The sequence below is a fragment of the Sardina pilchardus genome, chromosome 14, assembly GCF_963854185.1.
Source record: "Sardina pilchardus chromosome 14, fSarPil1.1, whole genome shotgun sequence".
Taxonomy (NCBI): Eukaryota; Metazoa; Chordata; class Actinopteri; order Clupeiformes; family Clupeidae; genus Sardina; species Sardina pilchardus.
The window spans coordinates 26,442,274-26,514,362 of record NC_085007.1 but is presented as its reverse complement, the minus strand read 5'-3'; the positions used below and the strand labels follow the sequence as shown (position 1 = coordinate 26,514,362).

The 72,089-nt window shown below is 45.7% G+C and overlaps 2 protein-coding genes across 4 annotated transcripts in view; both read right to left on the bottom strand.

The window, feature by feature from the left end:
* The window catches only part of lmx1ba (LIM homeobox transcription factor 1, beta a), a 48,709-nt gene extending 32,885 nt beyond the window's left edge, over window positions 1-15,824 (bottom strand). The window contains exons 1-2 of the mRNA XM_062554650.1: window positions 15,743-15,824; window positions 14,968-15,154 (exon numbers count right to left, since the gene is read on the bottom strand). Coding sequence (XP_062410634.1) covers window positions 14,968-15,154; window positions 15,743-15,809 — 254 coding nt within the window. The 5' untranslated portion in view covers window positions 15,810-15,824. The remainder of the gene's footprint in view (window positions 1-14,967; window positions 15,155-15,742) is intronic.
* A 12,081-nt stretch (window positions 15,825-27,905) lies between these two features.
* Window positions 27,906-54,107, bottom strand: mvb12ba (multivesicular body subunit 12Ba). 3 transcript variants are annotated; one of them, XM_062554095.1, is made up of 10 exons: window positions 53,986-54,107; window positions 48,423-48,545; window positions 43,300-43,407; window positions 41,328-41,424; window positions 40,244-40,373; window positions 39,531-39,668; window positions 35,975-36,069; window positions 32,921-32,976; window positions 32,622-32,681; window positions 27,906-31,533 (listed from the first exon to the last, which is right to left on the bottom strand). In XM_062554095.1, the coding sequence occupies exons 2-10, from the start codon at window positions 48,531-48,533 to the stop codon at window positions 31,444-31,446; spliced, it is 885 nt and encodes a 294-aa protein (XP_062410079.1). In that variant the 5' UTR covers window positions 48,534-48,545; window positions 53,986-54,107; the 3' UTR covers window positions 27,906-31,443. The 3 variants fall into 3 exon arrangements, with proteins under 3 accessions (XP_062410079.1, XP_062410077.1, XP_062410078.1); XM_062554093.1 differs by having other exon boundaries at window positions 53,679-54,099; XM_062554094.1 differs by having other exon boundaries at window positions 53,902-54,099.
* Between the last annotated feature and the right edge of the window lie 17,982 nt (window positions 54,108-72,089).

Genomic DNA, 72,089 nt, shown 5'->3' with positions numbered 1-72,089 from the left:
CACTGCCTTCATGTTCCTCTCCCTCCCTCCCTCCCTCCATCCCTCCCTCTCTCCCTCCCTCCTTCCCTCCCTCCCTGTCTCTCCTGCTTCGTCTCTCCTATGGGAAGTAAACAGCCGTGTTAAGTATCTGTGGGCTCTTCCCCCAAACATGACACATCAAAGCTGCCTCCCACAGAGCCTGGGCAGGTCAGATCCCAGCGCCTCGCTTAGATCACTCGCTACCCAGCCACGGCCCACAGGGACATACACGTATGCTCCACACCACAAACCAGCACCATTGTGTCTGTGTGTGTGTGTGTGTGTGTGCTTGTATGTGCATGCGTCCATCTGTATGTCTCTCCCTGTGCGTGTGTGCATCTGTGTGTCTCTCCCTGTGTGTGCGTGTGTGTGTGTGCGTGTGTGTATTTGTGTTGCTTCACACTGAAATTAGATGCGCCACTGCAGACAGTACTCAGCCATTGTCATTTCCCCGACTTTTTCCTAATACAATAGCAACGGTTCACTCAACAAACTGGGCTCGAGAGGTGTGTGTGTGGGTGGCTTGCTGTTTCTCACGCATGTACTTACTTAATAAGCTATTGCCAACACACACCCAAATAAACACACACACACACACACACACACACACACACACACACACACACACCTACAGTATGTATCCAGTTTGAGATGTGACAAGACAATATGGTATCTTGTGGTCACACTCTTGCTCTAAAACCTCAGGCAGGGAGCACTGGGCTCAGCTCACAGCTCTGTGCTGACAGTATAGTCACACACACACACACACACACACACACAGGGAGAGACACACAGAAGCACACACACGCACACACACACACACACACACACGCAAACACACAGGCATCCCAAAGTGAGTAATACAGACATGGTGCAAATTCACAAACAAACACACCCTCCATGACAAAGCGCCGTGCGCACACATCACACAGCCTGAACAGAAGGCATGCTACGCACTGACAGGATGTTCACGGAACAGAAATAGGGTGAAATGATCATAAAACATACTCGTTGGCTCGAAAACAGCACGAGCAACAGCGCAAACAACCCATAAACATCCTGGGGGTTTGCAAAAACAAGGCAGTATCATCCCTGCTGCTAATCTTAGGAAGTGATGAGAAGTCCTATGACTGTCAAACGTTTAAATGATGCTGCCCACTACATTTCTATGGATAGCAATCGTTCCCGTAAAAGTCAGACTTCTCAAACAGTTGCGACTGCTTTCAATAGTTCTGGGTGAAGTCATCAATCAGTGAGCAAGTTATGATGCCCTGCGACAAACATCTCAATTCTATGTGCAATGTTTTCTCAGACATCCAAGTCTGCATGTACACTGCAAACAGTCCCAGCGCTGGGACCCGGTCTATAAATTACAACAGGGCCGAAGGAAAATATTTGGGGAGACACGACACAAGGAAGCAATCGGATACTGGATAAGCAAAAAAACAATAACAAAAGGAAATTGAATTATCCGTCTCGGGGAGCAAAGTTCAGGCGCGCTGTTGGGCTCGTTGTTGTGCTCATGCGTCGGGAAAAGGACACTCGCTCGGCGGGAACCCCTGTCAAAGCAAACTCGGATTCCGTGTACCTGACAAAGATGGCCGCTTGCCCTGCCATGGACGGCATGCGAGTGGCCTCTAACTCTACAAACAGGACAAGGGCCAGACATGAACGGGGCTGGATAGCTTTCTAGAGGCAGAGGGGAGACCCTCACTTTGACAGATGATTTTGACAGTGGCTGATGTTGGTCATGCAGTTGACCTAGGCCATCTGTGGGCCATACTAAGGCCTCTTTTCTCTCTCTCTCTCTCTCTCTCTCTCTCATCCCCTCTTTCTTTCTCTCTCTGTCTTTCTCTGTGTCCCCCCCCCCCCCTCTCTCACTTGGAGGCCAGGGTCCTGTCTCCAGACCAGTCCAACGTGCCTCTGGGCATGCAGTTCAGGGGGAGCCCATCACTGGGGGATGTCTCTGTGTGTGTGTGTGTGTGTGTGTGTGTGAGGTGGGGGGAGTATGGTCCGTGAGTGATGGGGAACACAGAGGCGCCGGGCTCAGCAGCAGGCCAGAGCACACCTCTTGCCCACACCCGCCCCCCTCTGCCCGCCTCAAAGCTCCACTGCCACTCCTGCTGAGAGCAGAACGCTAGAGCAAGGCTCGGGTTACGCCGCACGGCCTGAGGGGTGCCCGTATCGCACACACACACACACACACACACACACACACACACACACACACGTGGACCAACTCCACCAGTCCTCAGTGCTTCCTACTGCAGAGCTGACAAAACCAACCAAAACCCATCAAACACACACACACTCACACACTCACACACACACACACACACACACACACACACACACACACACACACACACACACACACACACACACACACACACACACAGTGAGTGCGGTCGACATCAGACGGGCAGCTCTTCACCATAGGGGTAAAGAGGAGGGAGGGGCTGTGGAGGGCTTTGGCAAGACAGACTGCTTCCCCATGCTGAGGGATCAGGGCCTGAGACAGCAGGGGGCGCAGCCAAGAGTTATCCCAAACACTAACACACACACACACACACACACACACACATACACACACTAACACTAACACACAATCAAAAATAAGCACACAAATACAGTCGTACATTCACAGACATACCCACACACAGAGCCTCAAGTAGCTTCTGAAAATATGTACTGAAGCTTTAGTGTTATTTAGTGGGGCAAAAGGTTTTCAATGACTTGCTCCAATTCCACATGATCGCAGAGTGTTGTATAAAATCATGACGCAAGATCTAATGTTTAACTAACCACGCACGATGTAATTGTTAGCTGTGTTTGAGAAGGGATTAGAGAGGTAGTGCAATGAGAGTGATTCAGTCAGTAAACAAGCAGCCTCAAATCAACCACAGGGAGATGTGTTCTGTCCGCCCAGACTGAAGGGCAAAGGCGGAGGAGAAAGAAGAGGAGAGGTGAAGCGAGTGTTGTGGTTTCTCTGGGGCGGCGATCCGTTTGATCCCACGCACACTCCACCCCGCGCCCCATCCACCTGCCAGGACGCGTGTGGAGGAGGCCCCGTGAATGACTCAGCACTGGCGGAGGCGTCTTTTCACATCGCCTGCTCAAAATGTGAACTATGTGCTTTCAGACCGGGGAAGGCCTAGCAGAAGGACTCGCAAGTAACCCCGTCTTCCTTCACCCCCCCCCCCCCCCCCACCATCCACCCTTGAGGGTGTTACACCAGAGCCAGGAAGGGGGAGCCTCCTCGTCCAGGGTGGAGGACAGGAGGGTGTAGAAGCAGCGCCATCCAAAAAAAAAAAACAGAAGACAGAAGACAGAGGGAAGAAGAAAGTCAACATGCTTTCTCCCGCACGTACCAGTTTCCGCGCACAACCGCCAAATCTCGCGGCGCGGGGCTAGGTGGCTATTTATGAGCGCGCGAGGGGTGGGAGAGACGCACCCTGCCTCAACCCCCCCGGCAGCTGGTGCCGGCCAAACCCCCACCGCGGAGCGAAGAGGAGCGGAGAGGAGGCGCGGAAGGGAAAAAAGGTGTACTGAGGTCACCGGGCAGAAGAGGAGAGGGGAGGAGGGCGCTGGGGAAGAGAGGATCGGTATTTTATCAGCACCTAAATCCTTCAGCGGACTAAGCCCCGCGATCATAATTCCCAGTCTTACTCAAAGAGAAGGCGGACGGACTTGCGGTAAGGCCGCCTCTGAAATTTACAGTTCCAAAGACGCACAGACAGCGTTTGAATCCTTCCCTTGGCTTAAATCAGCCAAAATGGTGAGAAGGGATTTGTTTTTGAGGTTGCTTTGTGGGTCCGAGGCCAGATATGGGGGATTTGTAGCTGGGACGGAGACACACAACACAACTCATTTCAGGATCTTTGATCTCCGACCAGGGCTGCCAGCTTCAGACCAGTCCACAGTTATAATAAGCAACACCAATTTTAAGATTAAACAAACACAACAAGGGCACAGATGTTGGCTCTACATCTGAACACTCGTTTGTACGTAATTAATTTTTCAGATTGGGTGTGGTGGTGACACAGTAACATTTTTGAAAAGGCTTCTGGATCTCTGTGGCCAGAACATGGTCAGAGTTCTCCAAATATGTCTTTACACTATGCACTGTGTGTGTGTGTGTGTGTGTGTGTGTGTGCGCATGTGTGAGTGAGAGCTGTTCCATCAGGCGGTGGTTGGAAGCAGCCGAGCCGTCTAAATGGCACACTCTCAGCTGTCATCACCAGGGGCACTGTTTAATCCGAAAGGCAGTCACACAGCCACACACACACACACACACACACACACACACACACACACACACACGCACACCTCAAACCCCACAAGCCTCAGCCCACAGCCCCACTCCCGCTATCTCTGCCAAATGTTCCTCTCGCTTCTCTCCGCTTGTTTTGCAGACTCCTCTGGGTGAGGGAACCTCGTCCACAAATCATGTAGGGAAGGGAGGGCACCAAGCAGGCGTGCGTGTGTGTGTGTGTGTGTGTGCGTGTGTGTGCATTTGAGACAGAGAGAGCATATGCTTATGTGTGTAAGGGAGAGTGTGAGTTAGTGTGTGTGGGGGGGGTGGGCTGGGGCTCGGGGTGTGTGTGTGTGTGTGTGTGTGAAGTGGGGGGGGGGTGACTGAAGAGGCTCGTGAGGCGATGAAACCCTATCTGCAAAGTTTTCGCTGTGGGTTATTTTTCTTGCCAGGCGAGTGGTCTGCGATCAGCTGCGGTCCCTAAACAGAGGGGAGGTTGAAGGGGCTCTCGCTGCTCGCCGTGTTGTTTCTTCACGTTGACCCAGAGTGCTTTTTCTCCCTCCCCCTCTCCTCTCTTCTTCTCCTCCTCTCTGCGCCGCCTCGCTCCATGGGTGGGTAGACCTGAGGGTGAGCGGGCGGTGTGCGGGGGGGGAGGTGGAGGTGGACGGTGGGACAGGGGCGGAGGTGTATTTAAAAGTTCCAGACAGCCCGCTGGGTTGCTGGGTGCTGAATTTACTCCCGGATGCGCGGGCCGAGGGCTCTTGCCTTTGATAGATGGAGAGCGCCCTAGATCTTCTGGTTTCTAATAAAAACGGAGCTGTTCATTTTTACAATGTGACACCACTCTTGCCTCCTCATTTAGGGATGAGTTATGATCCACTGGGAGGGGGGGAGGTGGGGTGGGATGGATGGTTGTAGGAGTTTGGGGAGGGGGGGGGGGGGGAGGCACAGGATATTTAAAGCCCTTTTGCATTTTCCTCTGATTACGGGAGCTTTCATCACAGCGCATCGCCTCCCGACTATGATAAGCGTTCTCAGGTCACGCAGTAAAAACTTCCATCAAACCAAACCTCCTCGCTCACTGATAACGACTTTAACCCAGCGCCCAAAATCAGTGACCTCTCCAAATGACTTTTTTTCCCTCCCTCCTTGAACTTCAATGAAGGGGGGGGGGGTAAAAGCAAACTACAAGGCGGACTGTTCTGAAATTTCATGGATGGATAAGTATGAAGACAAGGGGGAGGTGGGATGGGGGGGGGGCAGAATGAGGAGCGGGGGGTGGGGGGGAAGTGGGGTAGGGGGGTTAACAGTGTGACTGAAGGTGGCAAAGAAGAGGGCGCCACCAGCCAAAGCTCCAAGGACCACCTGCTACCTCCACATTAGTTCTGACTGAGAGGAGGTCAATGATGGGGAGGGGGAGTGAGGGGAGAGAGATGGGGAGAGGAGGGGGGAGTGGGGGGTTTGTGGAAGACTGGATGGGGGTAATGAGATTTGTCTCAGCCCATCTGATCTTTTGCCCTCACAGACTTCCAAAACAGTCAGACAAGTAAATAAACCCCAACACACATACACACACACACACACACACACACATACACACATACACACACACACACACACACACACACACACACACACACACACACACACACACACACACACAGCACTCCCACCTCCCCTCCAAGCCGATGCCGATACCACCTCCAGCACCTCCACCTCCAGCACCTCCACCTCCTCCTGTGGAGACTCCCACTGGCTGAAAACAGATTACTGACTGGGGCGTGTGCACAAAAGGAATGTACGCCACACGCTGGCCGAATATGAACGAGAGAAAGAGAGAGAGAGAGAGAGAGAAATAGAATTGGAATCTGTACAGTTTTTCTTCTAAAACACAACTACCCAAGGGTTCATGTGGTTCACGAGAGGCCTTGAAACTATCCCACAGCAAAAGTACAAACAATTGTTTTGTAGTTTTTGCTCTTCTGTGGCACTGAGTGAAGTCAAATGTTTAAAAACGTTTCTCTTACTCGAACATTGCTTGTCCTGAAAAAATACATATTTTAAGCGAACGCACGCCACGCTGTTCTCTCAACAATAGTCACTGGATATTTTCCTTTAAATTCATACTTTTTTTTGTCATCTACCACTTCTTCAGTGAACTGTGACAGTGAGGCCTGGAATTTTCTCTTTTAACTTTCTCCTTTTTAAGAGTTGGCCCTGGTCCACCCTAGAACCCCCACCCCCCTCCCCTCCCCATTCAGCAGGAAAGACCCGAGCTTTCAGAACTCTTAACACATAAATGAAGCAAAGAAAATCAAATAAATAAATAAAAATCGAGAGTCAGGGGAAGAGTGAAGACATGCAAATGTCCAAACAAGGTCCAAAGGAAATCATAAAACAATACAAGAGACAACAGGTTGCCTGCATCTCCCCCACACAGGACATATTCATCCCACTCGTCTTTGGAGTAGGAAAAGGAGGGGGGGTGGGGGGGGGGGTGGAAGAGAAAAAAGATGGATGCAATATTAGCGTGGCCAGGATCTGAGAGTTGGAGAGTGGAGGGGTGGGAAAAAAAGAGAAACTGGCGAGTGAGTAAACTAACTGCAGCCAGCAGCTAACCACCAACTTGGCACTTATTTAAAGCTGCAAACATTAAAAAGGCACTGACACTGAACGATGAAAGGAACCCCTGAGGAATCCTGCCAAATCGATACTCTTGGCAATGGCCGCGCCGAAAGCCTTAAAACGTCGCAGGGGTTTGGTTGAGTTTTTCTTTCTGGGGAGGGAAAGGAGGGAGAGAGAGAGGGAGGGAGGGAGGAGGGGGAGGAGAGGGGTAGCCTTGCGGTCTCCTGTTTCTGGTCCCTTCCAGCGCCTCCGTAAGATCAGTCTCCTGCTCGCTTGGTCGAGGAGGAGAATTCGGGAGGAGGGGTCCCCCCCCCCCCCCAACCCACACCCCTACCCCACCCAACCCCATCCTGTTGTGAATTGTTCTTGGGCCTTCTCCTTCTCCTTTCTCTCTTTCTCTCTTTCTCTCCATTCTTGACATAAATAAGGGGATTAGTGCAGAGGGTTTCCGTCAGCTCTCCAGCGAGCACAAAGTGGGCAGGGGGGGCTTAGTGTCACCATCACTTGTGTGTGTGTGCGTGTGTGTGTGTGTGTGTGTGTGTGTGTGTGTAGGGAGGGAGGGAGGGGGGGGGGGGGGGTTGTTGGTGTCACAGTCTGTGATTAAAGTGCGGATCCGTGTCATCCAGCCACTGCGGAAACACGGGGGTCTGTGCATTAATCCCATTACGAGATGAAGAGACCACAAAGGAGGGGTGGGGGGCGTCCCTGGGTGTTCGAACAAGACAGCGGGGGGAGGCATCAGATCTCAAAAGTCACTTTAATAGCCGAGGACTCCATCGCTCGGGGTCTGCCCGCAAAGTCCCCCCGCGAGGTTTCCGAGACACTGAAGTCATTTTTCTGCCTTTGTGTGCTCTAAAAAAACCCTCCCATTTTATGTATCGTTAGCAGTTAGCATGCTGGGTTTAGATGGAGAGTCTGCTGTGGATAAGGAAACAAAAAAAAAACTGTCCAGAGACTACAAATGTCACATGGACAGAGAGGGGAGCTGCTATGTCAATACAATGTTGATTCTGTGGGTTGTGAAGCCGAGGTGCCAAGCCGGTGGTTACCCAACCAACCAGTTTTCAGAACACACACACCCTGAGGAGATCCACAGGTGTGTGTGTGTGTGTGTGTGTGTGTGTGCGGAACATGAGGGAGCACAGACCCTCTCCACAAACCCTCTCATGAGATCGTTGAGAGCGTGTGCGCTAGTTAGCATGCACACATGTTTGTATGTGTGTAAGAATGTGTGTGCGTAGTATGTCTGCGCGTGTACGTGTGTGTGTGTGTGTGTGTGTGTGTGTTTGTGATAGAGAGTGTATGTGCGCGCGTGTGCGGGCGTGTGTCCAGGCACATGCTTGTGTGTGTGTGTGTGTGTGTGTGTGTGGGTTGCGCCGCGGTCCGCAGGTAGAGGTTGAATTTGGGGCCCGTGCGTGAAAGCGGGGCCCCAGGTACACAGCACCCGTATGGCAGCACTTGCCACCCTGGTGTCACCCTCTCCTCACACTGGGATGCCAGCGCTGGAGGGGGGAGCGGGCAGCAGGGCCGGCGTGTTTGGACAGCCATTCCAGGCCCAGGGGAGAGGAGGAAGGCAAGGTGAGCGGAGGAGGAGGTGGAAGAGGAAGAGGGACGACACTGGAAGCAAGGCGGCAGGCAGCCGCGGAGAGAGAGAGAGAGAGAGAGAGAGAGAGAGAGAAATTGTACTATATGAAATGCTATACATTCATTTTACTATAAGAAATGCTTTGGCAATACAAATTGTATTTTTTGTCATGCCAATAGAGCTCAATTGAAATTGAAATAAAAAGAGAGAGAGAGCGAGAGAGAGAGATTGAGAGAGAGAGAGAGAGAGATGGAGGGGCTGAGTGTATTTCGCAGCCACACTCCAAACGCCCCTCATGAGGGGACCAGGGCACTCTCGTGTGCGTGTCATATAGATGGGGGGGCCGGGGGGGTTACCGTGCCAACGCTGACAGCGGCCTACTCGACTATGAGTCAGGAGAGGGTTTTGGACGACTGACAGGACCAAAAAAAAAAGAAATGACAGGGTACTTCATTTTTCTCCTGACGGTGGTTGAGTTCAAACCCTCCATTATAGTTATCTACACTGCATATTGTTAGCATTTTGAGAAATATTACGGAAGGTTAATTTGGGCAGCAAGTCTTCTCTCTGACATTCCAAACTCTTCAGTCTCAGCTTGATGTCTGAACTTGCCATCTCAAAAGGTTCACACAAACTCAATCCTTGGCTACTTAGAGACACTACCAGAAGGCAGGCCTGTAAGGGATGAGCGATCCCAGCAATCATATTAGAAATGTAAAAAGTATTGGGGAGCATGGCATCTCCAAGTAATCATTGCAAGTGTACGGAGGGCGATAACTCTCCACACCGCATGCTTAAAGCAGCAGGTAGGGTATTGCTACACATTTGGTGTGGTTTCAAAACTAGCACTTGTTGATACAGCAGAGAAGAGTAAGCACGTTCATATATACAGGTTACATTCCTGCCTCCGGGTAATACAAGGAGACTTCACACACATTTCCCTGAGCCATAAAATCTTGACGCATGATATCTTTAACGCTGAAATGTCACAACAAGCCGCCTGAACACAGCGAACTCCAACGACAACCAAATCAAAAAAGTGAGTTGAGGTTTGCGCTGGAATGATAGATTGCTTCATCCCATTAGGGCCCGGATAGACGACGGAGTGGGATTCGCTGATGAGAAATCCAATACCTCCTCACTGAGCATGCCCAGACGAAGACGGCATAGCAGCGCTCCGCTCAGCCAGGGGCCACAGACAAGCTCGAGCAGTCGGGGTTTTTTTTTTTCCCAGCATGCAACACATCCCCAGGCAGACAGAGCTCCATGTCTCACCGCACTAACTGTGTGCATCCCGAACGGCGTTCCCCCAGAACTATCATTCACTGGATACTGTGGCAATAAAGACCGCAGCACATATGATATCTGATATTCTGTTTCCACGGTGCTTTATGTTCGCAGTATTAACACGGGATGCTTTTCCTTTTCCCCTCTTTACCGCTCCATATTGAGCGCATCTGGTGGCTTTTGAAATACAGATTTTCCGTTGGTATCCATGCTGTTTTTTTTTTTCCAATTCACCACTTTAAAAACACCAAAGAATGCAACACATATGCACAACAAAACACAATCACTCATTCAATAAAATGTTTAGAATTATTATTCCGTGAGGAACCCTAATATGTCATCCGTGTCTATCAATGTTTAAAATATGACACTTATCCATGCCATGTGCTGACAGGTATCTGTTTTGGAACTGTTATCAGTAAGTTCCATAAAATGACGTAATTCTGTTAATAGTGGCTGACGTAATGTATTCTAGGAGAGGCTAGAAAAGTGCTGCTATGGTGTGGTTGGGTGGAAGGCGTCGGTGGACCACACGCATCACAGACAACTGACAGTCTCTTAATTCTTTACGATCAATCTCAAGGACATAAATCATTAGCTTTGTCTGGCTTAAGCAAATATAATTGCTAAATCAGAGAAGAGATATCACTTAGCTCACATGAAACCCCAAACTGTATCATAGTAAAAACACTCTGCAACACACACAAACACAAACACAAATGTGCGTGTGCGCACACACACACACACACACACACACACAAAGCACATGCTTTTTCAGTAAATATCCAAGTCAAAGCAGGAGTTTTGAAAATATGAGGCATCCTCAGGAACTGAACAAGTTCAGAGGGCTAGCTGACTGGAAGAAGAGGACAGGAATGGTTAGGGGCTGGAGGAAGAGAGAGAGAGAGAGAGAGAGAGAGAGAGAGAGCAAGAGAGAGAGTGAGAGAGTAAGAGAGAGAGAGAGATGGGATGGGAGGTCTGAGAGGTGAAGAGCGAGTTCATCTTTCCCATAACATTTCTATCAGGCTGATAATTAATTCTTAACTAAGCTTTAATTTACTCTGGATGGAGGGGAATGGGTCTGTTGTCTCTGTAAACTGAGGACTATTTTTCTGCGCTGCAGCAATCTAAACATAGCGGGAAGAGACACTTGTACCAGAGGGAGTTTGGACCCTCATTCCGCCGCGGCTCTGGAATTTCAGCGTTGGGCACAACTATCCAGCCTACTCCTCCTATTATTTTTTGCCTGCCTCTCTCTCTCTTTTCTTATTGTTGGTCCCAGGCCACTTCAGAATCGGTCCTTTTCTTTTCCGTAATAGTCAAAAATCTCCTCTCCTACTCTCCGGGCCGGTCTAATCTGCCGTTGGCGATCTCCAGCTCATGCTGAAACAAGGTTCGCCGAGTGTACTGTCACAAGCAGTCATACTCCCTGTATCACACGAGGCAGCCAGAGACAAACCACAGTAGACACAGGGACCCCAGAATTCCACTGCACTTCTTAAAGGAAGTCTCCCGAAGCGCATACGAGTTCTCTCGACGCACCGAGGACATTTTGAGGTCAAATTGCTCAAAAAAAAAAAACCATTCAAATGTTGCTTCCCGTTTGTATTTCATTATATAAATCTATTCCTTCCTTCCTTTCTAGAGAACAAAAAGTGCACGAAAAACGTTCAAAAACAACCAAAAAGAACCTTTATAACCTTTAACCTTTACATATCTCTTAACAGTCTAGTAGAGAACTAAAACATTCCTTTCCTCAACAACAAAGCTTGCAATCAAAACATACCTTACACCTAATTAAAAAAGACTTTAATAACTAGAAGTCAAATCACAAGAGAGACTGACAGTAAAACAATGCACACACACACACATCTTCAAGATGTACAACTAAAGAGTGACACTATCTTTGACGGGCCAAAAAAGCCCCAAGGCTTCTGTGACATTAACCCATTACAAATCAAACAAACCAACGTCACAACAACAAACACCGGCCACATCGAGGAGCAGGAAGTATTTAAAAACATGCTTCCAAAAAGGAACCAAAAATGCCACCTGTGAATTAAAAGGTGTTTCCAAGCTGGCAGATGAAAGCGCCGTGAGGGTAGGTTTTGATTGATTTACAGTGGGGCTAATAACAGGCTGTGGCACATTGTCTGGAGATCTGAGATCGAGCCCGCCCGCCCGCCCGCCTTCACAGTGTGAGCCTGCGTCTCGAGCCTCTGGCAGTTTGTGGCCTGACTAATGTGTGCTAAATGAGAGCCATAAAAGTCAAAATGGGTGTGAATTAGATCTGTAAATAACCCATCATTGTAAATAAATGCAATTTTACAGAACCCAGAAACGGCGAAAGGAAAGAGAGAGCTAGCAAGCGAGGAGCCGTGGTTGTCTGGATCGTGGAGGGGGGGAGGGGGGTGGTAAGGTGCCAGGGGTGGGAGAGGTGAAAGAGCTCGCCGTGAAGGGTTAAGCATTCACAGACACCCTTGTCTGATTGGCTGAGGCCCAAGAAACTGTCCAACCAGAAGCAAGCTTGGTGGCTCAGTCGTGGCATGTGAGGCCATCCTATGGGATATTTGGAAATGAAGAGATCGAAATGCTGCAAATGTGCAGACATAGAGATATGAACATGCTCACACAGACACACACACACACACACACACACAAGCACACACACACACACACACACACACACACACACACACACACACACACACACACACACACACGCGCGTGCGCGCGCACACGCACACACACACACACACACACACACACACACACACACACACACACACACACACACACACACACACACACACACACACACACACACACACACACTGTTAAATTGGCAGGAGAATAAATAATGCGTATTTGCTTTTTTTCCTGAATGAGCAAAACACCACAACCAATAAGCCTACATAAATCTAAATCAACTTTAATTAATTTTAAATTACATCTAAATTGTTTATGAACTTGTGCAACAGATTGCAATAAAATTGCAATTGTGTTTTCTGGCCAATTTAATTTCATTGTATTCCTAAATATGTGTGAATTAAGACAGACATTTGTTCTAAATGTTTGATTTATTTTAGATGATTGCTTTGTGTACATTTTAAAATATGCCATTGTCTTTTGGAATCCACATATTGAGGCTATAGGTTTCATTCATCTTGAGAGCACACACACACACACACACACACACACACACACACACACACACTCACACACACACACACACACACACACACACACACACACACACACACACACACAGACTAAAGTTAGTGTTAAAATATTTACTGTTCAATTTCACTCAATTTCAACAAGTAAAGGGTCAATCTTCCCTTAAGCTAAACATGGCACTGTAATAAAATGGCTGGAGAGGCGCTCTGGAGCTATTCCAAACCAGGTAAGAGAGCACAGATAGGCCCAGTGAGATAGGCGACAGGCCTGCACCTCCAGCGTTTCTCGGGAGATGGAATGCCGAGCTGCCGCTATGAAATTCCCATTGTTTGGCCAAACTGCTTGCCATCATGTCGGGCGAAGCGGGCTGAAAGGCGGACAGGCCCAGTGATGCGAGCCGATGGATGTCGTCCATTGTCTGTTGCCAGACTTCTAGCAGGGAGCGATAATGTCGCAGTGATTGAAGTAGCGATGTTTAAAGCCCCCAACAAAAAGTCCTTAAAACTTCTTGACAGGCATGAAGAGTGCCCATGCAGAGAGAGGGGGACCAGCGACACCCCACCGTCACACACTGGCCACACTGTCTGTGCCCGGGTCCAAAACACAAACTAGCGCCGGGGACAGTGCCCACACATAAGTAATGTCTACTAAAAACACCTTACGCTATTTTAGAAATGACAATAACCTTACCAAGACAGTATATACACGCACACACACACTTCCACGTAAACAACCGCGCGAGACGCACGCCAACTGCAACAGTTAGTAGGCTAGTATGAGGTGGCTACGTGCACTGCACAGACTGCAACCACTCAACCACTCGAACAAAAATGGAAACTTCCAAATACTCTATTATTTAAGAGAATAATATATAAGCAATAAAAATGCTGAATAACCTTATACTCTCCTGACTATAACAGTTAACATGTTATTAATAATTTCCTTACTCATGCGGTAACATTTAGGCTACTATATTTTAAAGTTGATAACAAAGCGATGATGAGAACTTCATATATACTACAAGTGTAAATAATGGCTGAACAATTGGCTAGTTGCTACTCAATATATTAAAATAACTCAAGAGATATAATGATAACATTATGGATTTAAAAACAATAATTAATGTAGATTACTGGATGAATAATATCAATAATATTATTTGCAATAACAATATTAAAATAATAATAATAGCCTACTTTGCGCTGTAATTTTTATTAGCCTATATTTGTCTATCTATCTGTTTGTTTATATAAATGGCTTCATAATGTGACATAAACCATTGAAAATATTTATTTTGTATGATTTTTCAGAAAGCATTGCTCTTACCAAAAACAATAAAAAATAAATATGGCCTAGCCTGCAGACACCGTCAAATAGGCCTATATTATTGTATAGCCTTCAAATATTGAGGGAAACAATGACTAGGCCTAGGCCTATATAATATGTCAAACAAACAATATCATTGGTGTCCAATTTTGATGTGAATGTAGACTATGAGGTTTGTGGTTTTAAAATATAAAAATGTCAAAACAGAAAAGGAGACACAATAGCCCGTTTCGAAAAACAAGTGCATTGAAGCAAATTACAGTCGCTTATAAAACACTTTTCTAAACATGTGGAACTATTTGATCATCCAATGGTAGTCCTTTATGATGTTTAGCAACAAACAAATACCATGCTAATGTCTTATACTGGAAACGAGAAATATGTCTGTATATCTGTATCACTCGGCACTGATAAATGCACCATGTGTTGTAAATGTCGCATGTGATGTTGTCATTGATGGTGTTATCTGTCGCGTATGGACTCATTTAGTAATCAAATTTAACGAAGACTGTTGGAACAAAGGTTTCGTATGGTCTACTGCACCTATTGCATGATCGTTTCCTTGTAAACACAAACCATACTATCCAAATAGGCCCAGCAGACACCCACACACAGGTCACAAACGTGGCCTGTGTCAGAGAGCCCAAGGCTAAAATAAAATAGGTAGGAAAATAGATAAACATGTTCTTACTGTTGGTAGTCCAGTTTGCAGTATAGTTTTCTGTCTCGGTAGTAACAGGTCGTGGTCAGCGTCTGTTGACACACCGCGCATTGCAAACAGTCCTCGTGCCAGGACGAGTCGTTGACGCGCATGAGGAACCGGTCAGAGATGGGCCGCTGACATCCCTCGCAAATCGCTGGATGGTGGCACTCGGTACCTACAATAGAGACACAATTTAGGACAACTAAAATGGCTTGAATTAAACAAATAATATTGACTCCAGGCTACAGGTCGATGACCAACATACAAATAAATCGTAGTGTCAGTTATTCGAGTGAAACATATCATCTGATGGTCTCATTGAATTTTGTAAAAATATTTAACAAAATACCTAACCTGGCGATGAGTCAAAATATCATAACAGAGAAGTGTCTCGACATTAGTCAACCAATCCTGACTAACTTGATTGATTGTCTTACTCAAAAGGCATGTGTCTGTGTGTGGTTGTAGCAAACATGGTTGGCCCAATAAAATTACTAATGCCATTCAGGTAGCCTACTCATCAGAACTGAATACTGAAATGCAATGCTAATTTTTTCCTTGTTCTATTCCCTTTTATGTTCTGTGCATAAAACATAAATGCTCCTGAGGAATGACGAAAACTAAAGTTTAAAATAAATATTCACCTTCGCTGACATTATACTCTAATAACCCATAATTGTTGTTCTTTTATGAAATGCAAATGACAATTTTCAAATATGTAAACAATTAAACATCCAAATGCAGTATAACACAGCCTACTCACCAAGCATAACTCCCAAACTTGCTGGTCCTGTCCTTATGTGATCTTCTATTTTAATACCGTCTAGCATCTTGGCACTGGAGGAATGGTTCCTCGCCGAGAAAAGCTTCTCCGTTGACCTAAAACTTGTTGCAATGTCCATATGACCTCGACCTGTGTATGGGCTACTCTCCTTCAGGTCTGATACGCAAACCTCCGAAAAATCTCAACAAAGGAGGAAAGCCAAAACTGCCCTTAACAAACCTGACTCAAGGAAGCTTAAAAGCGCGGCATTCGCAATTGATCTAGAGTAAATTATATACAACACACCATGTCGGTGCAGCAGAATATATTTGCAGGGCCGAATTAGGCTGTCAGCTATTCGATTAAGTTTGATTTACGGGTCCTCTTAGTTGCCAGACTGTCAGAGGAATATCAGCCTGACGATGAGTTGAGAGTTTCCGAAGAGATCCAAAGACTCGAGGTACAAATGTTCAGTCGAAAAAGAGCAACGCCGTCGCGGGAAGGTGAATATATCCAGAGATGACAAGCTGAGGAGCTTCGAGAGAGATCTCTGGGATGCAATGTTGTGAGCCGAGTGGGGTGTTTTGAGGAGTTGAAGACCGAGATTGAACTATCTACCGAGAAACACCCTCCCTCTAACCTACCTCGCGTCACTTTCCTGCGCTTTCTACTGGCTCGTGCAGATGCTTAAGAAGCGCACCGCCTACGAATACTGACTGAAGCGAGGAACCCGTCCGGAGGAGACGAGAGCCGTGCCAAGGAAGGAGGGATTAAGCGAATATTGTATCAAATGTACAGTTAAGAACGGACATACCTTAGACTAGCTATCTTTCAAAGCAATTGCACAATAAGTTTCAGGAACCACGAGTAACCAAATCATCGTCAGATATATCTACTCTTTCCTATTATATAAATTCACTACTATATGCACAGTTGCTAAAGGTGCCGTAGACATCACATTGCAGAACTTCATGTTATAAAAGTAAGGATGTTCAAAGTTATAATTACACCCTATAAAACGTTCTTTAAAACAACTTTATTTAGACAGATGGCAGGAACCAATACATTAATTTGCCATTCGCCTATACACAGTAAGCAAACATTATGTCAATCAAATTTAGGCTGTGTTTGAAGTAATTTTGTTCTGCAAGTGCGTTCACTTTATTGGACCCAATCACCTGCTAAATCAGCGACAGGGGGATCTTTCTTTCTGCCTTAATATTCAAACTCATAGAGCTACATAATGGTCTAGTGCAATAGGCGATTGGTTGTGATTTTGTGCAGGAACAAACAGACACTTTCTCTCTCTCCCTCTCTCTCCTCTCTCTCTCCCTCTCCTCCCTCTCTCCTCACACACACACACACACACACACACACACACACACACACACGCGCGCGCGCGCGCGCGCGTCAGAGCAGGGGTAGCATATATGAAAAGACGTGATTAATAAACCTTTAGATAAACGATAGCGGTGCATGTAGAATGAAAGGCCTAATCTTTGGTCCTGCTTTATCTTTTTGAATAATCCTCGCTGTGTCTGGAAAGGTAGCCTATGTAAAAAATCATAAGCAGCCGCGTTCTTTGTCTTCCAAATGTGCTAAAATTCATTTGATAGATATACATCACAGAAGAGTAATATCGGGTGCAAACAAAGGGGACTTTATATTTTTATTACTTTCCTCATTAGGATTCACCACTGTTTTAATTAAGTCAAGGCAGAGAATAGTCATTTACATAAACTCGGCGTTATTAAAGGCTAATTTTCGATTAAAGGCATACACTTTAACTTAAATATTTAACATTAACGTACTGTAATAATATTATCCTATGTTTCATTAACCTTTACCTGTAAGTAAAACATTGACCATTCCCTTTTTATAGCTTTTATTCGTTCGTAAAAGAAATGTAGGTTAGGCCTTTATTTTCACTTATTATCATGGCCTTGTTAAACACTTGGAGAGCCGGTGATACACGCATAATAGGCCTATATTATATCAGTGGGTGGCCCTGATTACCGTGCCTGCGCATAATAGCGTTTCTCGCAAGACAGGTCAGATTTTGCAGTAGTAGCCTACTTTGCTTCTATTTCAGCCATGTGTACGCATATGTGCATATGGGCGTGTTTGCATAAAACACAAGATTTACAGGTTCAAAGTAACTTCATCTGTAGATGACTACTGTTTGGTTTACTATTATTGTTGTTATTATTATTATTATTATTATTATTACTATTAGTATTACTATGATTACTATGATTATGTTATTTCAGCCCGTCAACTCATTTTCAATCACAATAATTTATGACAAAAGCCACCACATGTCTTGGGTCTCTGTATCTCTGCATTGTGTAGGTTGGACTAGTCTCTAACTAGTGCAGTAACAACGTGTCTCCCGGGTATCACTTTCTGTGGCCTCCGGGGTCTCTGCGGTGCTTTGCTATCTGAGCGCAGTTTAAGTGGGCTCATTAGTCCCCCGCGTTTCATATTACTCCTGCAAGAGAGCTGAAGGTCTAGTCCTGCATCTCGCTGCATTCAGCAGAAGACGCTGGATGTTATTGTACAAAATTTCATGCAATTCGATATCGACTTGTTCAGCGTGAAATCGACTGTAAGGACTCTATTGGATCCAATTACCACTATGCTATTATAGGCAAGGCCGTTTTATTGTCTGGGCGGTACAGAAATCCACCTTTTAAGATCTGTAGTTGAAAATATACAGATTTAATAGGCGAAGGTGTGTGCAACTTGCAATAATTATATGCAATAACATAGGCATACAATTATATGTCGTAAAACGTTTTTGTTGTATGTTGCTCGGTTGAATGTGGACATCAGTGTGTGTGTATATATATATATATATATATAGCCTATACATTTCCATATAAATCACAAATCTCTAGCTGGGGTTTGTATCAAACTTTATAGGATATGGGATTAGGAAAATAGGAATAAAAAATGAGAAAGCTCTTCTCATAACATATAACACTATTAGGACAATGTCATGCGTAAAAGCGCACTTTACAAATCATGTGTCCTAAATATCTTACAGAATATCAAAAGTTGATCTGTTCCAGTACATTCAAAATAGTCTTAGAATACTGATCAAAAGTAAGAGCAATTTCGGCACATCAATAGGCTACAATAGCAAAGGAAAGGTGAGTAGACATATAATAATAATAATAATTTAAGAACCACGTAGGTATTTTTAAATTCCAAAATAGAAGCGCGTAAAATAATGCCATTTAATAACAAGTTTAATTCCATGGGCTGTCTCATTTGCTGTACACTCAGTATTCCTGTTCCATGCAGCTGTCTCGTTTAATGCATCATTGAGACTAAACACATGTCATAAATGAATCCTCAAGTAAAACGCCAATGTGAGATATAACCGAGGAAAGCCTTACGTGATGAGAGTAAGCAACGATGGGTTACTCGAACCATATTGCCTCGCTGCGTCCGAACCCACCCCATCTAACCACCGACGCCTCACCTCTAGGTCCGTGCTTTGTGTCTGCGGGATGCCAGAGCACGTCACTGAGACCTCTATCTGCAGTCAACGTTGTATAGCCTACCTTTGATGTATGTGAGCGTTGCGCCCTCTTGCGTTTTTTGGACACATGTGCGCTTCCTCAAAGGCCTACTATTCTCTCCAAAACATTTGAATAGTATATGAAGTATTAAAGATTTGACAAATCGCTTTCCTACCGTCATGAACCTCCAGCCTGATTGCGATCTGATCGATTGGGCCAATTAAAGTAGCCTAGAGTAATTGCCTTTAATACTCCACAATGTGCGTTTGCTGTTTCTAATGCATAGTCTCAAAATTAATATATTTGGATTACTTTATTGTCCACTAGACCCGTGCGAGTTGAAACTCTGAGAAAAGTGTACATTTGAACTGGCCTAATGGCCGTTTTTGTTGGAAATAAGTGCGTCTACGTCATTGGCTTTCGAAGTGTTTCATAAAACACGAGTCGCACCATGCCCATAAAGTACCTCGGTACGTAATTAAATCTATCAGATGTTAATGGTTAACAGACTAATGCGGGAAGGCCAAACGCTTCCAAACAGAAAATAATAGGAAACTTATTCAGTGCAACTCTGATGCAGGTGCTGATAATTGGCCCCAAAAGTGCATGGCTGCAAAGACTTCCATCCTATTCCTGTTATCCTGAGGTTTATTCACTATAATTCTCTGATTAAAAAAAAAAAGAAACGCCAGAGACTTAACCACAGTCGGCAATATGAGCCACCATAACCTTTCACTTTTATGAAGGCCTACTTAAATATGAACAAGAAATTCAAATCTGAACTTCCAAAGTATGGCCATCGCCATGACCCCATGCAACAGGTGTGAAGCACGTGTATTGGGCATTGGTTTAGTGTAAGACCACTTTCGCTTTCGCTCCATATCACAGTCAGTTGATGGAAACATGCTGAGCGGGATTTGGTCAGAAAACAGATTTAGCACCTATATTGAGGCTCATTCAACGATTTAGAGGGATGGACTTTTGGCCTACAGGCCTATGGTGAGTTTGTTTACACTGACTTTTATCTTCAGTAGCCTAGTAGGTAACAAACTAGTCTACTCTGTAGCCAGCAAAACCAGCAGCATGTCGGCCTGGGCCAATTTAATTCAGATCATGGGGGAAAAAACATTCCTAAATGTGGACGGTCATAGGCGCACGTTATCGGATGCCATGCTGTCTTTGAAATGCCGGGTAAGGTTAATTAAGAATATATATCCGATTTGCTAATATTCGTTCATACATTAAAATATATATATATTTGTTTGACAGGCTACAGACAGAGTGGACGACAGGCTATTTTACCAATATCACCAGTTGCCAAATTATTATTATTATTGTTATTATTATTATTACTATTATTATTAGCCTATCATTATCACCATCAGCTGTGTTAATCTAGTAAAAGCCATTAATCACTGAAATCAAACGGCATTATAGTGCACTACAAACAATGATTTTCTTGTTATTTTTGTAAATGCACAGGACTAGCAATATATTTAAGGCAGAGACTACATCGCTAGGTCAAAAACAAAAATCATAGTCATAGGCTTTGAACTTCCAACCCTTCAAAATCTATCTGTAAAAGAAAGATAAGAAAGAGAAGAATTGAAAAATGTAGATTATATTTTTTTCGTTGCTACCTAGACCAACATGTTTAGACGGGACAAGCCATTTGTTATCCTACCCTGCGAATAATCTTGCTCTTCGTCTTTGGAGGTGTCTGTAAATATTAGCGTGACTGCGTGTTTGTGACTGTGAGTTATGTAGATTGTTAAAGTTCAATGTAACGAATGAGATCACAAAACATTCTTCAATTTACCAATATACATAATTTATCGGCAATAAAAAAAATCGAAATATAATTCTATAGACACATTCATTAAACAAACTAATTTTTAAGACGAAACGCATGTTAGCCTGCAAGTCATAAAGAAAACCAGTCTTTCGTGTCTTATTCATTTTAAACTGATAGCCTACTTTTTTGGGAGGGAAAATATGAGAAAGAATAAACAAAACAGTCCACACTGAGGGTGTTGCTGTTGCTCAGGGAACTTTGTAGGATACTGCCATTACTCTTTTATCAGAAACCAAGACGTTCACCAAAATTGTTTCCATTCATCCTCTCTCTGTCTTCAATGGAATGTGACGTTTCGTAGCCTAATTAGAGGCTGGTCTTGGACATTAACCTATCGTTTATCTATTTTAAATAAGGTATTATCCAACAACAAGAAATTACGTTTTCTTTAGTCTTGTGTCAAAAGTAGGCTAGATCTCAACTAAAACTTGTTGTATGATACAGTATGAACACATACAATATTTGCATGCAAGCAATGTTGGCCTAATCAAGATAGTAGGACGTTTTACAGAACTGATGGCTCTTCAGGCCTATAGTGTAGTTGGATCATCCAAACTTTGAACACACTGACGTCTCTCATAATTAAATAGTCTACGTACACTTTGCAGTCTGGGTGGAAGACCTAAAGACACACCCCGCAGTTTCGCTAACAGTTGTTGGCAGCCTACAGTGTATCTGCTCAATTCTTAACCCCTCCCTACCTGTGTAACTAAAGTATCGTCTTGACAGGCTGCTTGTTTTGGATCGGCCCGAGCCACTACGTTTCTCTCCTATTAACAGGGGCAAACAGAGTTTATTTTTTTGGCATGGAAATGACCGCTAGACAACCCTGGGGACAATCCAGGAGGAGCGAATAGCGTATTTTCAAGAAATGTGGTATACTTGCTTACTCCATCGTTTTAAAGAAATCAGCAAAGCACACATACTGTACATACAGCAGCACCTGCTGCTGCTCACCAGTCGTGCTTTCCTGTGTGGGCAGGGGACTTTATGCACAACATTCAATAATCTCACCTCATACTGTACAACAGAAGAGAACCCCCCAGTTCAACATGACATCAATGTCAAATTTGGATTCAGAATGGTCCATCTTTTCATTAATTGTAAGTTATTAGTTATTGCTACACTGTGAATCTCTCAAAACAAAAGTTTCTGCTAGATGAATAGGCAGCGTGCAGAGTATTTCCTCTTATGGAAAAAAAAGTTTAGACTGTGATGAAAGTATGCCTACAGGTCTGAAATTAATTCAGTGCTTTAGAAGTAAATACACCTGTGATTAAGTTAGATCTTCCTTCGTGTCACCATTATGACTCAGTGAACACAAAATCGAATGCAGGAAATAGGATCACTGACCAACTTATATCAGTTATCAGGAAAAATGAGCCATAGTATAGGCTCCCACACATCAGATCTGTTGTGGCCATCCTACTCAATTGATGGCGTGTACAATGTGCTCGCTGCACTCAGATGGACAGATGGCACAGGGCTTATCAGTGAATTATAAAATACGTTGTTCAAGGTTGGCTGTTCTGCAAAAAACAGCAAAAACATTTAGCTGAAGAACATGGAAGAAACCCTTATGGATAGTGAGTGCACGCTCCTACTGTAGGTCATGAGACCCAGATAAATATGTTCAGCTCAGATGGGGTCTACATGTATGAACCTGGCAAGGACTACCACAGTGAACACATAGGGTGCCTCTCATTTGGTGTTTTATACATCCTCCCTTCCTCAACGGGAACGCCCCTCGAGGATCGAGGAGAGATGTTGAGAGGCACCCATAGTCCTGGCAGTAGAGCTTGAGGGTGGGAATGTGATGATGTGGGGCTGCATGAATACAGAAGTTGCTGAGGGTATTTTTTTTATATTATTATTATTATTATTATTAATAATAACTCCCTGATAACTCCCTGTTTCCATAAGCTTGCCAGGGGTAATGTTCCAGCCTGATGACCAAAATAGCATAATGAAAACTATGACCTGGCCAATAGGCTATATTGCCTGACTTGAATCAATTAAATTCAGGGAAGTTTTAAAGAGAAAGGTAGGGCATCACAACTCCCCCAGCAGAATTCCAGACCATTCCATGGCAGAACATCCAGAATTGAGTGAAACACTATCCTACAAGCTATAGGCTACCAAAGACTTCCATCACATGACACCAATAGACCATCTAACCTAGTCTAACTCTTATAAGAGTTTGCAATGGCATACCACAAGGGACTACAACTTCTGTACAGACTCTTCACTAATGAATGTGGCCATGTAGGCCAATGTTGCAGTTCCATGTGACCCATCAAATGAGACTGCATACTGGCTCAAGAATGAACTGGAGCCTAGGCCTACTGAATGCCAGAACTGCTCACAAATACTCTGCCTAGAAATGTCTGAGTTGAGACAGCGACATAGCCTCATTAACACTAAATTTAATTTGTAGCGCTTCTACCAAACCATGCATCATCAAAGCAAACGTAAATAATAATATGCACTTGGGAAATCGAGATTTGCTCTTGTAAAGGCATTTTATCGAGTTTAGCTCTATTGGTAACACATTTACAGTCTGGAAGATAGGCCACACTTCTGAGTAAACAAACCTCATTGGATGCCGTGGTTTCAATTAAACTCTGACTCAGAGGTTAACGTCGGTTCCACAACACAGGACTTGCTGTTTGTCTCGGCATTTTCCAAACTGAAGATCAGTCATGCATACGGAATGGTGTGGACATACATACTACGTTAACGGTGTGAAAAGATGAAAGTTCTATAAGCATAGCGTTGAGAGCAGTACTAACCCTGCTCCTGGGAGGAAAGGCTAAATTAAAACGCACAAGAGAATAAAGATTCAGCAGAAAACAACATTATGAGCCTATACGTTGTGGCGCGAAATCGAGAGCGTTGCTCAGCGCAGACTTGACTTTACCTACAGTATACTGTCAAAACGCAGCCGGTCATTTCGCCACTTTCATTTCCTGCGCACGCAATCCTGATGTTGACAGTTCTATCTTTGAGCCTGCCAAAGTCAGTGCCGCTTTCTCTGAAGAACCATTTATGCTGCAGGTCAAATTAGCATTTCCGTTCGAAGCATGGAGTTACTAGATAACCAATCTTGATAAATATGTTCCCAAACACATGAACCATATCAAAGAGTAAGTCTTGGCATCTAGAGGTAATAACAAAATTAATCTGCCACTTAGCCTTGACCCTTATAATTGGAAGTCTGAAATATAACCCAAACACTGACACAAGTGGCCTTGAGCAAACGGAGAAATGTCAAATTGAAATCGTTGTATTAAAATATAAAGTCACGTTGGAAGTAAAGTTGTATTAAAATAATGTTAACCAATATAGTATGTTCCCCTTGTCTTTCATGTAGGTGCACCAAATGAGATCCCGCCACAATGACACAAGCTTGCCACTGTGCAAGGTTAGGTAGCCTATTCTGTTCTTGTGTGTACGTCTGTACAGTGGACAAATTTATAGTCTTCTTAACACAAGTTCAATGTACCCCTTCTCTTCTTGAGGATTCACATGGCAGATGTAGCACTTCCACCAAATAGTGCAGAGCAGCTGGTGATTTGGCTCCATTCACGATTTATTTGGCTCTTGTCTTGTGGCCCTGAACCACTTCACTTGGCTATGGTTCCCTTTTGTGAAAATCCTTCCCTCTGAAGCTAATGGAAAAAGTGGAGCTTCAAAAAAGCCCCCCCGATCCAAAACTCTAAACGAGATGAGCTTCAAGGAACCTCTGACGTCTGTGGGGTCTTAGGAGAGTGCCGTAAACCCTGCGACAACAATCCCACTTTTTTTCCATGATGGCATTACGCGGCAGTTGACATTTTCCACCATCACCCAGTGATTGCACCCAGAAGCCTGCTCCGCGGCCATGCTGGAGGAGGATAGAAGAAGTGGGGTTTTGTGGGAAATCAATATTTCAGCTTTTCATTTTAGATAGGTTTGGACAATGTAAAATGGGAGCTCCCCATGCCTCAATAAAGGCCACTCTAGCAAGACTTTGGGGACAGGAAAATACACTAGTGGAGCGATTCCAACTTGCTACTTTAAGTCGGTCATTGATCTATGAACCAAAGGAGCCCACGGAGATCTTTTTTCTTTTTTTTCTTCTTCCAGGGGAACCAGATTCAGGCCATTTCCCCCCCATAAGCCACTCACTTTGTCAGGAGAGGAATATTTGCACGGAAAAAGGTTCTAAGTTGAACCTGTAGGGTTTTTTTTTTTTTGCATGAATCCATAAAGACGTTCTCTTGGGGCATTTCTAAGTAATGTGATACAAATTCATGCTTTCCATGCATCACTTTGCTTTGCACAAGAGTTTGAAAGTTACTGGTGCCTGTTGCCGTTTAAATCCCTACATGACTCTCAATATTCCCTGATATTTCCTAGGAAATGACAAAGTGGACTCGGTTCTTCAAGTTCACTTCAAACTAAAACTCACATCCTTATTATTACAACAAATTATGATAAACGTTTCAGCCAAATGCTTAAATGTAAATGAAGTTGAGCAGAATAAACATTTATTTAGTTTAAGAAAACAGAACACTATTCACTATTCTGACAGTAGCAAACGTATGCATCTCAGAGACCTTACCTTCCCCTCTTCCCCTGGGTTCTCCCATCTCAGCTTCCCCAGGACTGGCTCAGGTCCATCTGGTTGGGATGAAAGGAGCAGGTCGGTTGTAAATGTCCTATAAAACGGCTCTGGCACCTCAGAGAGGGTGCGCTGTGGCAGCACCTGTCCCGGGAGCAGGGGTCAAACATCAACCCAGCCCCCCAACCCCACACACACACACACACACACACACACACACATCACTGATTTCCTGTGTACTTTCTGTAGCCACAGACACAATTCCTTAAGTTCAAAAAGACTGGTGAACTACTCAAGTGTGGCAATTCACCTAGTCTGAATAGTTGTCACTGGAGAACCTCCATGATTTTTGGATGGGTTGGAGATCTGGATCTGATTGCGTCTGAACAGGTCTGGGAGGACAGGGTGCTTTCTTCTATTCCAGTTGCTATTTTTAACAGTTATTACCAATGCAGAGAAGATGCTCTCATCATGTAGTCCGATTGTTTTAGACCGCTATTACCAATACCTGCCTCACCCAAAGAAATCACACACAAATGTGGATAGTTTTCATCACATTGGTCTAACAGTTTGCCTGTACTCCACTGGGCATTCATATAACAAAGCCAAACTAGTCAACGTAACACTGATTCATAAGAGGCCAAGGCCGTGTTCTTTCCATGTCCAGCAGCGTTAGTCTCTGCCTGTTTTCCTCCACTTGCAGAACACCTTGGTGCAAGCCACTGGCTAGCCAACAGGACATCAAACAAAGCCCTTCCGTCCCGCATACGCATCCATCAAGCTGGCAGACCATACTAGAGCAGGGAGTGGAGGGGTCATTAGTTGGGGGGGGGGGGGGGGGGGGAGTAACAACTTGCGGAAGGGCCAGGCTTTTGATCTCCGTAATACAGCCGGCATCCTTGACCATGAGGGCTTGAGCAATCAGCGACCAGGTCCTTTCACCAGCAAAGTGACACACAGAAAGGAGAGAGGAGTGTCAAGGAGACAGTATTAGAGGAGCAAGACAAAGCCTGCAGAAGGGAAAAAAGAGGGATGAAGAGAAGGAGAGAGAGACAAGGGGGGGGGGGGGAGAGCATGACCAGGCCATCATTGCCTCACTCTCTCCATCCGTCCATCAGAGGGCCTCAGCTCACACCTTGGCCCATCACAACTCAATAAGTGTAATCACACACACATGCCCAGGGCCTGAGAGAGCGGCGGGCCGAGAAGCACACACGGATCCCTGGAGCGCTTTGATGCCTGTCTCGCTGAGGCACTGAACTCACTCCTGTGTTCAGGCCCTGTTGCTGTACTTGGGTCCGGGCTTAGGGGAAATAAAACAAACATGGACATTAACGGATAGCCTACAGCATCAGGACAGATCAGCAGAGGAGACACGGGCACTCTCAGTCCAGCCTCTAGATAGTTCAGGTTCCACTTAAGATTTCTACTCACTTCTGGGATTTATATTCCCATATCGTGTTTGAAATATGAAATATGGTATACTTCCCACTCTTTAAAAATGCTTTACTGTGACTGTAAGCCTACACATCTGCAATGCACTACACCTGTAGCCATGTGTGTGTATAAGATATTAAGACTACTGCAGGATGCTAATCAAATAATTATTTGTACAGCTGTTGCGGCTGTTCGTGTGATATTTGCTATATTTATGTGTAACTAAATGGATCATTCAGGACACACATCAACTTTGAAGCCGTCCCAAGAGCAAATGAGCAGATCAGTTTCTCTTAGCACAAACTCAGGAGTAAACATCAGCCATAGTGTGTTGAAGGAACCAAAAAAAAACCTGGTCCAAGTTTGTGCTGGCACATAGCAGGGCTCTAGCTGCTAGTTCATCAGTCCTAATCTCTCTGTTGTTTTACTGGGGCTCATTAAAGCAGCCGGGGTGGCAGAGAGATGAGAGAGCGTTTGCCCATCTGCGTGTGCCACTGCTCACAGCCGGCTTAACATCTACCAGCGGCCGCGGAGATCCAAGCGGAAGAGGGGACATGTTAACAGCGAGGGATTGTAAAATTGAAGTTACGATGCTCAGATGTTCAGCTGTCGACAACAAACAAATATATCCACTCACTTGTACATACACACACACACACACACACACACACACACATAAAGGGATACACAAACAAGTACGCAAGCATGCCATAATAAAGACAGCCACACACACAGCCCCATATTGACTTTTACTGACTGAAACACACAAGGGAATTAGGCTTTGGAACCATGAAAGTGATTGTGTGGCTTGTGCGTTAACGTTGGATGTTTTTTTCTTTCTTTTTTTTCCCGAATGGCTCTCTAAGAGCACACACAGGGATGTTACCAGAGCAGGCTTCCACAGGATGCTGTGTGTACACCACAGTGGTGGCCGCAACAGGTTCCCTACACAGCACACAGAACACGGCAAACGTGCAGCTATTTTCACAGAAAAATGAGCATCACACAAACCAGTCAACAGTATTATATACATTTATACATGTATGAAAAAAGCATATTAGTTAACAGTTAAGCAATGAACAACAACCACGTGGGAGTTAGTGTATTTACACGACACAGTCCAAAAAAATGACTAACACATATGTAATTCACCCAAAAGGCAAAACAAACGAAAGAAAAAAAGAAGATGGTTTATCAGTAAAAGTTGTTCTTTGCGTTCTGGGTGCACGAATGTCGACTATTTGAGAATGATGGTGCCATGACATGAGAGCTTCTAGTGGCTGTCAATCATCTTCACAGCATCTTGAATTCTCTGGCCTTCAACACAATATCAAGTTGCCTTGGACATATTACTAACAATACAGTTAGTCTATATTTGAACTTCGATTAAACAATAATAATAATGAAAATAAAAATAAAAACAAAAAACTGGACATGTTCTAATCTTAAAACAGTTGAAAAAGTTGTTCATGTTCTGGTTCGAGCTTAAGGCCAACTTAAATTCAAACCTCTTTCAGAGGCACCCCTTGAAACTGTACCTGCTGTCCTAAACACTGTCAAATGAGTTCATCCTGCACAATACTACCTGCGCACACAGACATGTTAGCTAGTAAGCAAGAGTCAAAGATGGCTGCTGGAGCAAGAGCAGACAGCATGGTGCTGGAGGATAAGGCCTAAAGGATAAGGCCATGTACAGATCTACAAGTCGAGTGGTTATACAATATATATAACGATCAGGCTTGGTGGAGTCACAGGTAAAAACGCTATTGGTCATCACTACTTGGGTTAGAAAGAACAACAAGCGCTTACAGTGGCCAGAGATAACTCCACGTCACCGGGACTTTAGTGGCTAACGTTTTTTTCGGAGTGGATGCCTCACAGTGTGCATGTATTGGTTTTCGAGGCTCGCATTTGAGAATCGTACGGGCGAGCGTTAGCACTTGGTGTATCCGAACAGAACAATGTCACCTGAGTTTGGTCGGCCGCCCGTTAAGACAACACTGCACCGAAGAGAGATTCTTGCGTACACGAGAAAGGGTCGAACCGACCGGCAAGCAGTTAGTGTGTTTTCAAAAAGGTGAGCTGACCGAAGACATTGAAGAAAGTGATTACCATTAGGCTGGCTCAGAGGTCAGGGTAGACACTAGCAAGGGCATAGATTCACTCCACTAATTAGAAACAAATAATTAATCCCTAATTCCGACAGCAAACAACACGGACGGATGTTAACACTTCCAAACCAAGCAGTGCCGTGTTCTCATCTGGAGTGTCATGGGTAAACAGAGTTGATATGGGTAGTGTCAAGCGAGTCTCCAAGTGTGACTGAAAAATAGTGGCAGTGACCTGAAAAGACTGGTCCAGTCATCTAACACACGGGTCAATGGAGGACAAGGAGTACACAGGGTCAACACTTCAGTGAACTGGCTTAAGCAACAACAAAAAAAGAGGGAAAGAAAATAAACCATGCACACTCACAAGCCAATTATGATTTTTTTTTCTCAAGTCTAATTCAGTTCACTCTTTTTTACAAAACAGAAGAGGCATTTAGAGACTCCTACTTTTGTTCGAGACATAGAAACGGAAAAACAGGAAGGTTTTTTTTCTAAAAAGTGACCTCTTTCATAACAGGCAATGTCAATACTGTGTGTGAAGAGTTTATCCTGTTGCCTTTTAAACATTAAAATTCTAAACTAGCACTACCTACACACATGCACACGTGCACACACACACACACATACACACATGCAATCTCTCTCCCTTTCTCTCTGTCGCTCACACACACACAAACACACCTCTTAAAAATGAGAAACTTAATTAAAAATGAAAAGTCATGTGAATTATGTGACCAAGGTGGACCATAAATACTGGAATTACAGTAAACAGAAATAAGCACATTGAAGTATGCCATGAAATGCCACAATAAAAATAGCTACGAGACCCGTCCAGCACCCGTGCCTTCAGAGTCCTGCCAACGGGCACTGGTCAATGTGTGACCATGACTGTTAGTGGTTGTGTTTATGTTCTGACCCACCAGTCTGGCTGACCGTGGAGAGAAGAAAAAGTCCTGGCGTGAACCAAAATTGGGACCTCGAAGAAATCATAATAGTGCACTCGACAGAGAACTAGTTTAACTAAAACAAGACAAACATAATAATAATAATAATAATAATAATAATCTCAACACTTCAAAGCAATCCTCATCCATGACTCATTCATACATGAAGTGGGATGGGGGAGGGCAATGTTAAGTGTTCTTTTTATGATGTAAAAGAATCAGGTTCAGATGTTCATGGGTGTCAATGTGCTGAATTGAATAGGGGCCTCTTCAGACATAAGTGGTAGTGTCAAAGTTAGCCAGAGGGGGGAGCTATATCCCACATTGTATCTTAGGCCTGCTTTTTTTTTACCACCTGCAAACACTTGAAAGCGACACAAACGTAAAGGATCCGAGACCTGTAGCATCTGTCTGTATCCATGGCCTCTTTTGGAGCAAGAGTCGGAGAAAATGCCTATCTCTCTGGCAACCAGTTGCTTCTTTATGACATCACAATGGAGGACGAAGTGTTTGTTTCCAGGGTAATGCCGAACCACGTGGAGCCAACAAGGGCAAGCGAGGGAGGAGTGTTTGTGTGTTTGTGTGTGTGGGTCTTCGCGAGTCAGGGATATTGGTTTGTGTGAGTGTGCCCAGATCTATGGTATTGTATCTGTGTGTGTGTATGTGTGTGTGTGTGTGTGTGTGTGTGTGTGTGTTCCTTCTTTAGTTCACAAGGCTTTCTGGTTGGAAGTCCTCCAACGGCCGAAGAGTCTCGGCATCCCTTTTTAGTTCTGTAGCGTTACGTAGTGGTTTCCATTCGAAAGAGAGTCAGTCGACTGCAGCGCTCTTCCTCCTCCTCCTCACAGAATCAACCAGCAGCAGGGATGAAGAGAACCCCAGAACTAGTCACCAGGGCTCCAGAAATCAGTCTGCACTGCATGCCCCCCTTCTCTCTCTCTCTCTCCTTAGTCCAAAGTCAAATGGAAAAAGAACACTCCAGCGCATCCTACTTGCCTGTCTGATTCATTTATTTCGGAGTTGACCGTCTGGTTTTCATATTGGCTGAGGGAGAGTGGTGGGCATTGCATGACTAGATGAGTGGATGAAAGGCTGTGGAAGAGGGCGCTGGTCCCCCCTCTCTCTCTCCCTCTTCTCAGTAGTTGTTCCTGCTCCTCGTCCTCTACCTCCATGGGGGCTCGGTGGAGGGGTCTGGGGTGGGGGGGGAGGCGAGGAGTCGACTCATGCTTCCGAGCCTCCCATGGTGGTCCGTGTGGGGCTGGGAGGCAGACGGGCAGCTGCGCTGTGCTCGATGCGGAAGCTGTACTCGTACTGAGGGACACAAACGGAGAGAGGGAAACTTAAAACTATGCAGAGATTAAAACAATAGCGTCAGCATAGCTGTGTGAAGACAGACATTCATATTCACACTAAAAGCCTACCGGTACTTGTGGTTGTTAAGCTTTGACCATAACCGTGTCACAAAGTGAGTACATTTCAGATAAATTAGATTAGCTAAAAGTACAAACACTTCCTGTTGTTTCAGATGTTTCAGCTAACAGCAGGTACACACTCCGCTCACACACAAACACACACACACTCTGTTATAAACTGGGAACAAGATGGCCAAATATTTAATGAAGAAGCAGAACACAACAGGTGACACCAGAGAAGAGACATTTGGAGAGTCAGAGATGTAAAGAGAAATTCTACACTACGGCACTACATTTCATATCTAAGCAAACTCTGCCCCCTAGAGGCCAAAGACAATGAATGCATTCCTGACAGACATTGCAGACCAAACAAGTAAACAACTTTGTCTCCTGGCTCCTGTTCATGTGTCAGAGGTTTGGAACTTAAAAAACTAATTTAAATCCAATCTGAAGCCACATGTCACCATACCACACTAGACTGTCTCAGAGCCAACACATCAGAGGTTTAGAAACTAATTGGATTTATGTAATTAAAAGAGTGCGATATCTGACATGACGGAGTTCATGGAGAGGTTTACGTGCGTTGCCTACAGCTGCTTTTAAACAATAAATTAAGTCCGCTGGCACCAACACTAAACCAGCGTTTCACACACATTCAATTACACATGTGCTCCTATGGGTCAGAGTACTCAAAAGACCAAGATGGAACACTTTCAAACTTCAATGAGTGAAGACAGAATCCTATTAGTTCCTCTGTCTGTTTATCTTTCTCTCTCTCTCCCTCTTTCTCTGTGTGTGTGTGTGTGTGTGTGTGTGTGTGTGTGTGTATTCCCCGCGGTCAGATTAAAGAAGAGCGGAATCACATTTTACGTTTTCACAGGCTGTTTTGACCACATCATGAGTTTTGTGTGTGTGTTTTTAAAAGCAAATTCTGACGCCCATCAAGAGACATTCGTGGGACATGCGCTTGATAGCCAGCACACTCACCTCCTTCTCAATCTCCGCCAGGGACTTGATGTTGATGCCCATCAGGTCCACCTGCTGTAACTGCAACAAAAACACGGGCGCAACAAATACATGAACTAGAATACAACTGTGCCACTGTTTTGATGTGACTCTGACTGATCACAAAACAAGCGTGCATATTTTTATCCTCTTTTATCCTATTAATATCATTGGATTTTGAGAAGTCTGCCGAGAGTAAAAACAGTCTGAACACTCTGGGCAGCACATCTGAAGTTTGCGCAATTTGTGTGATTTTGAAAATAAGCGACACATCCACTCACGTCACTGGAGGCACTGGCGAACTTGTCAGAGATCATGAAGGGCACTCCGTCCATCGCTGAGACAGACATCACAAGAGGACATGGAGAGAAAACACACCACAAACACAAAACACACGCAAAGTCAAAGGATATCCTTTATGGACAAACAAGCACACACAAACACACACACACACACACACAAAATACACTTAACTAAAACAGGAAAATCGTGTCCATCCCAGCCCCCGTCAGAGCTGATAAGTTTAAAAATACCTCAGAGGGGGGACAAAAATGGTTGCATATCTATTACGTAAAAGGTTTGGTGTGACTGAGTTCAGCAGGGCGAGACGTGGGGACCAAGATAACATGACAGGACAGGGAGAGGGGAGAAGGGAGAGCGCCAGGGGCCAGTAAGGAAAACCTGGCACTCGGCGCGTGCAATGTCTACATAGCACTGCACTTACGCGCTCACAAGCAGAACAGCCACCGCTTTTCAAACCAGCCAAATGAATTCTATTTTCATCACTGTGGGGATAAAGGAATGTATACTTTTCAACATGTAAATCCCATACAGTTGTTAGACAAGGGTCAAAAGATGGATTTTAACAGCCCTTGAGTAGTAGTCTCGTCCTTTTTTCCCCCTTTCCTCTGTGTTCAAATGCAGTCCCACTTACCATCCACATCAATCCAAACGAAGTCACTTCATCATATTCATAACCATGCATTCACTGATCCAGATCCCTGACTGCCTTGAGGTACAATAAAGCAAGACCTATTATGTTCTTTTACGAATACGACTGCAACTAGGCCATGTCTCCAACACAGTAATGTAGTCCAAGGGAAACATTACAATTGTGAACATTCTGGGAATGTATACTGCTCCGACTTACTGAACATGTCACACAACCTCCCACTTTGGGAAAAAAAAAAACTTTGGCCTTGAGGTTTTGAAGGCGTCATTTTTCATTTTGATACTCATTTTTCATTTTTGTACATTTCTCTGAGATAGAACTCCGCTAATTAGAACTCTGTACACTCCAGCTGTGACATACAGAGGAGATTCAAATGTGTCTTCATGGGACGCTCACATGATAACTCCTCAGTGGCAGAATGACTGAGTGGCATTGGCTATAACAGGATGCACATCTCTGTGGGTTTGCACGAAGAGGTCATGTCTGTTTATAAGGCCAGACGAGATGAGAAAGAGTCCACGCTACGGCCACATCAGGGGATGAGTACTGACATAACCAAAATCAAATCTTTCTCTGTGTGTGTGTGTTCCATACGGTCAAGATGGCAAAATCAAAAGCCCAAAGCCCAAAGGCCCCAAACTAGGAGCTGACGTTTCAGGATACAAAAAAAAAGTAGAATAAGGAACGGGAAGGATACAAAACTGAGACGGGAGGATGAAAAGTCGTTACTACGTCAAGTGTGAACGCCATGACACATACAGAGGGGGAAAAAGAAATTGGAGCATGATATAACACACACACGGCAACGCACGTCTACGTGCACACACACATACGCGTGCCTACATACAGACACACACACGCCTACACACACACACTGAGTCATCAGTGAGAACCATCATGGCTAATAAGGCTGATTTCAAAGACAGAGTGCCGGCGATGAGACGATATGGGAAGAGGATTCTGTATAAAGATCCTTAATTGCACAAGTCATAAATCCATGAGAAGGAGGGAAGGAGAGAGGGAAAAAAAGGAAAGGAAAAAAAGTCTTGTGGGGAAGGAGAGAGAGAGAGAGAGAGAGAGAGAGAGAGAGAGAGAGAGAGAGAGAGAGAGGAGTAAAGCCAGGGGTGGAGGGGGCGGAGGAGTGGAGGGAATTCTGATAAGCCGCCCTGTCAAAGATTAATACTGTATATGCAAATTACTCCAGGCATTTACAAGTTCTGCCTAAGCTCCCCAGATCCACCTTCAACTCCCTCGTCTCCTCTCCTCTCCTCACACCACACACACACACACACACACACACACCTCCTCTCTTCTCCTCTCCCCACACCACCACCACTCACACCTCCTGCACTTCCTTGCTACTTCCACTCTCCCTTTCTCCCTCCGTCTCCCCCTCCCTCTTCTCTCCCTCTTTTTCCCTCTCCCTCAGTCGCTCCTTCTCAGTCATCCTACCCATCCGTGGCTCACTCATGTTTCATTCATGCTACACCTCACCTGTCATACACAAACACTGTGACAGAGGAGGTGAGATTGGGGGTGGTGTGTGTGTGTGAGAGAGTGTGAGAGTGAGTGTGTGAGGCGCAGGACTGGCATGAATTAACTGGGATTCTCTTTTCTCCACTCCACTGTTGATGGACCCTTGGGAAATGTGAGTCATTGTTTGTGTGTGTGTGTGTGTTTGTGTGTTGATGTGTTGGTGTGTGTGTGTGTGCGTGTGCGGAGTGTTGGAAAAGAAGAAAGCAGGTGCCACTCCTATCTGCGATCAGTTTCCATGGACGCATGGGAAAAGTGTGGGGTTGCCGTGACGCCTGGCAGGCCCTCGCCGCTTTGTTGTCCTGCTCGCGGCGGCGCTTGTTTGTTCGGCTTTGATGAGGGCGGGAGGCTCGGCGGCCGCGGATGATGAGGCGACGCGGCTCTGTAATTGCTCTCCGCTTTAAATGACTGTGTGAGTTGTTGCCATTGTGGTGTGTGTGTGTGTGTGTGTGTGTGTGTGTGTGTGTGTGTGTGTGTGTGTGTGTGTGTGTGTGTGTGGTTGTGGGGCGTTTTGATCTGATTGGAATTGCTGTGTGCAGGTGTCTCGGCTGCCTGAGAGCCTAAAGTCTGACCGGAGGCAAAAAGCTGCTCAGGACGAGCCGAGAACTCGCTGGGACTAACCGGGCCACATACACACGCAATCAGACAAATAAACACACACACACACACACACAAACAGTGCCAGTCTACTGTCTCACAAAACAAAAAACAACTCTTGACACTTGACATTCAAAGAAAATGGGAGCAGTTTTTCATAAAGATATATATGTATAAAAAAAGTAGTTCTTTCTTTCTTGGTTCCGTCCCGACACAGGACGGAGGTGGAGGGTCTCGAGGGGTCAGAGCTCACCTGAGATGGCGTACAAGTTGGAGTTCTGGTGCTCGTAGTCGGGCCTGGTGGTGCTCTTGCCTCTGAAGCTGGCCGGTAGGGTCATGGATATGTGCCTGTAGGGGGCAGAAACAGCAGCCAGATTAACCTCAGTGCAAAACACACACCATTGGACCAGGGAACCAGTTGAAGTGAGGAATGGGAGTGCCAGTGCTACAGAAATGCCTTTGATGCCAATGATCTAATAATGTCTTTGATGCCAATGCTACAGTAATGCTTTTGATCTCAATGCTACAATCCTTTTGATGCCAGTGAAACTATAATGCTTTTGATGCCAGTGCTACAGTATACTAATGCTTTTGATGCCAACGCTACAATAATCCCATGATGCCAATGCTATACTAATGTTTTTTTATGTCAATGCTATACTAATGCTTTTGATGCCAGTGCTATCCTAATGTTTTTGATGCCAATGCTACAATAATCCTTATGATGTCAATGCTATATTTATTTGTGTTATGCCAAAGCTATCCTAATGTTTTTGATGTCAATTCTGTATTAATGCCAATGCTATACTAATAATGTTGATGCCAATGCAACAATAATACTTTTTTGGTGGCAATGCTACAATAATGCTTTAGGTGCCAGTACTATACTGATGCTTTAGATGCCAGTGCTGAGAGGGCGGAGGCGAATGCCAGTCTTGAAATCAGACCGTGCAGGATGCTTCTGCTGGGCAGTGCCCTCTGCTGTGCTCGATACTGCCACCTCATCACATTACAGAGTGGGTGTGAGCCAAAGGCAAACACACACGCACGCACACAGAGCTCGAAGTGTTGGCTCTGTGGCCTCTGCAGTCTGTGCTCTAAGTATAGGCACATCGGCATGACAAGGAGGAACAACACACGCCCTTCTCCGTCTCTGCACCTGCTTAATGTCTCCCTCAGATGCACTCAGAGGATTTAAGGAAGAGAAAAGGGAGTGTCGAGTGTCGACATGTCTGCGGTGACGAGCAGGTGTGTGAGTGTGAGTGTGTGTGTGTGTGTGTGTGTGTGTGTGTGTGTGTGTGTGTGTGTGTGTGTGTGAGTATGAGTCTCTGTGTTTTCATAACTAATAGGTGGATTGAGCATGTGTAGTGGGTGGACCACACAGAGTGCATACTCTCTCTCTCTCTCACACACACACACACACACACTTTTAAATGATCCACCATCCAACATCTTCCATCAGTTGAAACTATACAACTACTTAATCACAAAAAAACAAAGTCAAGACGGTCCCCTCCACTGCAGCAAACTGCCTGGGCCCATTTACCATCCCTGAAGATGCTCAAGAAGCTGCCAGTCAAGCTGAGAGCCTCCCACTGCTGTCTAATGGACTTGACTAAGCCGTCAGGCTGGTGAATAATGCCCGGCCTGTTCCAGTCGCTCTAATTAAATAAAAGAGCTGAATAAATGTTCCAGGCCCACAACCACCACCAACAACCAGCCCCCTGTTCCACTGCACAGCTCTGCACTTGGCCCCTGGCATGAACACTTGGCATGGATGAGGAAGGGGGAGGGGAGGGGGGTTCTGCATGCGGATGCTAAACTAAGGCCATCAACAGGAAGTGAGAATGACAGAATCGTAGGGAGAAATGCAATGATGACACTGCAGGAGCGGCGGGGCGGATGTGGGCCGACTCGGTCTATTTTTATACGTGCAGAACTTCTGAGGGCTTTTGCAGACAGGAAGACGGGAAGAAAAAGCCAGAGGGAAGAAGGATGGAGAGATAGAGATGGAAAGAAAGAGGTCGGGAGAGGGAAAGAGGGATAGAAAGACAGACAGAGAGAGAGAAAGAGAGATAGCAAGAGAGAGGGAAAGAGGGACAGACAGAAAGAGACAGAGAGAAAGAGAGAGATAGCAAGAAAGAAAGAAAGAAAGAAAGAAAGAAAGAGACAGACAGAAAGAACACAGCTTGTGTGACAAGAGAGTGCAAGATTACATGGCTACAGGGAACGTGAGGAGTGGTGCTGGGGTAGGGAACAGCTGGGGCTTTAAGCAGCTTCCTGTCCACCCACCCACCCCCACCCCCCCACCCCCCCACCCCCACACACACACACACACACACACACACACACACACACACACACACACACACACACACACACACACACACACACACACACACACACACACACACACACACACACACACACACACACACACACACACACACACACACACGTCAGATTCTAACCACACGGCAACCACATCCCTCCACCACGTCGTGCCACATCCTCTGATCTCACACCTAAGCCGCAAGTTCCACCTGACATGCTGGCCTCGACGCTGTCCGGTCTCATCTCGTCAGCGCGGGCCTTCTCTTCGGAGGGGCAGCCGTCGCCTAGCAGGCCACTGGAATGCTCACGAGAGGTCCTAAGTAGGCCGGTTACCAGGCAACGCGGGGCTTAAGTGAACCAAAGGGACTGGTTAAGCAGTTCGGATGGCCGCTAGTTGAGTTCAATAAACTGGGATACTTCCAGGGCCATTCAGGGGGGACATGAGAGCAGCCTCAGGAATGTGTAGTGTGTGTGTGTGTGTGTGAGAGTGTGTGTGTGTGTGTGTGTGTGTGTGTGTGTGTGTGTGTGTTTGTTTTACTGGCTTTAAGGTTCACTGGCTGCTTACACCACTACTCCCTCTCTTTAAACACACTTTCCCCTAAAGCAGGCCCCTCTCTTCTTAAAAAAATACAAACACACACACACACTTATCCTGAAGGAGGAACCCCGCCTTAAAAACATACAAACCTCTAAACACTCACTTTTTGCACACCCACACACACACTCACATTCTCAGGCAGCCTTCTGTGTTTGTTTAGGTCATTATCTGAAGAACGCCGCATAACTGGCTGATGACCAGTCCAGCTCTGAGCCCTCTCTCACCTCTCTCTTTGTCTTCCTGGTCCCCCTCTCCCTCCTTCCCTCTCTCTCTCTCCCTCCACCACTCTCTCTCTCCACCACTCTCTCTCTCACACACACACAAACAGCCCTCTGCAGCTGGGGCTCGGAGCTCAAAGCTAGCCGGACGAGGCCAGACTCAACAGACGTCCATCTCCCGACAGCTGGAATGCCGAGCGGCCTCTCCTCCCAGTCTCTAGACAGCGAGCGGCTTCCTCTTCAAGGGGGAAGCCGAACCACATGCTCCTCCGCACATGTGCGCCGTGGCCAGATGTGCACACATGTATACATATGCACATGGCATGCAGAGAGACACAGGCATAAGCCCATATAAATCATGAGGCTATCAAATGCATATGTAAATTGTGAAAACATATAGACAAAACAGACACTGGCAGTCCCATATGCCCACCTAAACACATATGGCGTAATACAGACCGTGTACCCCCCAACCCCCACCACACACACATTATTCCCCATTCAGTTGGACACCTACGGAAACAGACACAATCTGTGCCCACGGTCATCAAGACTTCACACTCACACTCACACTCACACTCACACTCACACTCACACTCACACTCACACTCACACTCACACTCACACTCACACACGAGAGAGGTCAGAGAGGATCGTACTTGGGCATGACTGGCGCTGGAGTGGAGTTGGCGGTGGTGATGGGCTGCACGTTGTTGCTGTTGCTCAGTACGGGTGAGGAGTCCTCGGCCCGGGGCACCTTGCCCATGCGGTACCAGATGCCCATGTTGTTCAGCTCTCTGTGGAACCAAACCAAACCACACCCACCATCAAACCAATGCCCACAGACGGAGCGCAAATCAAAAATGAATGGGACAACGGTGTGCTCTCTTCTGCAAGATATGCCGTCCACGCAAGCTATAAACAGAGCACTACACAGACACTTTACTCGTCTTAGATTTGTTTTATGGTCTACAAAACATGCACTGGGTTGTATCATGGTCGGCTTGGCTTTGTGAGGGTGAATTTTGATTGGTTCTTGTGTGTTGCTGGTACTAACCCTATGAAGGTGTACTGGCTTTGTGAGGGTGTATTATTACTGGTTCATGTGTGTTGCGGCCTTGCGGGTACTAACCCTATGAAGGTGTATTATAATTGGTTCATGTGTGTTGCTGCTACTAACCCTATGAAGGTGTATTATTACTGGTTCCTGTGAGTTGCTGGTACTAACCCTATGAAGGTGTATTATAATTGGTTCCTGTGTGTTGCTGCTACTAACCCTATGAAGGTGTATTATAATTGGTTCCTGTGTGTTGCGGGTACTAACCCTATGAAGGTGTATTATAATTGGTTCCTGTGTGTTGCGGGTACTAACCCTATGAAGGTGTACTGGGGTGGGGCCTGCTTGGACCGGCCCAGGATGCGCACGTCACAGATGGCCGCCTCCGTGGAGTCCCGCGGGATGAACTTGATGCACAGCCTCCTCTTCCTGAACGCCTGCTCCTCTGTGGGAGTGTGAATGTGTGTGTGTGTGTGTGTGTGTGTGTGTGTGTGTGTGTGTGTGTGTGTGTGTGTGTGTGTGTGTGTGTGTGTGGAGGGGATTTGGGGACAACAGAGAAGGTGGCGGATCAGTTGACAATCCAATCAATTATATAAGGCATAGAGCCGCAAACACTAGACTAGACTCCACTCCAGCCCTGAGGGGGAGGCCTACATTTCTGCAACAGGAGACCGCCGATACCTTGCCCAAGCGTTAAATTATTCATACAGAAAAAGAAAGAGAGAGAGAGAGAGAGACGAATAGAGAGGGGGACAGAGACGGAATAAACAGTCCAGTATAGCGATTCGACTACAGCTGTGGAATCCAAAGAGCAACAGACTTGCTGTTCCTTAGTCTGGAGTGGTATTAAATTCCCGCTGATGGGCAGATACAGAAGTCTCCGTTATAAGACACTACCCGTAATTTCCCGACTATTAGCCGCGGCTTATACATTGATTTTGCAAAATTTCTTCAGCTATGAGGTTAATGCAGGGGAGTTGTTAATATGGTGTTAATATGGTTTTGTTTCTTTTAACTTGCATAAAACTCTGTCCTGCGGCTTATACACAATGCGGCTTATATGCGGGAAATTACTGTATATGAAGGGGGCGAGCAGCTTTAGAGGGCAGTGGTCAGTAGAGCCTTTTATGACCGGGTGCAACCTGCCCTGTTTGTCCTACACTCATGAGTAGAGCCTTAATGATAAATGAGATGGTTTTAAACCACCAAACCACTTCTTGAATCACTTGCGCCTACTGTTAAAACATAAGTAGAGAAAAGTGCCAAACACAAGAATGGGAGCTGCAGGGAGAGACAGACAGACAGGGAGACAGAGAGACAGACAGACAGAGAGACAGACCGACAGACAGACAGACAGACAGACAGTGCGGTAAGTAGTGGACTGCAGACGAGTGCTTACGGGTGTCTATTGTCTCCTGGATGGGGATGAAGCCCACAGGCAGTGTGTCCTTGATGTCAATCAACTTCATGTCCACCAGCACATTCCCTAAATGACTCTGCAGAGAGAGGGAGAAAGAGAGAGAGAGAGAGATAGATAAATAGACAGAGAGAGGGGGAGCGAGAGAGAGAGAGAGAGAGAGAGAGAGAGAGACAGAGAGAAAGAAAGACAGGACAAAGGCAAGACAAAGACAGAGGGAGAAAAGCAGATAAGAAGAGATATTGAACACCTGCTTGTATGAGCCTGCATCTGAAATAATACACAAGGCATTCAGACAGGCCACTGAGGGCTCTATAATTAGACACCAGGCCCACACACTTGACTGTTACACTTGGCCGTGGTCCCGCTTGGGTGGGATGGAAATAGCTGTTGGATAAATTTGATTAGATGCAGCGCTTACATTTTCCCTTCTTCTCACATGGGGAGAGGGTGGTAACGGAGTGAGCACAGACAACAGGGACTCATGAAAGTCATGCGCTCGCACCAGCAAAGAAAAGGCCTCCCAGAGCCAAAGACCCGACAACTGTGAAAGGCTTCGGCTTTTGTCAGAGGGCCTTTTGAGCCAGCTACTTCTTGGACAAATGTCTGGAACTTTAGGTTCTCAAAACAATGCCACAGAAACACGAGCAAACACATTCCAGGGCTCACTTTGAAGGCAGGAGTCGATTTGCATTTTTGGACACAGCTCTGTTGTGTTTGAAATCTCAAGAAATCAAACCGAAACAGATCAAACTCAAAATGGCCACTCCCCATGTCTGAATCCCTCTCTTGAGAGGGACACAGGAGACTCAGGAGCTGCCTATGATGAGGCGCGTCTTTGTCTTTGTCTCGGTCTCTCTCTCCCCCTCTCTCTCCCCCTCTCTCTCCCCCTCTCTCTCTGTCTCTCTCTCTGTCTCTCTCTCTCTCTGGCCATCAGATGAAGATGCAGACTCTCGCCCTGTCTCAGTGAGACTAATCTGGCCATATCTGTTTGTGTCAGCGCTGATTATATCTAGAGGGGTCTGCAGCGGCCAGAGCGGGCCAGACAAAAACAGCTTCCGCTGATTAGACTGTCGGCACTCATCACCGTCACACACACACACACACACACACACACACACACGAAAGCCCATAGCACCGGGCAGGAGACGTGGGCATTTCACCGGCAGGGACCACAACCTGTGAGCTTTGAGCTTCTTGTGGGGAAACGCACCACAACAAAAACACACACACACACACACACACACGCACAACTGCATAGAGGTGGCCATATCTGCTTACGATCTCAAGAGTAGTGATGTGGGAGCTGATGGTGCTTTCCGCTACGTGTTTAGACTGTTGACACTCTGTTTAGACGGCTGAGTGTTCTGCCGTGAAGTCATGCCTATAAAAACTGATGTTCTGGTTGAAACGACTCGGAACCGCACGGGCCCTCGGACGGGACGGATTCCTTCCACTCACTCTCGCCCGATGAGCCGCAGCCAGGAGCAGTCGGCCGGGTCGACCCAGGACACGGGTCCGAGCATGTGAGCGTTTAAGTGTGTATAAGTGCGAGTGTTTGTGTCTGTGTGTGTGTGTGTGTGTGTGTGTCAGAGGGGGGGATTCCAGCTTTACAATTTAACAGGCCAGCACAAACAACGTTAGGAGGCCGGGTGAGGAGCTTTGGAAGTGACCAAAATGAAGACATCCTCTGGCTAATGAGGGAAATGAAAGGCTGCAGTAGGGGAATGAGACGAGTGGAAAAACAACACACTGCCTGGAAGTGGCTCCTTAGGAAAGAATTTATCTCCTGATGGCAAAGGCCTGCTGTTAAGGACAGCAGAAAGCATTAGGCTAGTTGTGTTTCACCATCCCGAGGCATTAGACGAGACATCTGTGTGCAGTCTGTGAAAAGGGCTACACTAACGACATCCTGAGGAAGTGAGGCGGCGAGAGCAGACCGATTCGGACTTACGTTCTCTTTGGAGAAGACGCGGGTGAAGCACAGGTAGCGCGTCACCTTGGACTTGAAAAGGCCGTCTTTCCACAGGTCAGCGTCCATGCCGTCTGTCGTCTGGGCAACCTGCGGGGAGAAGGAGAGGCCGTACTGAATTAAATGGACACGGTCTACCAACCGAAAGTTTGATCACAGAAAAAAATATAGTGGGGTTTCCCCAAACAAAAAGTGTATAGAGAGTAGAGACTGTATTGTAGAGGCATTCAAACAGTAAACAAAGGGTTGTTTTGTCTAGTCTAGTTTTTAAGAGGTTATGTAAACAGAAACAGGTCATCCACACAGACACAGACATCTTCTGTTTAATTCTGCTCGAGTATAACAGTACACCTTCCACATGGTAGTTTATCTTCTTTGGGGCTATATTTCACCTCTCAATGCCCAGTCTTTCCATAACAGTGCCCTCAGGAAAGACCGTATCTGCTCCACAGACACTGAATAAGTCTGTCTAACAGTGAAGGCATGTGGGTGTGTGTATGCATGTATTTGGGGTGGGGGGTGGGAGCTGAGAATGTTAAGGGAAAAAATGTGCACTAAACGGCAAAAGCAGCTGGAGGAGCTTCCCACGTACAGACGGAGTGTTTCGTAGCACCATGGCAACAAGCTTCACACAGATAATGTACATTCCTGGAGTGTATGAGTGTATGTATGAATGCGTGGGCACAGGCCTACATTAGGGTCCGCGGCATCACTTATGACGTCCACAGCGCTGGCAAGAGTAGGGAAGATCTGTGCCATGATAACGTGTGTGTGTGTGTGTGTGTGTGTGAGCATCACAAGCTGCTGTCTTTCAGACAGAAACAACTGTGAGGAGGAAGTGAAACTCACACTAAGACGGAGTAAAAAGGTAAAAAGGACAGAAGTGAGACAGTGACTAGCCCAGAACGTCAGTTAGTCAGAGCAGAGTTTTAGAACGTCAGTTAGTCAGAGCAGAGTTTTAGAACATCAGTTAGTCAGAGCAGAGTTTTAGAACATCAGCTAGTCAGAGCAGAGTTTTAGAACGTCAGCTAGTCAGAGCAGAGTTTTAGAACGTCAGCTAGTCAGAGCAGAGTTTTAGAACATCAGCTAGTCAGAGCAGAGTTTTAGAATGTCAGTTAGTCAGAGAAGTTTTAGAAGAAGATGGAAACATAAGAAAGAAAGAGCAGAAACAATGGAACAAATAAAAGAAAAGAGAGACATCAAAGGACATACAGAAATAAAGAAAGAGACAGAAAGAAAGAGAGAAGTGAAAGCTCTCTCTCTCGAGCCATGGCCCCTCCGCCCTCATCTTGCCCCCTGTTCCCAGGTCAGTGCACACAGCATCCTGCTAAGGGTCGATGAAAGGCGGTGGAGGAGTGAAAGGAAGAGGAAACACCACTGAGGAGGGGACCCACTGCCACTCCACTCCTACTGTCTGCCTTTTCCTCTCACTTCTCCTTTCTTTCCCTCTCTTCCTTCTCGTCCTCTCTCTTTCTTCTCCTCTTCTCTGTGCACAGGCCCCAGCCTTCTTGGGTGGGCTGTGTGTGTGTGCGCTGGGCTGTGTGGTTTTGGACATGAGAGGGATGCGTGTCTGAGCAGGCAGGAGGAGGAGGAGGAGGAATCACACCGATGGCTCCTCAGCCGTCTCACTGCCACCTCCACTCCTCGTTCTGGTCTGGCAGGAGTTGACGTCACCAGAGGAGCATTTAAAACAACACAATGGTGGCAAGCGCTCCTCCGCACCCTCTTGTTTTCTTGAGGCCATTCGCTTTGCTTTGTTTTGGCACGTCACTGGTCCACACCCAGCCTGTGCCAGTCCCGCAGCTGTGAGGTCACTAGAGTGCAGACGCTGCCGCTGATGTGGGACAGTTAACTGACCGTCTGACCAGCGATGTAATGAAGGTGATGTTTGGCTCCGGGGCAGCCATCAGTGAAAGCAATCCCAGCAATCCCGTGTGTGTGTGTGTATGTGTGTGTGTGTGTGTGTGTGTCCGATGCCCACTGCGGGGGAGTGGGGTGGAGAGAGGGCGGGCGAGGGATGCATTTGGAAACAATGAGGGGGATTACAATGAGTGTATTCATCCGGCGCGGCCTGAAAAGAGACGGCCGTGGGGAAGGAAGTTCAGCAAAACAACAGCGGAGAGCACAGGCGATTAAAGCAGAGAGAGAGAGAGAGAGAGAGGGAGAGAGAGTTAGAGTTAGAGAGCGAGCGAGAGAGCTAGAGAGAGAGAGAGAGAGAGAGAAAGAGAGAAAGAAAGAGAGAGAGAGAGCAAGTGAGGCTTTACATCACAGATCGCCAGTCAGAGGTCAGCCCACAAGACCACGGTCAGATTAGCCAGACCAGAGAGAGTGGAGGACAACAAGTAATCCACTGTTCCACTCGCAAAACAATACAGCCCTCTCTCTCTCTCTCTTTCCTCTCGGTCACTCGTTCTCTTTGCCCCTCGCCCGGCTCCTTTTCTGCCCATCGCTCATCCACTGCCGGGGGACGGCGCTGGGTGAATGGGCAGAAGTGGGAGGAGCGGGGTGCTACCAGCAGGGACAGGGCTCCCTCTTTCACGCGCTCTCCTGCTCCCCACACTGGGAGCTTTGTTGGCTCCCTGTCCGCTCCGCATCTCTCCATCTCCTCTCCCCCCTACTCTCCACTGGTGGTGTGGACGCTGCTCTGGTGGGCCAAATTCAACACCACTCCCAGCCCCTTGTGCACACCTCCCTATGGAGCTCCCTCAGCCATGATGCCCTGGATAGCCTCTGCAGAAAACTGTCCATAGAAAATCTCAGTGACCGTCGCTGATAAGAGTTCATAGAGCAAAAGGTTTACCAAAAGGCAGTGCAGGATGAAAGTGGAAAAGGTGAGAGGGGGGTTGATTGAGCACAAAGAGAATGACAAGTGCAAGTTATGGGACCCAAAGAGCTCTCAAGAGCTAGAGAGAAGCTGTGTAGATGGAGAGGTGCAGCCAGGATATCTCGAGGATCTCTGGCGCGGGAACACACAGGGCTGTTTCCAGCAACATGATGTTTAATGCCTCTGTGTATTGCTGGGGTTAGTGCAGGCGGCTCACTCGGACCAGCTGAAGACACATTCTCACACACACACACACAAATGGGAAAAGCTTGAACGTGAGGGGCCACTTCGCAATTCTCTCCCTGACCCTCTCCGAGAGTGTGTGTGTGTGTGTGTGTGTGTCTAGGTGCATGCCTGAGAGCCTTATTAGGTCAGGTGACATCGATCAGCTCACGTTTCTCCCGGCTCTCTCCCCGCAGGGAATGCCTTTGATGCTCGGCCAGGAGAGCACTTCATTGGGAGCGCCATCAAAGTGTGTGTGAGAGCGTGCGAGTGTCTGGAGTATCTAGGTTTGAGAGTGGACATTACATGTGTGTATATGTCTGTGTGTGTGTGTGTATATGTCTCTGTGTGTGTGTGTGTGTGTGTCTGTCTCTGTATGGATGTGTGTATATGTCTGTGTGTGTGTGTGTGTGTGTCTGTCTCTGTGTGTGTGTGTGTGTGTATATGTCTGTGTGTGTGTGTGTGTGTGTCTGTCTGTGTGTGTGTCTGTGTGTGTGTGTAAAGTTATTTTTCCCCTTAGCACATGAAACAAAAATGAGCTACAAGAAATAAACCTGTCTACCACTTAAAACTATTAAAGTAACCTGTACACCACCGACAGTCATTGGTAAATAAAACACCTATAATTATCCTCTTAGCCTGATGAGAAGGCATTACAACATGTCTCAGCCATCCAGCCACTTCCTAAAATTGTGCTGACCACATTATAGGCTTTTTATGGATTTTCTCCACTAGCAAGGTGGTCAGTCAGAAGGATTAAAACCCCAATTCACATCTAACTGTATAATGTGATGCCTGATCTGTTTGGGAATCTTCCCATGAAGCATCAGCCCACATTAAAGGCGGTCACACCCGGCTGACAACACAACAGTCAAACGCGACAGTCAAACGTGACGGTGGAATTCTGTTCATTGCTTTACTACACACACTACTGGCGACGCGACCACCCATTGGTTCAGTGGAGATACACTGACCAGACAGCTGTTTTCTATTGTGACGTATCAACAATCACCCTGAACAATATAAAGGGGCCAATTAGAACGATGCGACCGTGACGGTTGCCCCGTCGTTCCACTAGCCGTGTGTGTTTCCCCTTTCACATCAATAGATTATATATAAATTCTATATAGAATTTTGCCGGTTGCCTGCCATAAATCGCCGTCACATCGCCAGCCGTGTGGGCCTTAAGCACCTCGCTCTTGCTCTTCCAGTCGAGCTACCGGGAAACTGACTGGAATGAAGTCTGGACGGGAGTGAAAGAATAACAGGTCCATGCAAACGACGGGAGGCCGAGGCGTCCACAAAGAGCCGAGAGATAAGACATGAAAAACTGCCTGGGAAATACAGTATGCAAACAGCAAGGAGGAGACGGGGCAGAATAGTGGGAGTGTGGGAGAGAAGGAGAATACAAAACAGACAGAGGTGGTGAGAACAGACAGCTCAATGTGTGTCCGAGAGAAACGCCTTCCTGACCCAATCCACATCCCCAGTGTGTTTCCAATGCGTCGCTTCATAAACAAACAACTCACCTCCCCCCTCACACACACACACACACAGAGTTCAACCTCATCAGCCTCCTCCCAGTGCCTCTGCTGGGCAGACAAGCCTCTCTGCTGGCCTACTTTTCACTCCTCTAGTGGCTCAAAATAGACACTGTCCAGAGGCCTTGTCCCCCAGTTCACCACAACAGTGCTGAATCTACAGACTCCGAGAGCGGGAGCGTGATAGACTGTGTGCTGGTCTCATGTGACACATTCCTCTTACTGCCTGCGTGGAGTGGAGGCCCTTGCAGAGTATGCATGTACACAATCAAAGTAACTGCATTTAAATGTGCTCCTGTCAGGTAACCGCATCAACACATTTTAGTCTAAGGAGAGGTTGGGAAACGGATTGTAGAAACTGGTAATTGCTTAGCTATGCTTGGATATACCTACATGGCATGCACTAGAAGCTTGTGGTACTGCATCCTCCACATTACAGCAATGTAACCTGATGACATCTCTCTCTCTCTCTCTCTCTCTCTCACACACATACACACACACACACACATAGTCCTTACCACATCATATCCAGTGGGCGCCCTGTTTCGTGAGGCTACTACCCCAACCCCAGTGATCGGATCCATGGGTAACTCTGGCAGTGCGTCCGACAGGTCCCGTACCTCTGGCATCACGGAGGATTTCTGGAGAGGGGGAAGAGAGACAGAGAGAGAGAAAGAAAAAGAAAGGAAGAAAGAAAGAAAGAAAGAAAGAGAGAGAGAGATATCAGTAACTCCATCCTCACTCAGCACCTCCTTTATCAGATTAGGCCCACAAAAGCAGCGCAGAGCCAGGGGGCTGCGGTCTGGGGTTGTGATACAGAGGATTAGACTGCACAAGACACACAGGACACACAAGCTCAGATACTGATAGCTGAGTGACTGGCAGGATAAAGGGCTTTACAGGAAGAGACCACGGTTAGTCGGAGTAAGTATGACGTGCAAGGGCAGGGAGACAAGGCCACTGCAGGGAATGGAATTAGGTATTAATTTAGGCCCCTGATAACGTCAGAATAAACAAACAGCTTGCTCCAAGTCAAAAGAGTTTGTGGCATGCAGTCAGTCAGATCACAAGTCAAGTTAGAAAATTAACATTCTCCAGTCAGGTGCAAGCTGCGTAACAAAAACAAGATGTTTTTCAAACGTCTACCATGGTTGGTCAGTTCTCCCTCACTACATCATCTCATTGCCTACCTTCAGGAAACCACCTGATTGGGAAAGCAGTGACGGTGATACTGCAGGTGGAAAAAAGATTCACATGCGATCATGACGACAGCTCTCAAACACGATCAGCAGAGGGACATGGCAGTAAGCCAAACTCCTCTTGAGCGTGTCAGAACAGCAACAGACCCAATGGTTCATCCAAGCCTCCCACTGCTATACAACTGAGTGGGAGGAAACAGCATGGGTAGCAGTGGAGTAACACTGGAGGTGGTGTGTGTGTGTCTGTGTATGTGTCTGCGTGTGTGTGTGGAGGTGATTCGACTGTACAATTACTTCTGGAGTTCCTCAAGAAGGCAACTGAACTGGAGGTGGTGTGTGTGTGTGTGTGTGTGGAGGTGATTCAACTGTACAATTACTTCTGGAGTTCCTCAAGAAAGTAACTGAACAGGAGGTGGGGTGTGTGTGTGTGTGTATATATTTCAACTGTACAATTACTTCTGGAGTCCCTCAAGAAAGCAAATGACTGCTACCAAACACCACACATATACACAGTGCCGTCAGTCAGTCAGAGTGGGTGGCTGGCTGCTGCGGTAGGCTGGAGGACATCATCTGACAGGCAGCAATGAAAGCTTAACCGAAACTATGTGATCTAGATAATCCTCTGTGAGTTAAGAGGACTTTGCAGAGATTTCGGTTTTCAAAGAGACGCTTAAGAACAAACAGTGAAGCCAATGACAAGAAACAGCCAAAAAAAATCTTGATTGCTGTGGTTGAGCACCAGCCACATGCTGTAGGCTATCAGCTAATGACAAAAGGACAAACGCTAACAAACACGATGCAGTCTCGATTAAAGGGGCATGAAGTACTCCGAATGAATAGCAGATGTGCTAAAGGACAACACTTGCTCAAAAAGTGCAGAAATGGCTTTGGAGTTTGTCTTTTTTAATCCTTATTCTAAATTTGGATTGGGAGTTTGGAAGCTGACAGTGCAAGACAGGATTCTGCAATCTGCACAGCAATCTGAAAGAGCACAGACGCCGGTTTGTCTGCACTGATTCAGTCTGATACCGATAAGAAGAAACTTGGCAGCCATTGGATACAGAGATAGACTCTGCTTCGCATTCCTCATAGGCTAACCTCACAACTTATGAGAATACAGAGTCTCATGTTCTCCCTTCTTTCAGGAGGTCCTCCCGTCCACTATGACAGAACGAGGTAGCAGCATACTAATGAAAGCCGACTTCCAGGGGGCGAGCGAGCGGGGAGCTTTAGCGAGGCAGGCAGCTAGGCAACAAGGCCTCCCTGCCTGGCATCTCCTAGGCGACCCCGCTCCCTGGCCTGAAGGGGTGACAAAAGGCTGCCTCAAAGAATGCCACCCGAGTGAGTCAGGAGAGGCCAAGGTAAATAGCACTCATGAGCGAGAGACAGAGACAGAGAGAGAGAGTGAGAGAGGGAGAGAGAGAGAGAAACCCAAACGAAACTTGGCACAGGGATATGGCACGAGGACAAGACTTGTTCTTTAAAGTCACTAAACACACCTGAGTTGACTCAGGCAGGGAGGGACTCGACTATTGCATCATCACTCTCTGATAGACGCGTGAGAAAGGCAAGACATGGGGATTATCGCAAAGTTTCCTGCATCCTCTTCCTTCCTCTATTTCTGTGACAGTCAGCCTTACCCTCGAGACTTGGAGGCAAGTTAAGAATTGGAGATGGGAGCGCTTTCATGAACAAACAAAGAAATAGAAAAGACCCCATCAGAAATGACTGCAAACAGACCCACACTCCTCATTCCATTTTCTGAGTAATGGCATTTGGGAATGTCTATTCTTTTGTCAGTCAGAGACAGACCTTAAATATTCATTCATCTATTCCAGATATAGTCACCCAAGGCATCACACACAGCACAATTGTACACTGTTTCACTAAAGGCCCCAGCTACAAACTACTCAAAGCCCTCACCACTAGCCTGTCAACACCAGACTCCTGCAAGAGAATAAGAATAACTAGCATGCTTTCTTTATATGAAAGGCAGACTTGAAATGACATGGAGGGGCCAAGTGTGTGGTTTGTATTGTATAACGAGTTTAAAAGTTGCCTTTAATACGCAATGAGAGCAGACTGGTCATATGCACTGAATTCCCCCGATTTTCTTATACATTAAAGATTTTAAGAGTGTGGCACTCTACACTCTTGCTCTACAAAAGGCACACATCTTTACTGCAAGAGTCTGTCTGCGTCTGCATCTGCAGCAGTGCACAATTATGAGGCCTGGTGCAGGGAAAACCTCTCTTTTGGACAAGCTTGAATTCCTTCCGGTGAAGAAGACAACATCTCTATAGAGACTTGAGAAAGAGACAGGGGCGGCCAAAACCGGAGAGACGAGAGAGCGCCAAGATCACGCTGAGGCTCAAGCTCGTAACGCAAGATGAAACCACAGGGAGCGAGAGAAGGAGAGGGGGGGTATGGAGAGAGTGGGAGAAAGACAACGGGGAGACAGGCTGTCCTTTCGGTTCTCCCGAAGAGTCAGAGGGGGAAAGAAAGGTAGCGGGCAACGTCCCGGTCCAGCTAGCTCAGCTGGAGTCGGAGGGCAGACAGTGAGGGAAGGGGGTTCCCATGACTTTCCAGGACCAGCAGGGCTGGACCAAGCTGTGCTGCTGCTTACTCAATTGTTGTGGAATTCCACCACCTCTCCCTAAAAGAAAGTGGCTTCTAGGGGCATTTATTTGCACAGGTGGCGGAGGGGAAGAGAGTGTAAGGCAAGCAAACACAGTAAAGGGAAACTGGCCGAGTGCTGCCTTCCATCTCCCAGGAGCGCCGCTTTTACGCCTCGTTTGCGTCGGCCGGCGGGTTTTCACACAATTCCCACACCCCTGACAGAAACGAGCGCTGGCCATGGCCAACCTGAGGAGAGCGATCCAGCGTGAGACAAGACTGCACTGCAGCCTGCAATGCCGTAGCTCAAAACAAAACGACCAAAAGAAACTGCCGACAATTCTGGACCATTTCATGCAACTCGTGACCAAATTCATGACCAGTCAGTCAGACAGTTTAATAGGTTAAATGATGGAGAACAAACATACTGAGGAAAATGCATCTATTAAATTATTCTGATGGGTGTCCCGTTAAGACTTGGGGGCAAATGAAGGGCATACGAGTTTCATCATCTATCCGCCTTTTCCCCAAGCAGTTATGAATTCAGAGACTTGGATAACCACATCAAGCCTTATGCCTGATTAGATTTATTATGCATAATCCTTCTTATCAGGATATGAGATTCAATCAAAACTGTATGTCCAAACTGAAGACATCTGTTGTCTGTTCTTCTGACAATACTACACTCACTACATGTTGGATAGAAACATAGTGAGTGATGTACGTCTGGAAGACAAAAAGTCAGAGCTTTGAAACAGATGTGTCAAGTGTAAGTGAAACAAATGTTACTTTGTGTACCATTCTGATCTGCCAAATTTGCATAATAGACCACCCCTCACAGGCACAGAGTAGCCTAATCGTTAATGCAGAGCGGTTACTGACAATTAGCATAGTTGGACTAAAGAATGTGTCCGGGCAAGGTAAGGAATTTCACAGGGCAGAAATGTCATTGTCCATTGCCACTGGTGACATTTCAAGTGAATTAAAACTTATACAACTCAAACTAGCGTTTCTGTCCAAAGTCAGCACAGTGTAAAAAATGAAGTAACCTTGAATGCTAGATCAAATAACTATAACATGGTGTGAAAGCTGCAGCATCATCTCGCATCTTTGCGGTTCCACCTGATATCTTTTACCCAGTGAACTGCACTGGCAGTCACCAATCTATTCTGATAATAACACGTTAATGTGTTAAAGAGCAGGATGAAGTTCCACTAACAAAACAAAACAAAGACATCAACCAGTAAGTTTAACATAACGAGCTAAGTTAACAGCTAGCAAACGTTAGCTAGTCAAAAACCCCATTGAGTAAGTAGCATTAACCAGGTTAATAGAGTTAACGGTAGGTATTATTAATTAGAGGTGCACGTAATTATTAAAGTGTGAAATATTATTTAATAAGAACTACAATAACAAGTAAAAAATCGACACTGGGCTGTGTCGCTTTGTTCAGGATGCACCCAAGCAAGAGCTAGAACACTGTTTGCTAACAATAGCTACCTTGCTAGTGATAACTAACGTCAACGCTAGCCATACATCCCTAGCTGGCTACCTAGCCAACATAATATGACACCCATCATCCGAATCCTTGCAAGGGAAAACAAAATAGGTTGCTAGTGAGTTAAGGATGGTGAGTAGCGGTCTGTAGCCTGCTCAAACACTTCGTCAATGCATTACTATAATTGACCAACTACAGTATTGTTGATATTATACACCCAACCACCTTACTCAAACCCTCAATGAAATTCACAAACTGTTCGTTTCAAGCATTTTGACCACTTAGCTAGCATGTAAACATTGCTAACCGCTGGACTAGCCATCCAACGTTAGCCAGCGATAACTCAAACAGTAACGTTTGACATCATCGTACACACAAACAAGACTGAAAATACTAGTAAGTAAATGCAAACAGAACTAAGGTAAGGTTAGCCGTTCGTTTGAGCTCCTTATCGACTTAACTGTTACTCGTTGCACAGCGTCCTTCCTTTTCAGACAAAAGCAGCTTTTCATGACCACACACACTGCAGCAGGCAAAAGAAAGCCTCGGAAGGGCTTGGGGCCACAGCGGAGGGGGGATGCAGCTTAGGGGGGGAGGCCAGCCCTCGTGGAGGGAGGCAGCAGCGGAAAAGCAGCGGCTGGCTAGCTAGCTTGCTAACTAGCTGGCTAACATAACGTTTCTTACCCAGTGAGGTCAACAATTTTATCTCACAAGAACGAGCTCAGTTTAGATAACTAATTCTTCTGTATCCTCTTCTGTTTTCCTTACGAAATCAGAATGGTAAAATCCGCATCTTTCTGGTGTTGCTCATCCAAACGAAGTGTCATATGTCTCCTGGAGCACTAGCTGCGATCGGAGGCTGCCATTTGATGGGAAGCAAGGGAAGTCTGCCACCGAAACTGCGCACCAACTGCTGTTTCACTTCTATTAATGGGTTATGAGTGACAGAGTGATGGAGCAACTGGGACAGCAGAGAATCAGGGTCTAAAACCATGCTGAAAACAGAACAGAATATATTCAACCGTATTTAATTAGTCTAAATGTAGTCTGAATTAACTAATTTGTTGGTGAAATAAAAAATAGTGTGAGAAATATAATGCAACTTTGTAGGCCTAGGCATGGCACAGCAGCAATTAAACCGACCAGGTCCACATCCTATACTGATTGATGTTTTAACATTTTTAAAATTGGGGAAGCTGACATTCCAGATGGTTGAAATTAAAATGCTCAATAAAACCATTGGACTGGGGTAGAGTAATCAAATAGAAGCTGCTCTGTTAAATGAGTGTTTAGGCATGGCATCTCAATGGCTAAAAAAGTGACACTGCATCCTCTGGTACATTCCATGTTAAGATTTGGAGTGATTAGACTATGCTTAAGACAGAACTATGAGAGATTGCCAAGTCTTAAGGCTGACCCAAGTTGCTTGGAAGGCATCCCTTACCAGCTCAAGAAAATCCCACTAAACAGAAGGTGCATCAGATCCAGTCGAAGTTAATAGGATTGGTGTAATCTACCCTACAGTTGAGCTCAAAGTCCTTTGGACCAGGTCAATTTCCAACAAACCGGCTTCGGGGTGGAATGGGCCAGCTTTCAGTAGTGGACTGGACTGTATGCATGCATGCTTTGAGTGCACTGGAAATTTAGTCTGCATCTGTGTGACATTAGAGTACAGATGGGCTACTTTGCTACGAGCAATTTCAAGTAGGCCTAGTTTAAATATAGCTGCGATTTGCCTAGGCTAATTAATTGCAAATGTGTAACAGCAAACGTGATTGTCTTTGTCAAGTTAAACTGTAGAGACTTACAGTGTTAGTAAAAGTTGGCCTAGAAATGAGTCAGTGAGTTAGTCACATAAAACCATTTAATTACATAGAATTGGAGCATGGAGCACTTATAATCAGGATAAACAGGAATTCTGGCCAGGGAGAACAATGATGATAGCTTGAAGGCGCATTCAAGCAACATTTTCACGTTCATACTTGGCCTTAGAATTATGAGCATAGCACAAGGGAACCTCTACTGGACAAAAGGGTGTATCATCATTCAGTGAGAGGTGCAGGCCTATTTGGGAGATGGTTTCCTGGGTCTACTTGGGATGACATACAAAAAAAATGTATTGATAACTCACCCTATTAACCTGAAAGCACCCTGGTCTATTAATAGAAAGTTTCAAGCCTTCATTAAAATTGCTTTTTGGATGCAGTCAGCAGTTGGCTAGGCTATTCCCCAAGTTCTCAATGTATAGGGCTAGCATAGGCTACCACAAATAGTCAGATCCAGTAGGCTTTCTATTTCATGGGCACTGATGGTTGAAAATAAGATATCCCTAAATGTCATATTCGTAACTTTACCGATAGTTAGCCTCGGGTAGCGAAGGGTACATCGCACTGATTTGAAATTAGGCTACCTACAATAACAAGGCTTCACGGAAAACTATGACACGCTGCTATTCAGACCTATGATGGATGCAAAATGCATCCAAAATCATCCATTCGTCTCTAATGAACTACTTCTACTACTTTTTCTCAGTTTTGAATGCTGTTAACGTTAGCCGTCAGTTACTGTGATAAGCAGTTCATGAGAAAATTTGAGCTTCACAAAAAACTGAATTATATTCTGCTCCCAGCTCTACGCCCATCTCCACACTCCTCATGTCTCAGCGGAATATGTCACTAACAGTCACTCAACACATGGCAAACCGTATATCAGAAAAAAACAACAGATCTTACAGAACACAATGGAGTAATACGGTTTTCAGAAGCCACACCACTTTTTTGACCATATCATAAGGCATATGAATACTGTTCCATTGATCTTTAGTTTTGTTGCTACTGTGCATTGAGGACAGGACATGAAAGAAAGCACATTTTTAATTGTATCGCAATAATACCGATAACCGTGATCATTTTGGTTATGGAATCAAATTTTCATTCTGTATCTCTAGTGGCTGGTAAAAAAGTCGAGTGGCTGGTGGATTTTGGAATGGACAAAATATTTAATTTCCATCCCTGGTCTTCTTCTTCCACAGATGTTATTTCAACCCATCTATGACTCTGCACAAGTTCAGAAATGAGTGCCAATTGAGCAGTGACAGGTCAGTGAAAACGTGTTTACGCCTCACTTATAATATAACTCTGAAAGTAATACATTTCTCACATTGTTTTTATGAGGCTGGTATCTCATGTAAGAAAACATACTGGGTTGGCTTTCACGTTTCACACTTTATACAGTAGGCCTATAGGCCTAATGAGTCTCTCAAATTGTCCTCACAGATTTAAATCAGCAGATCATCCAAGTGTCAATATGATTAACTAAAAATTCCATTTCATTCAGGGCCTGTAAATTTATGAAGTTAAGTACATAAATGATAAGAGCTTTTTTGGTGAACTACCCCACTAAAACAAGCCTCAGAAACACATTCCGTTATCTCTTAGTACTTAAGAGCATAATAGTAAGAAATGCATGTGAAAAGTAAAAGATTTGCTGGAGCAAAAGGCCTGATGACATGAGTAGCTGACACTGGAAGAGTGGAAGAGTGCCATTGATTTGCAAGTCATTATGAGCGAAATGGAGCATATACCTGGAGGATGAGAATTCAGTAGATTGGTACCACTCTGATAGCACTTTCATACGAGATCAATAATAATGTCTTCAGTTACGGGGAGCCTTTGGAGAGAGAAATGTGGAGTGAATGATGCACCCTTCTGGGCTTTTGAGGACAAGTCCTCAAGTGTCACAGTCTGAAAGAGTTTTGACTGTCAGGTGTTTGATTGCTGTCATGCATGGGCTGTGAATATGGGATTGGCTAATAAGCATGTGTTCGCTTACGGTTTTGCAACTAAAGAGCCATTTGCCTGATTTTTTATTTCTTAATCCTATTTTTTATTATGGTCAGTGTACACTCATTATTTAGCATCACAATACACCAAGTAATGTATTGTTATAAGATGTATAAGCACAGCCAAATGGATGCATGTACAGACTCTATTTGTTTCTCAGCGCTCCATTTGTTTACTGATATAGGACCAGGTGACAGTACTTCTTGCTCATTCTGAGAGACTGAAATTTCCTGCCAGCCGATATATATTTATTTTCTCATTTTTCTTCTGTTTAGTTTATGATTTATAAGGTCACCAGGACCTGATCCAATGTGTGCTCTCCTACCTTGATTCTCCCCTATGTCTGCTCACATACATCTGGAGTATGCCAAAGAGTGTTCTGTTGCCATTTACTCCTGTTGATGGATGGCTCAGTGTCCATAATTACCTCATGTCAAGTGAAGGACTTTGTGTCCGTGACACAAGAAAATAACAAAAGCCCGCAATGTTGCATCTTCTTGTCAAACTTTTCCTCAGGATTTTACTCAGCCGACAATCAGCATGCGAGGATCAGAAGGCACCAGCCCTGTAATTATGGCTCATGTTTTAAAGAAGCCCTGCTATTATACGCACTTTGCATAATGACGGCAAATAAATCTTCAGTTTGTCACGCTGTCACATGCACAGACAGCTGGCTCGTGATGGCCTTGCCACCGGAAATAATGGGACAAAAATACAGAGGGCTGGTTTTGTTCCTGTTCATCTCTCTGCACTACCAGTGCCTGAGCAGGGGTGACATCTCCTGACAGACTCCAGCCCTCCGAAAACACCCCAACACCCTGCTACCCCCCCGTCCCCCCCCTCCCCGCCGCCAAAAGACCCAACATACGCACATACGTTCACACACACATGCACCTTCATGCACCCATTCCTCTCGGTGCTTTTTCCGAATGAATGGCGCACGAGTGGCCTCGGCAGCAATGCCAGCCTTGCCCACCCGTGCCCATATGAATGGCACCATCTGGAGCACCACGTGGACCTCGTAATCTTCCCTTAATTACATTAGCGGTGCCATCCGTTACCATGCGCGGGGACTGGGTGAGAGCTGTGGGGAATTAGCTGGGGAATCATAAATAATTGCTCTAAGTATCACACACCAGATGTGCGTGCCAACTTGGCTGAAGTTAGATGAATGGAAGAGCACAGCTAAGGCCTGGTATCATCAGAGCAAATGTTATTCATAGGGAGGAAGGGCAATGGGGAGGTGCTTGGCCCCGTCAGCTGATACACTGCAGCTAAGTGTGCTCGGTCAGGCTCGCTCTCCAAATAATATGTGGACAAGCGTACCCTTTAGATCTTGAGAATTAATCAAACAATAAGCCATATTACTCAAGCATAAATTACATAATGTTATGACAATTTTTACAGTGATTCAGACACAAATGGACATGATGTAAGCATAATAACGAAGGAAACCAGGGAAATAAAAAAATAAGCTTTTAATTAGAGGGTAAACACGGGAAGATAAACCAGAGAGGGAAAAGTAAGAGTGGGATGAAGTGTAAGACTACACCCAGTTAGCAACTGATAGGTGCTCCGTGCCAACACGAGGAAATCCCATATAAACACAAGATACACACGCATCAAATCCCAATGGCACTAATAAGATCACTGTAATCTACCCAACAGCCAAATCCAAAGTCACCCTTGCCAAGACACACTGTTGGTTGTATGTAAATGATCAGCGATTATCATTGCCTATGCGGAATTGAACACATCCAGGCTCACAGGCCTACACAGAAAACCCACATCATTCATCTCTCTACTTCCACAGTGGGACTCTCTCTCTCTCTCTCTCTCTCTCTCTCCCCGTCTCTCTCTTTCTGACACTCACAAGGCCCCTCGGATAAACACTATCTCTCTCTGTCCTATTCCTATACTCTGATGAAACGCTGCATAATTAATAACGCAGATAGGAGCGCTCCCCACTGTAGCCCACCTTTTGTGAGGAGATGATGCACGCCTGCGGCCCCGTAATTGAGTTGGGAGAGAGACCTGTGCGAAGGACCTCTGAGCCATCCATCTGTGTAGCGGAGGGGGCCCGTGAGCCGCTCGTTGTCAGCTCCGTCACTGTTAGGATTTTCAACAGGATGCTTAACTAAAATGAATGACTAATTCAACCCTGAGTGACTCTCACAAAGGTGCCATGGCATGCTGCTGCGTACGTTCCCACCCAATATATTTGAATGAAAACTGATTGGAGATGTGTTGGGTGGGGGTGGGGGTGTGGGGTTGGAGGGGGGGTGGGGGGGTCGTTGAAGAAAGGCAAATGGAAAAGTAGGTATTGACTAAATGCATCTTGAGCCATTTATCATAATTTCTCCCTCCACCTTGTCGCCGCTTCTGTGTTTAAGGAAGACAGATGACTCAAGATGTTGTCTCCCTCCCCCCACTCCGACTCAGACGCTTTCTGCTCCGGTAAGTGTGTCCGACACGGAATCATTTTGTCACTTTATCATTTTGTCATGGGCGTTTGTCAGTGCTCCCGTATGCATGTCGGAAACAGTCTCTCTCCTCTGTACCTCAACTCACCTCCACCCTCCTCCTCCTCCACCCTCCTCCTCCTCCTCCTCCCCCTCCCCGATGCAAAACGGGTGTCAGGATGACAAGGTCTGTGTTTGCTCCTGGAGTGGGCTTGTAATGGATCCCGCACCTGACAGGAGTTGCCAGCTCCGGTCTAGCTGGGTGGTAGCGGTACACACAGCCTGTTGGGACTCACTAAAGTAGTAATCAGCCATCTGTGAAAAGGATAATTATTCCTGCAGGACAGCATGGGTCCTGTCGCCATTGTACATTTGATTCATGGATGTCCAAAACTCATTATGAGGAAGGATTACTGCACTCATTGACTGAAGCATCATCAGATAGGGCGGAGAGTACTGATATAATCTGTGTACAATCCTTTGACCCACTAACTATTTTTCAAGGTGTTCTTCCATAGTGTTCTGCAGTTGTTTTAAATAATTTGGTATCAAACATTGCCTAAACCTCGAGATGACCTCTAAAGTATAATGCTTGTAGTTGCATATCGCATGCCTTCTGTTTCCCAGCACAAGTAATGGAGTAGCTGTAGTTCTCTGTTTATTTGCGACTGCATGCGAGATGTTGGGGGTAGTGTGGCGCATTCTGTTTTGATGTCTGTCAGCGATGTGATTGATTGATTGCCTGATACACTTCATGCCATGACACTGAGTACTAACTTATCATCACTTCACAGATGCGGAGGTCGTAAAGCCGCCTCACTCATGTGTCAATCCCCGGTCAGCAGTCAGTCCTGTGGACGCTGAGGCAAGAGCATTCAACCCCTCCCTTTGGTTCAGCTGCTAAGGCACATTTATATCTGACAAATGATGTTGTGTCTTTCAAACTCGTGCTTTGATGCTGCAAGGTGAGCTCTTTTATGTTCTTTTTTGTTCCTCTTTTTTTTATTATTTGAACGTAGACTTTTACCTGAGAAAAAAAAAAAACACAAGAGATTTGTCAAAGCTTGAGGCTGCAGTGTGGATGTCCAGCAAACAAAGCAGAGAACATTCCCTAGAGTTCCAAGTCGTACACAGGCGCTGTCACAAACTGTTGCCAGGCGCTGGCTCCGGAGCAACCGCCAACACCCGTGGTCCAAATCACACACAAAGGCTCAAAAGCATCTCGGAGCTTGGCAAGCGTGCGGTCGCCACCAACACCCTCGTCCTCTGCCAGGTTCCCAACCTGTTGCATGCTGGGAACGTCGCGGCAGCCACAGAGACATCTCACCGCCGGCCAGGGTGGATCTGGGCTGCCCAGCCCAGCCATGTTTGATGAGAGTCGTAAACCCTGGTCACTTAAACACGGCCTTGCTCATAATCACATCGTAAAAGGCGGAACATCACACGTTCAGCGAACTTGTTTCATTATGCTAGATTTATTTGCGATTTCAATTTCTCCTTCCTGGACATGCGACAGCCAAAAAAGATTTCCCACATCTAAGACCCTGGCACTCTCTGTACGCATATGTTGGCCTAAATTGTTTTCTGTGCTGTATAATCCAGACCGTAACGAAAAATGTCCAAAATATTGCAGACATAAAATTTTCAGCCACAATTTTACCATTTCAATAACTTCAAATCTATAAATACTGTGATTAATTTGGACTAGTGCATATGGCGATACCACATTCAGGATTATAATTATGTCACAGTTCTTTTGAGGATGCAAAGTTTCATTTATTTTTCATTCCTTCTAAACTTAACTATATTTTCTATGCTTGACATATTTTCTCTCCCCACCCTCAACCCTTGACCCTTACCGCCCCACCCCACCACCAACACCACCACCCTTACCACCCTTACCCTCCACCTCTCTTTTCCTCAGTGCGCCATCATGCAGTCCCTTCTTTCTGATTTTTGGCCAGCAGGGGGCGGCAGTGACACAGTCCTTTGAAAAGCCCACCAGCTCCACCAGCTTTGTTAGCCAAGGTAAGGCAGTCTATAGTCTATTCTTAAATTAGGAGGGAAAAATGGTCTTGATATACGCATGCACAAAAACACATTTTATGCTTTGAATACACTTAATGGTGTCTGAGGACAGCGAATAGAGCATTTTTTTAATTTGAACATATTTTTAATGCTTTCCAATGAGTGATTCCTTTATGATGATATGGATATAACAAACACAGACAATACAAATACTGAACAAGTGTTCATTCATATATTGTAAACAGACTCATTGCAATTATTTGATATATTGTGATGTGAACCAAAAATGAAAACAAGACCCAATAATACTGAATGTCATTCGTCTGTGCTCTGGACACCAGATAGCCACAACGCCTTGTGAGTCAGATTTCACCGGTTTGCGCGTGCATTGCGTGATGTGTGGCACACATCATATTTTACTCCCAGACAAAGCAGGGGTCAGGACATTTGGAAATTCACTGGGCCATTACCCGGTGGCTGATGCATATGAATTTGCGCTCAGGGCAAGCTGCGTTTGAGCGAAGAAAAATTGGATGTGGCTAAAGGTCAACCACTCCCCACAATTTATATGCATACTGTCAGGCAGCCGCTCACAGCTCCACCGCCACCAGATTTTCACTGATATTGCCGTAAAAGTCATACAACCTTGTGTACTCTTGAAATCACAGCGGTATAAAACACTGGAAAGCTTTAAAATGGCGGGAGTCGATTATGAAGTGTGTAGTACGTTTCTCAAGGTGATAGAGCCTGCATTAAATGTGTGATATTTTCCATATTTTATAGAATGTAACAGATTTAGAATGTGAAGTAAAAGTTCAACAGAGAAGTGTGAAGCTGTAATGAAAATCTCCCTGAGGGTTAACCATTATTGAAAAGCCGAATCAAGCGTCGATGTCGATGCACAGTGGAGGGAGCCTGATAATGTTATTTAAAAACGATATTTCAGTGGTCCACAGCCATCCAGATGAATGTGTATCCTCACCATCTGAACCGGATAACCCGAAAGTCTGCCAGCCGCAAATGCATTCCGGCAAGAGAAAATTACCTGGTTCTCAGCACGGGAGATCCAATCTGTGGGTGCATGACATGGGACGGGAAAGGCCTCTTACGCTCGTTACGACGTGTCGACTCGCATTAGGGGGACAGGGGGACTGCATGCCGGCATGAGGCGGTGGGGTGGGGGGTGCACAGGGAGGGCGGCAGGGGGGTTGAGGGTAGAGGGGGTTGGGGGGACGAGGGGGGGGGGGAGATTGGGAGGGGAACGGGTCCTCCAGAGAGATTCAAGGAAGTCTGCCTGTGTGGTACTGCTTTCAAGACACCCCCCCAACACACACACACACACCCTCCTACACATACTCACACACACACACACACACACACACACATACATACAAACGCACGCATCTGCGCGCGCTCCCCCCCTCCTTCTTCCATCCATCGCCATGGTGACAGGCCTCAGATGGATCCTGAGCCGAAAAAAGGAACAAGGATGTGGTGGCGGTTGTCATGGGTGCGGGTTGGGGGTTGGGGGGGGATTATTGTGAAAGTCCCCCATCCCACCCACCCCCCCCACCCGCCCCCCCCCCCCCAATCCGGCTACCTACGTTTGCCCCCAGTCCCCCATCAGCATCAGAAGCCTTCCCCCCCTCGCAAAAGACTCCATCATGCCATTTCAATTTCGGCTGTCACTTTTGGTATCGTCGCTGTCCCGTCTGTCCATTCCCCCATGTTCCAATTCAGCGGTGGGTTGTTGAAATATCACTCATGATCAGATCTGTGTGGGTGTGTGTGTGTGTGTGTGCATGTGTGTGTGTTTGCACGTTTAGACGTGTGTGTGTGTGTGTGTGTGTTTCTGTGTCATGGGGACTGAGTGACACACTGCTGACAGTCTCATGTAAGTAATCTGCCCAGCGTCTGCCCAGTGACTCCTCACAAGGCACCCCAGGCTGTTCCTCATGGTGACATGAGGGCTCCCCTCTCCACTGTTTTATTCATATCTGCATAACCAATACACTGCCATTATTCATCTATGCAGATTCACACACACACACACACACACACACACATAGAATCTCAAGCATGTGCATATTTACACATACACCTACATGCATGCACTAAATAAACATTGATCTATGTTCAGGCAGACATGTCCAGTATGTGCTGTATGGATGAGCAGTTGAGTTCAGCATCAGTACAGTATTGCACCCGTCAGGAGAGCAAATGTAAGCAAATATGTGTGTTGTGTATGTGTGTCAGTCACACTGGTGCAAATGTAAGCACTGTAAATATGTGTGTTGTGTATGTGTGTCAGTTACGCTGGTGTCCTTTGTCACCTTTCTGCATCATACGTGGTCTACTTAAGCAGGTGCGGTCAGCAGACAGGATTATGGGTGTGTGTGTTGAGGGTCTAGGTAGGGGTAATGGTGAGGGGTGTGTGTATGTGTGTGTGTGTGTGTGTGTGTGTGTGTGTGTGTTTGGGGGTGGGGGGCGAGGTTATCTGAGGAGAGACGCATGCCAAGCTGCGTTGTCACAAGGCATTTACTGACCTTTCCGTAAATGGTTATTTGAAAAAGCCAAATGTGAGTGAATTCAGCCCTGATCCGCTCCTTTAGCCGCCGGCGCATCTGGTGTGGGCCTGCGAGAGGCACAGGTATGGAGGCCAGGGCCCAGCGTGGCCCAGTCATGGCACACATCTGGCCCTGATCTGGGTTACGGCTAGGAAACAGCGGATAGGCCTGTGAACACCATATGCAACTTCTGCATAAATATGCCATTTATATGTTATGATAATATGCAATATAAATACAATATCAAATAATACACATTGTAGATGCAAATATATCACAAATCTTTAAGAAACTATACGTGTCTGAGAGTGCATGTGGTGAGGGAAGTGACTAGTGGCCAGTATCAGTATTGTGCTTTTCCAATAAAGCTAAACAACACCGACAAACAAAACACATCCAATATTGCCATGCAGCATGTTGATCCCACTGGTCCAGTTTTGCCTTAAAAGCCACACCATCCCCACCAACCATGACTAAATAGAATGGAAAGGTGATGATAATGAACAGCTTATGAATATTTGCACTGCCTTCTCTTTCAATGAATTTCAGTGCTGGCTGTCAGTCAGAAGTATCCCTTGAGACCGGCTGGTGAAATAATTGAAATCGAATGTTCCTCCATGCGCCCATTGTATTGGCTCGGGCTAATTTGAAAATGAGCACTCAGATTTTCTGTTTTGCCCCTTTGACTGACATTTGATTTTATGCCTGAATGGGTAATTGGTGGAGATACATTTTGGGGAAGAACTAAAAAAAATAAATAAAAAAAAAATCCAATTTTTGAATAAATACAAAATGCATGCCACTCGTCCTGATATTGCAGCTTGATGACTAATATGGTGGAGCACAAGGACTACATTTCCTGTGTCCATTAACAAGCCTGAACTGTGCTGAGTGAGTCCTCCAAATTGCTTCTTTTTCCACGGACTCCAAACGGTCCTGCTGATGACTGAAGGATCGAGCCTCTGTTGCCTGATTGACCTGCCGGCGCCGAGGCCGTCGAGCACGCCAAGCACAAACGTCTTCTGGGAACAGTTAACAAGACAGCAACGCCTGCCTGCCTGTCCGACCTCTCCCAGGAAAACACACGGTCGTCGCCGCCGCGGCAGCATGCAGCCTTCGTGCACAGTTGATATTCGCCGGCGAGTCGCAATGACCCCTTACCTCGCGAGCCGTCACCGGGCACTCCCCTGGACCGTTGATGGATGACCCCATTACGAGGAGCACAGGCCACTAACACCGTCGAACATAACGGAGGCCATGAATCATGCAACACCGCCACAAAACACAGTCTGAGTGGTGACGGGGGAGGAAATCTGGAGCATGTTCTCCACTCCTCCGTCTCACGCTGGGAAGATATACAGTAATATGGAACAGTGAGACTCTAACCTCCTCAGCCTACCTTATTTATAGTCGCCTCTGCTTGTTGCCTGTTGTATGTCGCCGGCGATTCGGAGTGTAAACACAATGTGTAATATTGAGGAACTTTACTTAAAAGGAGTCATAGGTTAAAAAAAAAAAACAGGAGAATGTCTTTGAAGATCTGTGGAGAAACAAACAATAACTAATGCACCTACACACCAGCTGGATATAGCCAAAAATGGATGCCCCTACTCCCACATTAAGTCTGTCACTTGATGTTCACAAGATGTTCAGCATTTATACATGCTGCACACAGCAGAGAGACAATGGGAGCTTTTACCTCTCTTCCACCAATAATGATATTTTTACAATATTTGAATAAGAATAGCTGATGTAAATTTATATGGATGTAAGGTAATAGGGTTTACTTTGGCGGTTTTGAATGAGATGTATTAATATTTTGTTTACTTATCAACTGAAAAGGTAAAATATTTAAGACAAGACAGATCATTTTTCCATCTTAATGTTTGTTCCTGTACCCATTGACTGTGGTGTGACAATTCAATTTGGTGGCTCCCTCTGGTAAGATAAACCTTTCACTAATGCAGCACAACTTAGTCTAATATTCTCTTTATTGCCAATGTTCTCCTTTTGAAAGTGCCATGTCTGCGCATTCAGTTGAAGCGAGTATCCCAAAAAAACTAATTCTGGAGCCAGTGCTATGCAGCTAGAAGAATGAAGTAGTTTAAGTCCATCTTTTTATAGATCAAGTGTTCTTTTTTATAAACCGCTGGCTTATTTTTGCACTGAACTCTCTCTCGCTCTCTCTCTCTCTCCAATAGACTCGGAATCCCCTGTGCCCCGGAGAGAGGAATTAAAATATTAATCCAGCGCAAAGCTGCCGAGGCGAGTTTCCCAACACAGAGACACTGAAGCGGCTGCTTGAGAGTAGAGATAAAGAACGGGGCCCCAAAGGGCAGCTAGTGTCTTAGCCGAGCGGCGGAGACTTAATGTCAAGGAGCCGGGGAAGCTCTTTGCATGTAAAGCCTCTTTTTGACCAGAATTACTGGGCTCGCTGTGTTGTTGGTGGCTGACACCTTGCTAATATGGTGTGGATGACATGCACACCCAGAGACATGGATTAGGCTGTGTCGATTTTTTTTTTTTTTTTAACTCAGAAGAGACTGGTTAATGGCTTTTGCTGGATCTAGACTTTTCCCATCGCTTTATACACTCCAGTATTTTTTTTTTCTCATTCAACTTTTGCTCTTTCTTCTCTGTTTTGAGAGTGTAACAGCTGCGATGGTTGCGCACAGAAACTTGATTTTTTTACTCAGGATATCAAAATGACTGGTACTATACACATATCAGGCAAGCTATGTTCGTGTCTGCACGGTCTTCCTGTTGAAAGGTTAAGTAGACCACAGGCAGAATAATATCAAAGCCCGAGAATCGCGCTCGGCATGTGCAATTAGAGGCTTAAACGAGGCATGGTCGTCGCCACGGAGACCAGGGAGGAGGCAGCGTTGCCGGGGGAAGCCGCGATGCTGGTGCGGGGCACAGGCTGGCGCCAGACGCTGGTATTCCTCTGCCACCCCGATGGGCAGCGCGGGCAGGGGGGTGGGAACGGGCGCAGCCAGACGAGACCTCTCAGCTGGGCACGGCCATGACACCGTCCAATGAGACAGCAGGCCGCGTGGGAGCCCAAGCCAAGGAATGTCCACAAAAGATGGTTGGCCACCAACAAACATTCTCACAAGCTGGTGCCTCTGTCGCCCCACTTGTCCCATCGCAATGCCATGTCTTCATCAACTGAGAAAAATATCATGTTAGCTTGTATAAACAATAGCATGAATCTGACACATACATACTATATCATGAATGCAAATATTTTTCTCTCTACTCTTGATTACCACCAGAGAAGGAGAGTGAACAAGAGAGTGAGAGAGGGAAAAAATCATAGCTTGTTTCCAACAGAATCTCATATAGGGAAGTTCAGCTAACACTTCCATTACACTGTCACAAGTACAGTTCCCTCTCACAGATTACACATTCGCGCATTTTAATTAAAGGTCACCTCATCTGGGAAGGAGACCTTTGACATTTCCTCTTCTCTCTCTCCCACCCTCGGCCCAAGATGAGTCAGGAAGGTCTTCATGCCTGAGGACACGCCTCGCACCCCGGAGTGACACATCTGGGGTCCAGTCAGGACAGCAGGCGGCCATTTTGCTAACTTTATCACAATTGCAACCTTTCACCTGCTCACAGAGGCATTAGGAGGATTTGATCACTTCCTACCAGAAGAAGGGAAGTTGGTACACAGCAAGATGACACGTGATGTTGGGCTTATACAGAGCTTTTTATTTGATTTGAATTGCTGATAGTTATTAATAGTTAGACAGAATTATTAGATTATTAATATGTGAATCACATTTGGTGTGGTTGAAAATGTGGGATAGTGATCGTAATAGTGATCAATGCTAGTGATATAGTCTCCCTAATTTTTTTTAATTGAATCTTTGAATTTTGACATATTTGGTCGAGTCATAGATTCATAAATGTCAAACAGGCACATTGCATAACTTATCTTCTTGCTCTGTGTATCGGTATTCATGATTCCTTTTTAGTGTCGTCTCTCAGTGGGGAGGAAAGTGAAGTTGTGCTGTTTGGGATGCCAGACCAGACGAGAGAGAGAGGGAGAGAAAGCGAAAGAAAAAGAGAGAGGCCACAGATAGAGTCGTTTCATGAGATCTTTGTCTGAGTGAGTCACTTCTTCACCTCATTCACATCTGACAGCTGGTTAAGCTAAGGAGGAGGGGGGGGGGGGGGGGGGGGGGAACCATAAAGGTCAATCTAGCATGATTTAGCAATAAGCAAATTCAAGCAGGGTGTCACCTCTGGCTCAGTTTCCATAGAAACTATACCCATTTTTAATCCACTTCGGGAAAGTGTAAAGATCGAGGGGATTAAAATGTTCATTACAGTGTTTTAAAGTTAAGATAAAACTTATTTTGGATATGTTTATTCATTCTAAACTCTAAGTTTGCAATATTAGACTTGGATATGGGAAAGTGGATAAGTAATGTGAATCAACCCCAACCTTAATATCTGACATTAACCTACAACTAAGTTTAATATCTGATATTGACATAACCTACTCCAAATCACGGTTGGGTTGGAGACTGATCTTAAATAGAGCACTAACCTTAATTGAGGCCTGAAGGCTATATAATTGATGATAAGTGAGCTGAATGAGGACAACTTACTAAACACAATAATCACAAATCAATGAAATGGAATAAGTATTTGACAAGTTAGTGATTTTTGGTGCTTTTGATGTTTTGATGTATGAGGTGTTGGACTAGCATGCAGGGATAACCTCTATGGGGCCATGAAACCTTTTTTTACACAAAAGAAAACAAGTTCACGAGTCTCAAGGTTTTGTTCATTTATTTCTTATCCAATACAAGCAACACAAACCTAATCTCACTTGACCACTAATGGAGGTGCTTTAGCTGCGAGCTAAATTAATTTCGGTGCATGCGGAGAGGAGCATCCCACCAAAACACATCCGTTAAGTCGGGCGATCATCATGATTCAGGCTCTCCCCTCGGCTCTGCTAATACAGCTTGTAGCCGTCAACAAATTGAACAAATCTGGTGGCTTTGTGGTGACCTTTTCTATTGATTTCACATTCTGAATTGACACTGCCAAAGGGAGTGGGACGAGATTGATAGTGCACAAACACACGTGTGGACACAGACACACACACACACACACACACACACACGCAACACACACAGACACCCACGCAACACACGCACACACACACACACGCAACACACACAGACACACAAACACATACTCACTCTCACACATGTCTCAACCTACTCCAAAAACATTAACGAGAAAGCCAAGAACCATAATTGGAATCCCATTGTCTGTCCTGACTCCTGTATGGCCGCAATGAGCGCGGAGGGTGTTCATTCCTGGGGCCTCTCTACGCTGGTCTTGTCCCCGTCACTCGCACCCCTTCTCTGGGCTCGTTTCTTTTTGATGAACCCCTGGCTCTGTTAATGACTCCCCTTCATGAGAGAGCAGCGATGGCGGTGGGCACGGTGGCCAAGCGTCGCGTCGGGCGATGATTAAAGAACCTTATTAGCGCCGAGCGCGTCGGACAGCCGGCGTGATGGAAAAGGGGCCCCGCGTGCGCGCGCGCCCGACTTGATCCTTCTCAAATGACACCGCCACGTCTCGAACGCGCCACCGGCGGAGAGGGGAAAAGGGGGTTGAAAAAAAAAAATCCCTGATTAGCGTGACATGTACCCGACGATATGGGGGAAAGGGGGGGAGAAGGGGGAGGGGGGGGGGGGTGAACGGAAGAGGGAGTGAGAGAGGGGGGGGAGAGAAAGTGTTAATAAAAGGAATATTAGAGGGGGCTTGTGATGCGGAGAGCGGAGATTAATTTAGCCCGTGGTCTGTCTCCTTCCCCTCCCTTTCGGGCGCGCAAATTGCGGAGTTTGGAGTGGGGCCGGATAACGAGCTCCCTGCTTGTCAGCGTGCTTGTCATTCTACATAATTAATGCTGAGGAAGACTCTTCACCAGCGGCTCCCATTTCTCAGACACACACACACGCACACACAAACACGCACACACACACAAACATGCGCACACACACGAACTGAAGAATGCTCCTTGGAAAACAATTTATATTTACTATCACTGCTCTCTATTTCTCCCAGCGATGGCTTTCTAGCCATTCCACTCCATTTCATTTTGTTTCATTTCATTTTTTTGTCTCTCTTGCTCTTTTCATTTGTCTGTGTGCCAGTCTGTCAGTCTATCAGTGTGTGTCTGTGTGTGTGTTTGGGTGTGTGTGTGTGTGTGTGTGTGTGTGTGTGGTGTGCGTGTGTGTGTGTGTGTGTGTGTGTGTGTGTGTGTGTGTGTGTGTGTGTGTGTGTGTGTGTGTGTGTGTGTGTGTATGTGTGTTTGGGTGTGTGTTAGAGAGAGCGACAGAGAGAGCGACAGAGAGAGAGAGAGTGGTATGTGAAAGTGCTCTGTAGGCTTATAATTTAGTTTCACAAGGGCAGTTTAGGCCTATATGTTCATGCAGTGGCAACTGAAAACTGCAATGGATATCCAGGTATCTACGACTAAAGTATTAGCGCTAAGCCGGGCTATTTTATTTTCTTGGGTGAAACTTTGCTTGAAACTTGTCACATAGTGGTGTCATTTCATCAAGGACAGTGCTGAAATTAAAATCCTTTTCAGCTTTCAGATTTCAGCTGTGCCTGGGAGGGCCCTTCTGTCTCTCTTTCTCTCTCTCTCTCTGTCTCTCTATCCCTTTGCGTGTCTTATTTCAGAGAAAAATGGCAGCAGTAATCTGCATGCGTGTATCTCTGCTCCTCTCTCTGTTCCACGTTACCAGCTCCCAGAGTGCATTATCACGGCTGCACAATTCATCTTTTCAGCACCGCCTGTGTTTTCCACCCCGCAAATATTACCACGCTGGTCATTTGTTTAGCAAAACAAATGAAGTTTATTCTCATGTAGCTTTTATTTATGACTGGAGGTGTTGAGTGGAAATGTGGTCTCCCTCCAGCCACGGGACCATAACTCACAGAATATTCACAGGAGATGAATATTAAAATCATTTGCTTTCTTTGGGTTTGCTGAGTAGTGGGAAATTTATTAGGCGCGGCACAGAGATGCATTATTCATTGAAGTGTGTAAATAATTCACGCCCGTTTCCTTTTGGAAAATTAACCCTTTGCCTCTTTTCAGGAGGATGCCGGTCGTTTCTTTTGAAAAGCAATTATGTCGCTTAATTAATGCTGTTATTAATACAGTAATTAGCTTGAATACCCGGCGACTGGGGGCCACTTTGGTGGTGTCTTAATTAAATGGATTGATTGGGCTTGTTTAGTTGTCTATTTATTTATGTATTGGTATGGCAAGCACATCTGAGTGTGTGTTGGCCACATTCCAAAAGCTTGCATTTCTGTCATTCAGGGTTTTTTTTCTGTTATTTTTGATGAATCATAATGCTTCTATTTTTGAGGGTAAAATTTGACTCTGCAATTTTATAAATGTCTGTTGGCATTAGTAGTCAAGGTTTATCTGTATCTCTCTCTCTCTCTCTCTCTCTCTCTCTTTTTCTCTCTCTCTTTGTATCTGTATGTATGTATGTGTGTGTTGTGTTGTGTGTGTATCTAAATTCACACGTTTGTTTATTATGATATTGTAATTAAAATGTACATATATCATATGAAAATGCCATGAATAATGTATAATGAATAATGCATTGATTCATTCACTATCTATCTCATAGCCGTCAAAGCCAACCAAACATGGCATTATAAACATCCGTTTTTGTGACTTAATTTTGACCACCGCAATATATTGCTTGTATTATACACAATTCTATATTATAAACATGTTACTGCTCATATATGCCGTAGCACTAGTCAGTGTGATGGCATCCCAGGCCATTCTTTCTGCTAGTGATGATTTTGAGCAGCAACCAAAAAACAGCACAATGAAATAAAATAGAAAACGTAACTATGATTCCAGGGAGCTCCGTACATTCAACTATCAACAGCAATAACTCATC

Bases quoted from the DNA above. Each gene is read 5' to 3' on its own strand.
- mvb12ba (XM_062554093.1), bottom strand. From the start codon at position 53,729: ATGAAAAGCTGCTTTTGTCTGAAAAGGAAGGACGCTGTGCAACGAGTA. The intron at 48,546-53,678 runs GTTAAGTCGATA...CCCCCTCTCCAG, and splicing joins ACGCTGTGCAACGAGTAACA to AAATCCTCCGTGATGCCAGA. The intron at 39,669-40,243 runs GTTAGTACCCGC...TTGGTTCCACAG, and splicing joins CCCCAGTACACCTTCATAGG to AGAGCTGAACAACATGGGCA.